The sequence below is a fragment of the Nannobrachium achirus genome (assembly GCF_963921795.1).
Source record: "Nannobrachium achirus genome assembly, chromosome: 6".
Lineage (NCBI taxonomy): Eukaryota > Metazoa > Chordata > Actinopteri > Myctophiformes > Myctophidae > Nannobrachium > Nannobrachium achirus.
Genome location: NC_137815.1, coordinates 54,024,488 through 54,096,576, shown reverse-complemented (window position 1 = coordinate 54,096,576; position 72,089 = coordinate 54,024,488). Strand labels below are relative to the sequence as shown.

The window sequence follows — 72,089 nt, the reverse complement described above, 5'->3', positions numbered from 1 at the left end:
CTTCTACCGTCTGCTAGTTATTAGAAAGCCCTATTTAAAAGAAACAGTGTAGGTTAGTCTGAGCAGGCATGTTACATGAGAAACATAAAGTATGTTCTCTTAAGCTTGGCCTCATGGGTCCACCTGTGCCTCCTGTACTATTATCATCATCAGGTTTCATATTCCTAACATGCCTGGAGCCCAGATCCAAGGCAAAGTCAAGAGTTATAGGCTATGTCCTGGAAAGCCCTTCAGTTACATGCCCTTTCCGCCAGTATAACAGCAGCTTGAGGGCTTGTGGCTTCAAAAGCCTGTATGCCAAAACTTTTTGACAAACTTTTTGTATCGCTAATGTTTGGTTATGTTTAGTGAATGATGACTTGGCAAAGTTGGCTGTGTGTGTGTGTGTGTGTGTGTGTGTGTGTGTGTGTGTGTGTGTGTGTGTGTGTGTGTGTGTGTGTGTGTGTGTGTGTGTGTGTGTGTGTGTGTGTGTGTGTGTGTGTGTGTGTGTGTGTGTGTGTGTGTGTGTGTGTGTGTGTGTGTGTGTGTGTGTGTGTGTGTGTGTGTGTGTGTTTTTACGCGTGTGTGCACATGCATCATCATCGTCTAGACTAGAGTCATCCTTCTAATTCAATAAAGTGCTAAAGTGTAGCTATTGTCATTGAAGTTATTAGCTTACATCAAGTGGATAGAGGTGAGTCACTCACTAACACCTAATCATCGTAACCATGTAGCCTACAGAATGGTGTGTAGCCTATCATAGCAAAGAGCATCGCTGTTACTCAGGACGGTCGTGGGGGCGTGTTTGGGTTCCAGGGGCCCGGCCTCGGAGCCTTTTGCAGCGTTATTCGAAAGCACTAAACAAAGCAATAAACAAAGTAATGGTGACGTTCAACAATAATATATGTTATGGGCCTCTGGAACCCCCTCAAGGACCCCTGGTTGTCCCTGACACTCCCTGAGCCCACTTTGGGAACCACTGCAAAATATAGTACCATAACATGACCTTGAAGTAAACAAAAAACATTGAACCCTTCAAATGCATACGATATTAACATACAATCCACAGAACTTTCAGTAAGGAGTGGAGGATTCTGCTACCAGTAGTCACCTTTTCAAAACATATCAAACCGTTCGTTTTGCATTTATCATTTTAAAAATTATTGTGAAAACAGCCGATCTACAGTGCGAGGCATTGTGTGCTTGTAGATCTGCTGTTTTCACTACTTTTGTGCTTGTGTGATGAAGCAGGGCTTTACTTTGCAAAAGAACGTCCACATTTGAAACTTGGAGATACAAGGTTTCCACCCGACAACGACGATATACTTATATTATAACTGAAACTGATATTGTTGTTTAGATATGGACTAGTGTGTATGTATATCAAAAGTTGTCTCTTATCTGTTGCCCTACTTTTAATTCTTCCTGGCCCTAACTTTGTAATGTCCAAAAGCTCTGTGGCTGCAGAGAACTAAACATTCTATTACTGTACACTTGACAAGATGCAGATAAGGTGCCGGAGGTAAAGTTCAATCTCAAATGAAGAGTAACTTCCATTTACAACATAAAAATAAACTCAAAGTAATCAATTTGTTTTATCTGCCGACGGGAAAAAAGAAAAACACCAACAGAAATGACCATTTATTCTTCTGTAGATGTCCTTATCTCTGTGCTGTCAGAGGCCATGTTACCGAGTGGAACACAGGCTTTCATCCATCATTTTGTCCTTACTAAATAACTCTTTTAACTGTGTGCCAGACCACTGTAGACCAATGCAGCGTCCGGCAGCCTGGCTTCATAAAACTAATGGAAAAGTAATTCTCTTTGTCCGGTTACAAACTCTCTGCAAGTGCCTCTCTTAAATACAGATTGGGATGAGGATATGGTCCAGATCAGTGTTTCTCAAATGGGGGTACGGGTACCCCTAGGGGTACGCGGGGGTACTGCAGGGGGTACAGGAGAAAATGGGAATATCTATTTCACTGTTATGTGTCAAAGCATTGACATTCTTTTTGTGAACCTTCTCATCTATAATTTGTTAAACCAAATTACGTCAATATCCTTGAGTAGTACTGTACGACCGTTATTGAATAGAAAGCAATGTTTAATTGCCATTATGCTGTTTTATTTTGAACATATTGGCATTGGAACTGGACATTTTATAAGCAAAATGCTGTAGTCAGGGGAAGGAGGTACAGTACTTGGCTTCAGAAATCAGCCAAAAAAGTTTGAGAACCAGTGATCTAGAATAGATAGTATACAGAGGCCCAAACATACATTTCAAACATACATTAGCAATCCGGGCACCTAGGCTCTCATGTAGCCTGACAGTGCATCGCGGTTTTGAGTCCCGTTCCCGACGATATTTACTGCATGTCTCTCCCCATCTCTCACTCAGTTTCCTGTCCGTCTCCACTGAAAGAGATATTTCACTTTCAAAACAACTTTTGGTCATTTTATCGTCTACTCGGAACAGTTTTACGTTGCTTGATTCAGTATTTAGATATTTTATATTTGATTGTGTGTTTGAAAAGGTATGCTGACCTAACACTAATTATTTCAAAAAGTTAAGGAGTAGAAGGCAGGCACATCAGAAAAATAAATAAAGTATAATTTGGCATGGATGTGTGACACTTTACAGCCACACGTATATAAATAGTTAAATGAAAAAAAGTAATGTGTTATTTCCAGTTAAAACATTATTTACAGTTATTAGATCATTGGCTGCATTTTATCAAACCAATAATGTAATAACCAGTCAATAATGTTATTACATTATTACATTATGCAAAAGTAATAATTATTACTATTATTATTAATTATATTAGAGTAACTTTGGTTAGCTACTACATTATCAGTTATTATAACTATACCGTTGTCCGTTAGGAACGAACGATGCAAGCTGAGAATGATTGGAAATGTATGTTTGAACCCATTGTACGCAATCTGTCTGCCTGTGTCCATTTTATGCCCATAGAGATGTCTGTATCTATCTGTCTGTCTGTTATGTCCACATGGAGTTCTGTGTCAGGCATGCCCAAACCCAAATATGGAGTCTAGGCCAATATATGACGTCATATACCCCCCATCCCTCCATCCTTCCACCCACCCACCCATCCATGGATGGATGGCCAGGATGGGTGCATGCATGAATGATCTGTCTCAACAATGCCCTGTACTTCACACTGATGCTTCATACAGTTACACACATTCGCTCAGTATACCTGTTGACTTAATGCACAGACTGCAATGACCCAAGTTAAAATCGGAGTCCCGGTCTTGTCTCGCATGTCTCTCATCTCTCTGCCCTTGGTTTCCTGTCTTCATACACTGTCAGATCAAAGAAATCAAGCATAACATTCTGGAGATGGAGCTTACAGTTAGTTCTTGCCCTGCTTTCATCAAGTGGTTCTCACCAAGCTACCTCATGAGCTGACTCCTGCCAAGACTAAGCTACACCGCCAGCTGACACTAAGCTGACTCACTGGCCTCTCATAGAGCAATCTTTAAAACCGCTTTGTCTTGCTATTTGTGTCACAGTATCTGCATGCCCACCCGCAAGCTCTCACTAACTTCCCCTCTGACTTCTCTTTTCCATGCCATAATCAGATTTGATCAATGTCATTGTCTGATGTCATTGTTGCTGCCTCAGCCTGCTCTGTTCTGTGCAACCCATGGGGAATCTTTGTTGAATCACATGATACAATCCATGAATTGGATTCATTAACAATCAGTGGACATAAATAGCTTAATAACCAAGAGAGGTCCTCTCTTATGTACCCTCATACGGTAGTGTAGCATGGCATTTCTTTTATGGTTTTTACCTGGGATGACATAGGCCTAGTGTAGCATGGGATTCTTTGATGTTTTTTACTTTGGATGAAATAGTGTAGCACTAGCATGCATGGCATTTTCTATGGTTTTTACAATTAGACTACATAGTGTAACATGACCCCTTTTTGTTAAGGTTTTTACATTGGGAGTTTTTTTTGTTGCATTGAACATAGTGTATCATGGCATTTAACTTCTTTTTTTTTACATTAGATGAAATAATGTTGTATGGCATTCTTTTTTTTCATTAGACAATGTAGTGAAGCATGACACGTCATAGAGCAATTGAGCCACAGACAAGTTCTGACCTCATCTGATGTCCTGTATTTACCTGCTTTGAAAGAATGTATTATGATTCTATAGTAGATTGACCTACTGTACTGTAGTAGGTGTGTTTGCAACATTATGCACACTGCTTGCCATGAAAATCCATCCAAATTAAAAAACATCACTCACTTTCAGCGTGGTAGATGCAATTTCCGAGAGCCTCAGCATTGAGGTTCAAAAATAATTAATGATCTGGGCCAGATGAGATTATCCATATAGCCTATTGCATTGGGCGAGTGCCCGGTGGCGTCAGCCAATTTGCCGTGCTGGGAGGAGGCAGCAAAAAAGTAAATGGTTTTTGTGCTCAGAAATGGTAGATGAAGCATTTTTCAAGCGCCTGATATTTTTCATTGTTACTTTTAATAGGAATACGACGTATAAGAAATAAGAAAACTGTTGAAAAGTAACCATGTGTAATTGTCACATCCATCCATCCATCATCAGCACAGAAACAAGAGAGTGAGATGGAGAGAAAGTTAGAGAAAAGAGATGCATCTTGCTCAAATAAGGAGCATATCGTCGCTGTCGGGTGAAAACCGTGTATGTCCAAAACTGTTCGTTTTGCATTTATCATTTAAAAAATGATTTAAACTAGTGAAAACAGATGATCTACAAGCACACACCGCCTCGTGCCGCGAGGTGTTGTGTGCTTGTAGATCTGCTGTTTTCACTACTTTTGTGCGACGGCCTTGTATGATGAAGCAGGGCTTAACTTTGCGAAAGTACATATACAAATTTGAAACTTGGAGATACATTTCCACCCGACAACGACGATAAGCATACATTTTAATGCTGCTCAATGTACAGCAGTAACCATCATCACTATCCATTTAGGGACTCCCAACACTACGCCCATGTACTGCTCAAATCAAAGCCTGGGGGGCTTACAGGAGTGAAATCAAGGACCCGACACAAAGGTGCCAGGAGAACGGGGTCAGCTCAATATGCCGACGGGCATATTGAGGTTAGTTTATACTCGTCACGGTTACTGAGGTTAGGTTTAGGGTTAGGGTTAGAGTTAGGGTTAGTTTTAGTGTCAGAATACCGTCGGCATATTGATGCGGACCCCAGGAGAACAACCTGTCTCTCAACGTCGACAAGACTAAAGAGCTTATCGTTAACTACAGGACGCCAGACACAGACACTGGTGTAAAGTAACTAAGTACATTTACTTAAGTACTGTACTTTTTGAGGTATTTGTACTTTACTTGAGTATTTCCCATTTCCAATACTTTTACTCCACTACATCTCGGATCCAAATATTGTACTTTTACTCCACTACATTTATTTCAAAACTTTAGTCACTAGTTACTTTGCAGATATAAATATGAAAACCTCCAGCTCATGTCCATCTGTCCGTCTGTCTGACATCACAATGATGTTGCAAAGGAACGGCCAAGACAGAATTAATTTGCACTGATCTGTTCTGACGTCACCATGATGACCAGCTCAGCAGAAGTATATAGCTGACATGTTCTGACATCACAATGATGAATCGACCAGCTCAGTGTTTTCAACGGGCCCGATAATTAAGGTCTGGCACTAACTGGGCCGGTCCGAGGCCCTGTCTAGCCTTAGTAATTATTAGCAGACATTTTACGCCCTACCCAGCCCGAAAATGTCAATATTAAGTCCATATAAGGGCATTCCCAGATGATGCCCTGTTAGGGCAACCACACTAATACAAACCCTTCTATGCCCATATATGGACATCCCTGATGTCATTAATATTAAGCCCATATCTGGGAATGCCCTTATATGTACATAGCCCATATCTGGGAATGCCATATGGATGTATTGTGTCAGTCTCATGTGGACATAGACATCCCTATATTATACCGTGGCTATTTGAAAATAGCCAATCTCACAACCTTCAGAACACTATATGTTTGTGCACTATGAGAGATCTGCACTCTTCGACAGCTTTCTATAGGCAAATACAACTCATTATGTATCAAAGAAGGAAGGCAGAGAATATTCTGTTGGTGTGGCTGTCTGACACCATGTACAGAAGTCAACCAAAGGAAGTGGTGGGAAATATACAAACTCAAGTGTCCGAGGGCAAAGCCAAAGCCTGATCACCACATAAACACTTCCCTTAATAGCAGAGCTGCAAACGAGCAAGTAGAGCTTCTCTCTTGCAATGTAGCGTAATTCGAACCCTCCGCGAGATCAACCGACCATTTCGTTTGCCCTGGCAGTTGGCAAGGGTAAGGAGGTGTGTGTTTGTCAGGGGGCACTCGGAGGTTGATGTGGCACACTCCTTATCAAGTGGTGAACAACGTGACAGAGTTGAAAGAGCAGGAGAAGAGGTTATCACAGTTGTTGCTCCTCCTCTGACATGTACATCTTCTTTCATGTATCATCGTCCTTGATGATTGGTTGACAACATTTTATTTCACAAGAGGGGAGGCCATGGGGCTGGCTGTCGTCTTCTTCCCCTTGCTGACGTCTGTACAGTACATATTATTGTGAAAAGCTCTTTTGGGACATCCAGCTACTGTATTTCCATATTTGTTATATCAGTTTGTGATTTCAGACCCAAGTCTAAAATAAAGATTGAATTGAAAAATGTAATTGTTGGGTGGCCAGCTCTTTCATGGTTAGTTGTCTCTTATTCTCTACAGTACAGTAGGTCTTTATATATTTTTACGGTGCTGTAAGGGCGGTGTTGAGAAATGAATCTGTGAATCTCTCTCTCTCTCTCTCTGTGTCTGTCTCTCTGTGTATGTGTCTGTGTGTTTATCTGGGGAATAATCTTGCAAGCGATCAGTGCCTGTAGGCCAAGGAAGTACCTCTACCTCGCATTTCACATCATTATTGTGCACTTTAATTTTATAATGGAAGGTCAGAATTGGCTGAAACCGCCAAATATGGATCCAAATGCCATAGATACGTCATAGATGAATGACTAACATCATAGATTGGCCACATTACATTCAGAAAACCAGCCTTTGCCTGGGGCTCATTCTGACGTTAACATGGCCCTGGGGACGGCTCGTTGGCCAGTCGCTCTCCAGCAGTGCCGAGCTCAAGACTGACTGAGGGACAGTGAAAGTAACTAAGTACATTTACTAGTACTGTACTTAAGTACAGTTTTGAGGTATTTGTACTTTATTTGAGTATTTCCAATTTCCCAATACTTTTACTTCTACTCCACTACATCTCGGATCCAAGTATTGTACTTTTACTCCACTAATTTTAGAAAACTTTAGTTACTAGTTACTTTGCAGATATTAAATTATAATATTATAAAACATACATTAACCACTTCGGCCCTATTTTATACCTGCTATTTGAAAATAGCCGATCTACAAGCTTGTGGATCTGCTATTTTCAAACATTTTGTACTTTTACTTTTGGTACTTTAATTCATTTTGATGCCAACACTTTCATACTTTTACTCATGTACATTTTGAATTCCGGACTTTTACTTGCAACAGAGTATTTCTATATTGCAATATGCAATATTGATATACTTTTACTTAAAGGAGTAGTTCACCACTTTTCAACCTGTCTTCATATAATAGGTCCTCACTAATGTTCATGATAAAATATGTACACAATTATATGAACATAGGTTGAAAAGTGGTGGAGTGCCCCTTTAAGTAAAACATTTGAGTACTTTTTCCACCACTGCTGAGGGACCACCGTGTTTTCGGACTATTGTCACCACAGTCATGATATTTATCTCTCTCTAACTCACTCACTCACACACGCGCGCGCACGCGCACACACACACACACACACACACACACACACACACACACACACACACACACACACACACACACACACACACACACACACACACACACACACACACACACACACGCGCGCTCTCTTTGTCTCTCTCCCTGCCCTTTTCTCTCCTGCTGAGAGATGACACAGTTAAGAGCGCTGGTTAGACACCAACTCATCCTCAGGCTGTGTGTGTGTATGTATGTGTGTGTGCGCGCACGCTTGTGTGTGTGTGTGTACACGTGAGTGGTGGTTATCTTTACACTAGTGTGATTTCAGCCAAGCTTAGACTCATTCTGTCACAGCAAGACAGCCTTGGGTCAGGAGATCTTGACTTCCATGTCTGATGCGCACGTTAATTATTTCAATATTTCAATGTTTAAGATTCAGCTACTAACATGTGTAACTTTGTTGTAGTTTTTTGCATCTAATATTTCCTGTTCCTTTTGCTTTGTGCGTTACGCCTTTTTGGTGTTTACACCAAGCAACAATCAGGCATTACTAACGGTATCCTGTTATTCCTCTCTCTTTTTGACTGTTTCTGTCATCCTGTGAGTGTGAAGGTTATCCATCTGCCCCTTACTCAAAGAAAACTTAAGTTTTGCTCTTTTCTTTTTGTTCCTGTTGTTTTTCGAAGATGTAGCCTGGCAGTGTGCAAATTTACAATGCCCCACCAAACACTTATGCAAGTGTGACTAACTTTTGGTTTTCTAAGAAAGATGGAAAACCAGATAAAGATCAGTTGTGTAGGTAGCACATCTAATCAGTGACAACATGGAATCGCTGTGGGCAAGAGTGTCTGACTCTGGTTCCCACTGTACACCTGCAGCAGCCTAGCAGCAGCCCAGCAGTACTGTACTGTACTGGCCTAGCTACATACAATAGGTACAGTATGTTAACACCATTCTTACTGGATTGAGTTCTTGCAACCAGATGTGGGGCTCCTTCATATTGGCTATAGTCATTTTTTAAAAAGCAACCTGCAATACCCCAAAAATATAATAAACAATGTATGTATTTTTTGTTTTATTTCGGTATTATTCAGTTATCACAACGATAAGCTATAATGATGACCATGGAACTTAAAATTACATTAGTCCATCACTAATAGTGTATTGTAACTGGAAGCAGAATATCAATGAGTGTGGAGTCAATAATGCGATTGGCTATAATTTTACACACATTGGCTCAACAGATGTATATTATTTGTCTATTAAATAATTATACTGTGTGTAATGTGATTATGCAATTAGGTGTCTTATTAACCACAGGAACCCTATTGCGTCGCTATGCTGGACTTAATTGTAGATTGGCTATTTTTGCCATATAGATTTGGAATAGAGGGGAAAAAGCAGGACTTAGATAGATAGATAGATGCTTTATTTGTCCTTGCGGAAATTCTTTTTGCACCAAGCAGTCATCAGGACACAAAATCACAACACATAATACACAATACACAATACATGAATGACAAGACAAAACTCATAATTCACTGACAACATGGTACACACCACAATACATGAATAACAAGACAAACTCACAGTTCACTAACAACATGATACAAAACAGGCTACCAGTCATAACACTTTATGCACGGAACTGAGCTGGGGCTTGTTTGTTCAGAAGCCCTATTAGTGGGGACAAATGTCCTCGAGGCCCTCGCCTTCAACGCAGGTACTGTGTACCGTCGTCCTGAGTGCATAAGGTTGTATTGACTGTATAATGGGTGTGTTCTATCCCTAGAAATGGCTTTGCCCTTCCTGAGCACACGGGTCTCATACATAGAGGTCATACTCTCCAGCCGTACCCCAGCTATCTTGCTGGATACATTTAGGACTTGGCGCTTAACCACTTCAACCCCAGCAGCATCCCTATTCTGGGGGGAACATTCACCAAAAATAGACGATCTACACGCTCATAACGTGTCTCAACGCGACTGCTATTTTTGGTGAAGAGACTTTGTGTACTGTATATTAAAAAAGAATGCACTAAGTACAGTGCAAGTCACGTCCGTTGCACCAAGTCTAGACAGTTTAAGACAAGTGGTTAAACTGAAGTGATAAGTATTCAAGGGCACCCCGGGACCACTTTGAGAAACCCTGATCAAATATATAGCAGTGGCTCCCAACCTTTTCTGGATCAGGGCCCAGTGTTTGCAGCGCACCCATCTGACCACTTAACCCAATAGCTGAATGGCTGCCGTGTTACCGGTACGTGGTCCCGATGGGTGCATTTTCAGAGCATGTTTATTGTAATGATCAATCAATGACCCGGTCTGGATTAATGTAACAAACTTAGCATTAAGTTCCTATTCATCGGCTTCACAATGAAAACAAATATTTAAAGCTTTTAAAGAAAAAATACCATATCTTTTAAAAATGTGTCATACTGTATTATCAACACAATGTTTGTGTTTTGGCATTTATTTGGGGGCTATATAGAGTGAGAGTGGTTAGAATAGGTCAGGTGTTATACCTGATCAACGGTGAACTATAAAGTGACACTGGATCAAAGCAGGGAGGAAAAAACACATAAAAAATCTGACTTGGAAAAATCCCTCAAAAAAAGCGCGGTAAGCATATTCATATTTCTGTGAAGCAGGTTCTGTTCAGGCTCCTTACATTAATGAAAAAGTCACAGTCAGCATCCAGCACATAAAAAACAGGCTGTAAAAAAGTAGCCAGCAGGAAATGTTTTAATGTTCAGCATCCACAGCCAGTGTTCGGGGAACATCCTGGTGAGTCATACATTTTCTATATTTTAATAATTTCAGTTGAGTTGAATTATGTATAAATTGGACAGAATGGAACCCCTCAAGGACCCTTGGGGTCCTTAAACCCACTTTTGTTGAACCCTAACGTCACAAAAAGAAAGGAAACTTGACTTCGGTCCATTATATCTCCCTTTTAATAATACCGATTTGTATTGTCCTTTATATCATTTTTATCGGTGATTCCTCACCTTTACAACGAGGTACAGCTTGTAAGCATTGGGCATTCAAGCCATGAACTACACAGCCAAAAGGTGTGGGTAGCGCCGACCAAAATGTTGCCAAAATGGCTTGCAATACTGTTGTGCTGGCATTTACTCTCGTTTTGGGCTTCCCTGACACTGAGCTTAACATTAACAAAGTGAAAAATGGCCAATATGTGTCGTTTTTTTCTTTTCCTTATTACTGTGGGAGAGTGCAATCATTCAATGCTCCAAGCAACAAAGGTGAACACCAAAAGAACAGTATTGCAGGCCTGCCATGCCATTTTGACCATTTTTGGAGGGGCGCTACACGTTTAGCTGTGTTGCTCATTCCACGAATGCCAGATCCTTACAACCTCATTGTAAAGGTGACAAATCAACGATAACAATGATATCAATCACAATACCATTTGGCATAATTAAAGGGGAGATATAATGGACCAAAGTCAAGTTTCCTTTCTTTTTGTGCTGAGTTTATAATCAGTGCTGTTAATACAAAATGTAATTTCCTACAAATTAATTATTTGTAGAATGATTCCATGATCATTCTATCTAGATAGTAAACTGATCATAAGCTGAATCTAATTATTGTACATCCGGCAATCCATCATACCATATCTGCGGGTATTTTATTAGAAAACACATGCCCCGCCTATGTCTTATAACTTTTGATATTAACTGATAATGACCAGTAACGTGATTACTGTAGAGTGAGGCATGTTGCTGTTGTGTGCCTGCATTACTTTCTGTTTGCATATAGAGAACAGGGACCATGCTCTTCCTCCCAGTACTCATGTACTCAGTGGTGGAATAAGTACTCACATTTTTTACCTAAGTAAAAATATCAATACTGCAATGTAGACTGTACTATGTTCAAGTAAAAGCCCAGCAAGTAAACAACCAGTACAAAAGTATTGGTATCAAAATGTACTTAAAGTACCAAAACTAGAAAGTACTAATTATGCAGACCGTTTCACAAGTTCACATGTCTAAGATGTTTAAAACATCTTTTGAAAATAGCAGATCTACAAGCTCACAATGCGCCGCTACGCGCCGTGAGTTTGTAAATCGGCTATTTCCAAATAGCCAAAGTTTAAATAGGGCTGAAGTGCTTAATGTAGCAATGTATGTTTTGTAATAATAATCAAAATCTACAAACAAATTAGTAACTAAAGTTTTCAAATAATTTTAGTGAGTAAAAGTAAAAAAAAAAAAAAAAGTCTGTTAGATGTAGTGTAGTAGAAGTATAAGGTATTGAAAATTGGACATACTTTGGTAAAGTATGTCGCATTCCTACGGCAATAAATTGATTTCAATAAATGTACCCCCATTGAATCCGGATTTGGGTCCCCATCCGGAATCAATGGGGGCAAAATTACTATAATCAACATTTTCTCTCAGGAATGTGACTAATACAAAAAAATATTATTGAACTCAAGTCTCCATGGCATGAGTAATCAATAGAAAAAAAGTTATTTTGGGGTGAACTACTCCTAGTACAGGACATAAGTAAATGTACTTACGTGGTTAATTTCCATCACTGCATGTACCGTCGTAGACACAGACAGTCGTCCATCATAGTCACTGTGACCATGACAGTACTTTTTCCACACACACACACACACACACACACACACACACACACACACACACACACACACACACACACTCTCATGGTCATTATCCCTCAACATTTTCTTCTTGACACTCTAGATTGATCTGTTATATCAATATGGAATTTATTGATTCAACCACCATTACTGACTGTAGCAACAGGACTGCGCTGTAAAAGGCCATACGTCATCCCACCGTGCTTCTCCAACTAGCTTTAATATCTGGTTAACTACAGTATAATCACTTGGCACTAGGGATGGGACGATACGTGATTTTATCGTGATAAAAAAACACTCACAACTAGAAGCAGTGCTCTTCCGAGCACAGGTCTCCACCAGGCCACACAAATCGGCCTGTTATAGCGCCACCATGAGGCTGATTTAAAAAATGTGGGGCAGAGGTTCTGAATTAGCATCCAGGGAGTGTGTGTGCTCAGTTTGGCAGCGATCGGGCCAACGGCGCCGGAGATTAGCTGGTAACAACCAGGCCACACAAATCGGCCTGTTATAGCGCCACCATGAGGCTGATTTGAAAAATGTGGGGCAGAGGTTCTAGATTGGCATCCAGGGAGTGTGTGTGCTCAGTTTGGCAGCGATCGGGCCAACGGTGACTGAGATTAGCTGCTCACAAACTGCGAGGACGCACGGACGGACGCACGCACAGACGCACGCACGGACGCACGGACGGAGGGGAAAACATACTCTCCCTCAGCCTTCGGCTGGTGGAGACAATAATCGTATCGTGGAGATTTAATTTATTGTGATATCGTCCTCCGTCATGAACTGTGATCAATTCACCTTTTATTTTGCCGAGCTGCATACCCGGTACCACTTAAACCCTCTATAATTGGTAAAAGGTACCTACTTATAATTTACGTACTTGATACAGTCTTTTTTTCACTCTATCAAATGTCTTAGCCAAAAAATAGCCGATCTACAAGCTCACAATGCGTCACAACGTGACGTGTTGTGAGCTTGTAGATCGGCTATTTTTTTGGGCAAATGTTCCGCCCCAGGATAACGGATTTTGATTATCGTGATAATATCGTAAATCGCGATTTCTTTTGTCACAATAATCGTGATATGAAATTTTCATATCGTCACATCCCTACTTGGCACTTTGCTCAGAGGAATTTCACCAATAGTAGGCTATGCTGTGCAGTAGTGTGAACTGGAGCTTAATAGCTTTCCAGATGGGAAATATGGGATCATGTCCTGGTTAAGTCCAGAGTATGCACAAGATCAGAGAGCAATGCACAGCATGTGTCAAACAGGCACTTACAGTAGAGCAAACATCTGATGGGGCTTCCACTTCACTAAAGCATGAGCGAAGAACAAGATGGACCAGATGGTGCACCTTTTTCTTTCTTTTTTTTCCAAAACATATTCTCATTAAAAGCATGTGCAAAGTAGTTGGAGCTCACATCTACCATCTAAATGTAAGCTGACTGACGCAAATGGTGACAAGCACTTACAAGAGATTAACAACCAGTGAGTGGAAATGGTGCAGAATGGATGCAAGCTCCATTTGAGATGGTAGCTTTGATGATTTACATGTGGGTTGAGGCATAACTTATTCTAGAAAAGCAGGAATTATCAGAAGGAGTGAGTGCATTCTCCGGCAGCGGCACTGCGTTGCAAACACTGAGGATGGCGTGCAGAGACGATCGAGTGCGATGCCATTTGGAAGCACGCACGGCTGTAGGCTATTTCGTTTCTGCATGTAATCTCGGGTAGACAGGCGGGCGGGGCGGATCTGGTTGATTTTTATATAATGGCAGGAAACGGGTTGGTCCGCAGATCTGATTAATGACGGATGGGCCGGGCGCGGGTTGTCAAAATGGACCCGTGCAGGACTCTCCTCATCATGACTGTAGGATGGCTTCTCTGTCTGTGTTTGAACCAACACGTTGGCTAGTTGGAGGCTGGGGGATGATGGGGGTGGCTGATTTAAGCAGTCACACCTGGCCTGGGACAAACTAATTGGACTCAGAGCTAGGTGTGACTACACGCCTGCTGTGCATGACTACACACCTGACCTGCTGCTGCGCATTGAATTAATCAACACATTCAGGATAAAATCGTCTTGCCTGCCAATGGACCAGTGTAATATGGAAGAGGAGGAGTAGGACATACAGCTAAGGGTTCTAGGACAAAGTTTTATTTATTTCCCATGACCACACTCTGCCATGACTTTGTTGTAATGATGTGGTAGATAGCCTCAAGGAATGAAACATAAAAGTCAGATAAAACCGCCATGACAGAAGTTCCCTCTCTCTCGTGTAGTGTTGTCGACTCATTTATCCTTTGTACATCAAACTAATTGGACTCAGGTGTGTAGTCACACATGAGTCCAATTAGTTTGACCCCAGTTTTATTTTAAAATGTATTTCCTGCAAAAGGCATGTTACAATAGGTGGGGACTGTTCGTTATTTAGAATGTGGGGTCAATGGAGGATTCAAGAGTGCTCTGAATTAACAAGAAACTATTTGAATAAATAATATGCCACCACAGGTTTTTTCTATACAGTATGTGAATGTTGACAGAAATGTGCTGTTCTCACACAGACATTTTAAATTGTTTATGGCTGCCTTACTTAAAGAGCAAATACTCAAAAATAACAATGCATTTACATATTGACATTGAGTCATTGACAAATATGAGATGAGAGCTTTATAGAGTTCATTAGGTGTGAAAGGCACCCGTGTGTTGTGCCGAATGCGGTGACCTACCGATTTCTGTTCCGCTCACTGGCCGCTGCCTTGGAACAAGACAGGTATGACGCCATTTTCTCTACCCCTCGATTCCAGCTGGCAGATTCTTCGTACTCGGTGGCAAACTCACACCGGAAGTTCGGTGAATAACATTGGAGTCTGGGAGCCGGCTGGACAGTGTATGAACAAACACTGTTTATTGTCATACCTCCAGACAAGGTCCCCCATTGGGATATCAGCGCCATCTGGCGCTGCAACAGAGTAAAACTCATAAGCTCCCGTACGAGAAATATCATTTGTCGGTAGGGCTGTCAATCACAAACGAGGGCACCGCCCCCGAGTGTATATAAGCCCTGCGGGCTATCATAACTTCCTCTTCCGCACCTCTGCTTACCTGCAACTAGTGTCGCGAACTCAGCCATATAAGTATAATTTTCTTTAAAGTTTAGCCTAAGCGTTGACTAGGAAAGTCGGCCACTGGCCTTTAGAGATTATTCTCCTGTACGATTCTAATTCTATTCTTCCTAACAGTTCAGTCTCTTTCTTCACTTTAGCTTTGAGTCTTTACTTCTTCTGTGTACGTTCTGCCACGTGTCTCCCTGCCTTAGCTTAGCTTCGCTTAGCTTCGGTTAGCTCACGATGGCAGCTCGTCGACCTACAGTTAGCAGCCTGCTAGCTAGGGTACCGAAGAAGTGCGGCCTTCCCAGCTGCAAAGGCCTCATCGCCAATGAAGATACACATCTGTTCTGCATTGTCTGCATGGGGGTAGGACACGCCTTGGCCTCTCTGTCCCCTCCGGCCCCGGCCACGGGGGTGAACTGTGCTGCATGCCTCCAGTACGATGTTCCAGCCCTCGAGGCACGATGCGAGATCGCTGCCGCAGGCTACGGCCTTCACACCACGGTCTCCGCCGGAACCCTCCCAGACACCTCTCCTCGTGTGCCGGACAGCGCTGAACGCCACAGCGCTGCTTCTCGCCACGTGGTTGGGCCTCCAGCGGCCTCGCCCTCTGCTAGCTTCGGTAGCCCTGTTGCTAGCGGGTCTGCGGCCCCTGTTTCCACTGCTGTTTCTCCGACGGGCTCGACTGGTGCCGTGCCCAAGAAGAGAACATGCAAGACCGCCCACGTTGTTTCTCCGCCAGCTTCAACGTGGACCGTCCCCCCCAAGGAATTCCACCCTCTAGTCGTCGGGGACATTCCTCTCTCCTTCTCCGTCCCCCAGCTACGGGCTATGCGGCCACCTAGCCCCGTCTCCTGGCATGCTAGCGACGGAGACGAACCGGAGCTAGAGGACTACGACATGGAGGAGGTGGACACGGAGGGTGAGTACTCGGAGGAGGACGAGTCCTCTTTCCCCTCCGGACAGGGCGGAGGCGCGGCCAGGGTGGTTCCTCATGCCGAGGCTTCCATCTCCGCCGCGTCCTCCCAGGCCCCTTCTGCCTCTCTCACCCCTTCCATGCCGGCTGGGGCGAGAGGGGCAGCGGCGCAAGACCCAGACTCCATCCCCATGGACGAGCTCTCGGTGCTGGAACGCGCCGCCATCCGGTGTGGTCTGGAGCTGCCACTCGGAGATGCGCCACTCGGACCACGGGCTAGGATTCCTCTCCTGGGCCAGGATTTGGAGTCCTCTCCCCCGCGTCGGATGGAAAAGCTACCACTAGTCCCAGGCTTTGCAGAGGCCCTGCATTCAACCTGGACTACACACAAGGACCCCCCCAAGCTCCCCTTCCTGGTCGATTACCGCGACTCAGAGAAGGCGGGAATCCCCTTGTGCCCTCCCATGGACAAGCTGATGGCCCAGTCCCTGATAGGGAGCATCAAGCCCAACCATGAGCGGACCGGTCCTGGAGGCCGGCCTCCCCTCAATCTGGCCGTGGGTAAGAAGCCTCCTGGGTTTGCCATCCCCTTCGACGACAAGCAGTCTTCAAGGGTGAGGAACTCTTACAGATCGTCCGCGCTGGCAGCCAGGACGATGAACGCCACCCAGCTGCTGCTTTCCTCCACCAGGCGCCTCCTCAGCGAGATGCGGGAGGTGCCTGACGTGCTGGTGGTGGAAATGGACAAGTCGCTGCGTATGCTGATGGACTTGAATGTCCACGCGATCGAGTGGCTTGGACATGGCATGGATTATTGCATCCAGGCGGAACGTGCCAGGTGGCTAGACAAGGTACAGTGTCCTGGTAGTTCTGGAGAGGAGACCGGGAAGATCCTGCAAGACCTTCCCGGCCACCCCACCTTCCTCATGGGCGGTGGACTGGAGCTTCTCCGCCAGGAGGTGGCGGATAAAAAGATCACTCTGGAGCTACTGGGAGCCACGACGGACCCCCAGGTACCCAGAAAGGAAAAGAGACAGGGACGGAGCAAGGCCCCTGGTCAGGCTGACAGGGGGCGCTCTTCCTCCAAGCAGGGGAAACAGAACAATCCCCCTAGGACCCCTTCTTCTTCCTCCGCGGGACCCCCTCGCACTGCAGCGGGGGCTCAAGCCCGCTCTCAATCCCGCCACCCTCCCAGGCACGGGATACCGGCCAGCTCCCACAAAGCCCGTGGGAAGCCGCCGCGAAAGTGACACTGGACTCTGGCGGGGTCCCCCTGAAAATTCAGGGGACCCCCCCTTGCAAGCGCAGACGTTTGGACAATATGAACAATTTTTCTTATGCAAAGAAATCAATGTTTATTCCTCCTCTGTGCTCTCCTCCAGTGCCTGTAATAAAAAGTGTGTTGATGAAACAATGCCTGTTTATTTCAAACCCACCTGCTTTACTACAGACGACCCCATTTTGCATGAATTTAACCAGTGTAGAGAAGTCCAGGCTGGAATTTCTTTCCACTCAGATAATATCGCTTCCTCCAGTCATGCAGACAGGTTACAAGCAGAATATTTCTCTTTGCAAAATGTTCCCAGACAAGCTAATTCCTATTCACAGTGGTATAGTCTCTCGAGTGTGCAATACCCCTCTGTCTCCACCGAGCGGCACTGTTATGCCGACTCTAGTTCAGGACAGGAGTTGGTCTTAGCGTCAGGGAAGAAGCCAACACATATCACCCAGGGTCGGCCTCGTCTTCCCGCAAGGAAGCATATAAAGGCCTTAGCACAGGTTATAAACGTAAATACAATTCCCCGAGCCGGGGATTATGTTACTTATGCGATGAACCCTGTCCCCCGGGCTCCACGTTGTGTGTCGCATGTATTTTTAACAAGCGAGGCTTCTTGGAGGTCACGTGTCCGTCCCCCACCGGATACGGAAATAAGCGTACCGGAAACGGAAACGCTCTTTCCGCCGGTGACTCCGCGCCTTCCGGCCCGGAGGTCACGTGTTCGTTCCCCACCGGATACGGAAATAAGCGTACCGGAAACGGAAACGCTCTTTCCGCCGGTGACTCCGCGCCTTCCGGCTCGGCGTCTAGCGGATACGGATACGTGCCCGGATATGGAACCTTTCCCTCCCGGCCCAGTAGTTCCGCTCAGGCGGTACAACCCCAAGGCTTCTCCGTTGCTCAGCAACACGTTAGCACAGTGTGCAGAGCAATGGAAACGTTGCAATCCGAATCACTGGGTGTTTCGGACGGTGACGCGGGGTTACAGACTACAGTTCGCGAAAAAACCCTCCCTATCCAGCAAGGTTATTTATACTCGAGCCCGCGGCTTGAAGGCCGATGCCTTGAGGGAGGAGATAAGCTCACTATTGCGCAAGGGCGCTATAGTGGAGTTATCACGCGACCAGAGCCGTTTAGGCTTCTGGAGCCGTTAATTTCTGGTTCAGAAAAAAGGAGGGGGGCTGCGTCCGATTATGGACTTACGTGCTCTGAACAAGCACTTGAAAAAGTTCAAATTCAGGATGTTGACGTCAGAGTCACTGATGAAATCAGTGAGACAGGGGGATTTCCACTGTTCAGTGGACCTGAAGGACGCTTATCAGCACATCCTCATTTATCCCCCACACAGGAAGTTCCTGCGGTTCGCCTTCGAGGGGCGCCTGTACGAGTACACGGTCCTCCCTTTCGGTCTTTCTCTGAGCCCTCGGGTTTTCGTGAAAGTGACCGAGGCAGCCATTGCTCCACTGAGGCATCAGGGAGTCAGGCTGGTGAACTACATAGACGATTGGATGATTTCCGCCGCCTCCTGCTCAGAAGCGGCGCGCCATACCAATCTGGTGTTGTCACACCTGAAGGCCTTGGGTTTCAACGTCAACTTTGGCAAAAGTATGTTGTTACCCTCCCAGCAGATTTCCTTTATAGGAATATCTCTGGACTCGGCCACCATGTCCGCTCGCCTCTCCCCGGAGAGGGTGGACAGGTTTCTGGCTTGTCTGGGCTCCTTCCGACTGAACCAGGTGGTCAGGTACAAGGAGTGCATGAAGTTGACTGGGCTGATGGCTTCAGCAGTACAACTTCTGCGTCTGGGCAGGTTTCATATGAGACCTTTCCAGTGGTGGTCACTGGCGCTCAGGATTCCTTCCCTGCAAGGGTACAGGAAGGTGTCAGTCAGCCAGGTCTGCATGGACGCTCTGGTCCCATGGAGGGACCAGGCGTTGTTGACAAGTGGGGTCTCCATGGGCGAAGTGGTGTCACGCAAGGTGATCACCACAGACGCCAGCCGCTCAGGGTGGGGCGCCACCCACGAGGGGCGCTCAGCCAGGGGTCTTTGGACCCAGGCCATGTTGGAGTACCACATCAACTATCTGGAGTTAATGGCGATCTACTTGGCGCTCAAGCATTTCGAACCATTTCTCCGGGGTTGCCATGTCCTGGTCAGGACGGACAACACGGCGGCCCTGTATTATCTCAACAAACAGGGCGGCCTCTCCTCGCGTACGCTGGATCAGCTGGCGCGCGAGATGACCCTCTGGTGCTTGCCTCGGTTGAGGTCCATCAGAGCCTCCCATGTCCCGGGCCTTCAGAACGGCGGCGCCGATCTGTTGTCCAGGGGGGAGCCTCGTTACGAGGATTGGTCTCTCCACCCTGCGGTGGTGAGGCAGATTTTCTCCAGGTTCGGTCGACCGCGAGTCGATCTCTTTGCCTCCCAGGAGAACGCGAAGTGTCCCCTTTACTTTTCAGTGAGGGGACCTTCTCCTCTGGGGATGGACGCGTTTGCTTACGAATGGCCACAAGGTCTTCTCTACGCGTTTCCACCCCTGGAACTGATTCTTCCCACTCTGGAGAGGATCAGATGTTCCAACCAGGAGGTTCTTCTGGTGACACCATCCAGGGGAGTGTGGAGGTCTCTGATCACCCCACTGCTCTCTCAACCCCCTTGGCGGCTTCCCTTGCTCAGGGATCTGCTGCGCCAGGCAGGGGACGAGATCTTCCATCCAGACCCACGGGGCCTAGACCTGTGTGTTTGGCCCGTGAGAGGGAGAACCTGCTTGCAGCAGGCTTCTCACCGATGGTTGTAGCCACTATTCAGAGTGCTAGAGCCCCCTCTACTAGGGCTGTGTATGATGGAAGGTGGAATGCCTTTTTGGACTGGTGTGAGCTACAGGAGCCACCTGTGGTGGCTCATATAGCTTCGGCCCAGAAGGTGTTAGATTTCCTGCAGGACCGCCTGGACCTTGGTCTGGCGTTCTCTACACTGAGGGGTTATTTAGCGGCTATTGATGCCTGCCACCTGGGGGTGGCAGGCAAAGGCCTTTCTAAAATCCCTGAGGTGGTCCAGTTCATGCATGGTGTGGACCATTTGAGACCTGTGACCAGAGCCTTGTTTCCTGTTTGGGATCTACAAGTGGTTCTTGAGGGCCTTTGCAAGGCACCCTTTGAACCGATTGGGAGGACCTCTTTGAAACATTTAAGTTTCAAAACAGCTCTTTTGCTTGCCTTGTCTACGGCTAAGCGTGTGATCGACCTTCATGCGCTCTCTGTGAGCCCTGATTGTATGAGGTTTCTCAATAATGACTCCAAGGTTCTTCTTAAACCTCATTTGAGTTTTATTCCTAAGAACCGAGTGGTCCCGAAGGAACCTGTTGTTTTGACGGCTTTCCATCCTCCTCCGTTTGCATCAGAGGAGGATAGGCGTCTTCATTGTCTTTGTCCAGTTAGGGCCCTGAAGGCCTACTGTGATAGGACGGTGGACAGCAGGTCTACTTCTCAGCTTTTCGTGGTCATGAATGCCCGTCAACGGAAAGCGGTGTCCAAACCCACTCTGTCGAGATGGCTTGTGGATGCTATTAGGTTGGCTTACACCCAGTCTGGGTCTGAAGTGCCGGAAGCACTTAAGGCCCACAGTACTAGGGGTGTGTCTACCTCTTGGGCGTTGTCCAAAGGTGTCTCCATTGAGGAGATTTGTGCAGCGGCGAATTGGTCTTCGCCGTCCACCTTTGCGACCTACTATCACCTGGACGTTGCGCCTTCTGCGATGGCGCATACGGTTCTGGGTGCTGCTGCCCTTCCTACTATGTAGTGGGGCGGCTCTCTCCCCTTCCTGAGATAGCATGTTGCTGTCTCTAGGATACGTGGGGGGACCCTGAGTTTTTCCCTTATATTATTGCAATTTTATAAGGTGGACCTGTGTCTGCCCTTAGTGCATAAGGCAGGCCTCGGTCTGTCAGGGTCTTTTTCTGTCTGTACACGCCCAGGCCCTGTGGGTCTGGGTTGGATCAGTCCTGAAAGGGGTCACGTCGGTTGACGGGACCTCCTTTCCGGGTGTGGTCGGTGTGCACGACGGTCTTGTCGGTTCATGACTTCTCGGGGAGTATATGAGTCCCAATGGGGGACCTTGTCTGGAGGTATGACAATAAACGTATAGGTTCCGAACGGAACCATGTTTATTTAATACCGGAGGACAAGGTCCCCCAGAATAAAGCCCCTCGGTTCGCTAGTTGCGGGTGCAGAGGTGCGGCTTTAGAGGAAGTTATGATAGCCCGCAGGGCTTATATACACTCGGGGGCGGTGCCCTCGTTTGTGATTGACAGCCCTACCGACAAATGATATTTCTCGTACGGGAGCTTATGAGTTTTACTCTGTTGCAGCGCCAGATGGCGCTGATATCCCAATGGGGGACCTTGTCCTCCGGTATTAAATAAACATGGTTCCGTTCGGAACCTATACGTTTCTGAATGATAGAGACCTCTATAAAATACTCGGCTCAGGAAAATAAATAAAAATATGTCACAAATTGTTTTCTGCTGTGTTGCTTTTCGGTGTGTACGCTGTATGATTTTATAGAGGTATCTAAAGGGCACCAAGTAGTTTTCGGATCTACCTAGTATCGCATGACTGTCCACCATTTCCTGTCTGGAAACCAAATCACGCGATACCTCTGAGACAGAAACGATCCCTGCCGCTGTTTAGATCCCTCAATGAAATGTTGTGCTGTGCACATCGAGAAGCAAGTGATTGTAAAAATACCTGTGATATGTTTTCTTTTATATTCCTGAACCGATTATATGACAAAGGTCTCAGTCGTCCATAAATAGTGTTTGTTCATGAGCTGATCCCTGCTGGCTCCATTTACTGCCATGTATTCATCCAACTTCCGGTGTGAGTTTTGCCACCGAGATTTTCATGCCGCAACGCCGTGGTCACTTGTTGTCTTCTCCTTAGCTCTTGTTCCTAGGCCGCTGCCCAGTTCCAGTGAGGATTCCAGCAGGTGAGGTCACATGCTATCAATCGGCCAATCATCAAAAGGTCGCGCAAACATTACTTTTCCTTCCTGTCTTTTTATCCACCTTCGGCTGTTTTACAGCCTGTGGCAAAAAGGCTTGACCCTCCCTCTGAGAGCTCCCTTCGCTGACTCCACTGGTGCCCAATTAACAGACACCAAGAAATAGGAACACATTACTTCTATGCAAGTCAAGGCTGCTAGTTTTATTCCGTATTGATTTTAAAATTGTATTGATCACTTTTAAAACTTTAAATGGCCTAACTCCAAATAATTACATGACGGATTTACTGACTCCCTATGTGTGCCTCAGGATGTTCTCTGAGATCGATGGATGCAGCTTTTCTGGTCACGGCTTGTGGCCTTTGCTATTAGAGCATAGAGCCCCCAGACTGTGAAACACTCTGCCTATTGTCATCATAGACTACGTCATTAACAACATTTTAATTCCTTCTTAAACCCCTCTTTTATTGTAATGTGCTAGTTGATTCTTGTACTGTATATAAGTTACTGGGTTTTATTTTTTATTTTTGTTGCGACCGTAGGTCGCATTTACTATCAAACCCTGCACAAAGTGTAAGTCCGTCCGTCAGTCCGTCAGTCTGTCACACCACAAAGTGTAAGTCCGTCAGTCTGTCTGTCACACCTCACACGTCACACTCTTGCCCTGCTCATATCTCCGCAACCGTTGCCCCGATCCATGCCAAATTTTGCACACACGTTCCTTACCTGCCAAACTACAACCTCCAAGGACCCCCGGAGCTCCAGGGACCCCCAGGTCCCTGGGGGACCCCCAGATGTAAAAAATGACCAAATGTGCTAAACTGACCAAATGACCACCCCCACGGGGCTGCTCACGGGGAATTCCCGGGGACCACCCACTCCTGGTGCTCCAGAACGGATGCAAAAGTGGTGGCGCCCCCAGTGGAGGACCCCCTACACTGCAGCTCACATAAAATGCCGTAACTCCGGCTAGGAGCGACCGGGACAGCCGGGGCCGGTACCTATTCGTCCGCCTTGCCGGCGCGGAGACCCCACCCCTCATTTCTCACATGGCCCTCTTCTAGCGCCACCATGAGGCCGATTCTTGCAAAACACATTTTTGGACACTGCTCCTACAATTTTTGCCCTAAAATCACGCAAATCGGTACACAGTATGTCTACACTCATCCCATCAACATGAATCTCTCCCATATAGCGCCACCTCAAGGCCGATTTTTAAAAACACATTTTTGGACACTGCTCCTACAGATTTTGCCCTAAAATCACGAAAATCGCTACACAGTATGTCTACACTCATGTCATCAACATGGATCAGGAAGATTTTGGCAAAACACATTTTTGCCCTATTTGTGGAGATCAGTGACCTACGGTCGCTTATCTCCCGATTAGGGAGTGTTACTGGTATATAATACAGTGAAACTCTTACATTGTTGTTGGTTTTTAAAGGCATATTGTGCCTCTTCATCGTGCAACACCATGTCTTATACAGTAGTTTTCTCTACACGCCAGTCACTAAATCTACCCAGTCACCACACCAGCAAAGAACCACTGATTGCCACAGAAATCGAAGCCACGAGAAACGATCCAAAGGCCCATTAAAACAGCTGTTACAGTTTGGCCAGGAATTGGTGAAACAGCAGAGGATGGTAGTCATTGACAAACTCAAACAATACTGAAGAAATAACGATTTTAAATGGAATTGATTACATTTTGTATGAACCTCCTCTGAATGCAAGTTTTACAACATCAATGATTAATATTATATCATTTACAAAAAAAATAAAAAAATGTTTCATCTATTGTGCTATCATCAGCGAGCTGCGTTGTATGTTTTTTCACAAATATTCTGGCCTTGTTTTATACCATCAGTGATGTCAGAGTATCGCTGCTCTAAGGAGGTCAGGGTTATGCTAGGGTAGTGCACTCTATTATTCTGGGGCAGGCACAGCAGTGTACCGGTATGTCATTCTGTTTGCTGTGCCCTTGGCTTGTAGAAAACCCCCTGTCCTATGCCCCCCATACTTCTTGGGCTAGCACAGGGCAGGCTGCCCATAATGCCCAAATGTCAACGGATGGCTTAGGAAATGACAGCTGCCAGAGCATCTTGGATATCTATCCCCACATTCCGAGAAGCCATCAAAGGGGAGGAGGTGACATTTGCAACAGTGGTCCACTGACATCCACTTGCCTTTTCCGCTGTACCCCATGTTTCCATACCCTGCTGGGGCTATGAATTTATGCGGGGGACTCTTCTTGCAAGTCAAACATCATGCTGCGCTTGACATTCATCATTTATTGATGGACTGTTCTTTAATTGCAGTTGGAAAGTGTTTAGCTTCTCTGTTCTCACCCTGGTTGGTCCACGGGAAGCGCCCTCCTGTTGAGACTCTACATTAACCCAGCATGCTGGGGTATCAATTGTTGACTTATATAAATGTTATGACACAAATGAAAGGTATCCCTGCTGTTTTTCCTTTTACATTTGTTTACTTTTTTATATTCTATCTTTCACACACTCACATTTCAACTACATTCAACCCACTATATGCTGGAACTGAATAAATTAACTACTAAAATCGAAGTTGAGTTAAAAGACATCTTTGACCTGTGAGTCAGATTGACTTTGGGCCTCTCAAGCAAGAACTCTAATCCAGGGATATTGAAATGCTTATATATATATATAGATATAAGTGTGGATGTATCGTATAAGAAGGAATCACCTATGGGCAGACATTTAATGAAACGTTAATTAAATTGTTTTAAAAAAGAAAACATACTCCATACTCATTTGCAGTATTTTTTGTTTTCAAACTGAATTTCCAGATCATTTGGATGCTTTGAGCTTATTCATTTGTTCATGCGTTTGAGAGCAGAGTTTGGTGTGTCTTGAAGAACATGTCAACACATGTTGCTTGAGAGAAATATTGCTTAATTATTAAAAACATGACTTAAGTTGTCATAAGTCAAACAATTAATTGTCATTCAATTATCTTGAATAAATACTAAAGTACAATTGTCTGGGCAAGGTGAACTTAGCAGTGTAAAGTCAAAGCCAGGGTCTCCACGTCTATCAATTCCTTTCAATCATATCCCCATGGCATGGCATGTATTATGAAGAATAAAAACAGTCCTGGTAAATCTTTTTGCTTTTGACCATAGTTTGCTATTTCATATTTTTGGCCATAGTGCATGGGATCACCATTCTGTGCCTTATATACAGTAAACATTGCCCGTGTGCTTTCATAAACGGAACTAAAAGCATTCCTTCCATGGTTGTCTCTGCTACCACACTGCTTCTTTTATAACTTATAACCACTCAATATCCCCTTTGTTTAATCTTTCTCTCTCACATGGGATTAATTTATACAGTAAAGCCACAGATGCACAGAGGGATGATGAATTTAGCCCTGAGACCTCTAGAATTAGGCTGCAGTGGCCACAGCACCAATAGCAAGATCTCAACGTTATCCTGATTATTATTTACTCCAAATGAATACACATTAGCCGGGGACTCTGCAGTGGCAAGGCAAAGCAGGATCAATGTTCCTGTCTCACTGACAAGGTTGCCACAATCTTGGGTGGGCCTTGGCTTTTTCATTCTCCTTTACACCTCTCTTGAACAGCTCAATGACTTGGCATCATTCTAACTACTCAGAGATTGATTTTTACAAACTGTTGTTAGGAAAGTGTTGCTTCATTCTGGCCCAAATCGGGCTCTCTCTCCTTCTCCCTCTCTTGAGGAATTGCCTTTCAGCTGATTTGATGTTAAGTCTTAAAATACAAATTGGGCAACAAATGAATGAATTACAAATTATGAGAGGTAGAATAAAAAATTTAGTCTGACTTTAACCCTAACCATTTCCTTTTTTTTTTTTTTTTGCTTTTTATGCCTTTATTGATAGGACAGTAGACTGATAGGAAATGGGGAGAGAGATGGGGAATGACATGTGGCAAAGGTCGTCCGGATCGGGAATCGAACCGGCGACGCCAGCAGGCATCATAGCCTAGTATGTGGTATGCGCCTTGACCACCAGGCCAGCGGGCGCCCCAACCCTAACCATTTCAACCATAGTAAATACTTAGCTTAGCTTTTTTTTTTTTTTTTTTTTAGATATGTTTTTGGGCTTTTTATGCCTTTATCGATAGGACAGTGTAGACTGAGGAGAGATGGGGAGAGACACACACAAAATCTGGTCAGGATCGGGAATTGAACTAGCGACACGCTGTCAGGCTACACCGAGCCTATGTGGCATGACCGGTAGGCCAGCGGCGCCCCCAAATTAATACTTAGTTGACCTCTGTAATTGGTCCACTCTTTTTTCCCCCTATCATTTCACCGAAAATAGTAGATCTACAAGCTTTCTGTGGATCTAGGGATGCAAGGGTACTAATGGAAAGGACACAACATCAGTAGGGTTCATCCATACAAAGTGCTCAGCATGTTTCCATCTGCCCCTTTCATTATGAGATTTCTCATGTGGAAGTGGAAATTCTGTCCTACGGGAAACGTTAATGGAAAGGCCATGGGTCACCAAAATCAGTAGAGGCTACAGAAAATGCCATGGAAATCTAGTTAAGAAGTTAATGAGATATGGTGTTTGGGGCCAATGTGGTGGACAGACATTCATCCATCCAGAAGAAGAATAATGAAAAACTGAACAAAATGGCTAGCCTTATAGTAAAGGAAGTCCTAGAATCAATAAAATGATGACAAATACGAGGGTGAACAAGGATGGTACAGATAACACCTAGAATTAACAGTTTGTGAAGTAACTGGTGTTTATTATAGTATCATATTCAATGACAGACACCCTAGCGGATGAAGGGGTCTACTGGTATTGCACAAAGTTCTATTTTCAGGCTGTTTAACACGATGGCAATCACCAGACTCAGGGGACTGAACATCTGCGCAACTGTCCTCAGAAATAGAATGGCTATTAGGACTGCTATTATTGGAGCTCCAGATGCATTTAAATGAGGAAATATCTCCCCTCTGTGCTCTTGTCCATTTCCTCCAAAGATTTTTGCAATTATTTACTCAAATGACACAAACATCAAAGCTAATTGAAGGACTTAGGAACATATGACACTAAGTTTGACCCTTTTCTAGTTTTATATTGGTTGCTGCTTGTCTATTGTTTCTTTACTAAGTCAAACCAAGTAAAATAATTGTATTAGTACACTTGATTAATACACTTGAACTTGATTAAATAAATTAATAAGATTCACCTGTAATTCATGATAATGAATACTTATGCAGTCTCAACGTGTAAATCAATATGCAGTCTACTCATTATTTATTCAACTTTAAATTTGTATTGCATTAATATTAAACATATCACTGATTACTTTCTTATTTTTAATATGCAGGGCAGGTTTTGCAATTATGTTCCACTCACTTCACTCCACTCTGGCCTATAGAGTACATAATGAAACAGAGTCTTTGATGTGTGTGAGGTCCAAGTGCTGGGAAATCTTCATGTCCACTATAGACAGGTTTCTTGTTTACAAACATTGAGACTAAATGCACAGGTGACTGTATCATGTAATCAATTCCGTCCAATCCCCAAACTTGTTTTTTGGGGAGCGCTGGTTTCATTCTATGCTCTATGGTTTCATTGGCTAATTTTGGTACCGACCCTCAGTGTGACGTGGACCAGAAACCCGTCTATACTAAGTTTTCGTTATTTTATATTTCCGTTTGGGACTTCATACATTTGCTCCAACACATTTAGAGGAAAATACACATTTGACACACAACCAACCTTTGTTACATAAGTGTATGCTCCCTAACAATGAAATTCTTGACATCTGATCAAATAGTGAAACACTTGATATTAGCTGTATATGGTGGAACTCCTCAGACATTGAAGGGTGTTAAACCTCCATTTCCACACAAACACAATGTCAACACAATGTATGATTGCTTGCTGCTATGAGTTGTTTGGTTTAAAATACATACAATCAAATGTATGTATCAAATGCAAAATGCCAAAAAGTGAAACTACTAAAATGCAACACAAAATGCATAAATTGCAAGTAGAACTAATCTTAATTTTTTTGGCATTTTAATGCTCTGTTGAAATGCGCTATACAAATAAACATGCATGGCTTTCCAACTATTTATTTTCTCAATTTCAGACAGACAGACAAACAGACAGTCAGAGATAGATAGATACTTTTTTTTTCTCCCCCTCAGAATGATCCTCATTTCTACACACAATAGGAAGTGACATCACATGTTGACAACACGGTCCAGAGACACGCCTCCATGGAAATGAGGAGGAGGAGAGGAGAAGGGGGCATGAGATAAACCCTGGCACACTCCGAAGACAGATATTGGATTGGTAGGTCCTCAATCTGCATGCATATGGCTTCTCACCGGACATTTGGAATCCCTCTCCATAGCAACAGAGCTGCAGTATCCAGTTGGACAGTTCATTATGGACCTGCGCTCCACTCTGGCAGCGTGTGGCAGAGCACCGGCAGATAAAGACCAGAGTACAAATAAAGATAAGGAATGCAGAGGAGCAAAATCTTAACCACGATTACTCTTCAACGATGTTCTGCAGGATCCTCTCTCCGTCGCTTTAAATCCCCCCATCCACCTCCCCCCAGACCACAAACATACAGAAAGCTGGGACTGATGGGGGGATGCAACAATTTTACTCTTCACTTGTCATGCCTGAATCAACTCTCTGTGTATCCTTTTGTGTCAGCGACCCCGGCGCTTTTGTCTGTCACAGCCGTCAGATCGACCGCGGGTTAGTGGTCTGGTGGAGAGAGCCCCCTCCTCAGCCCCCCTTCTCCCTCCTCCGTGCCACTGGTCTCTCATCATTCCCGGCTCGCTTGTTTCTATTTACCTCTGTCACGCTGCACCCTCCCCTTTCTGCTAAGCTCTCTCTCTCCTTTCTCCTGCTCCTTCAAAGGCAGCAGTCTGCCGTTCTTTCCAAGCTGTTCGATACATGATCTCTGGGAAAACTGTGTTTGTTGCTTCACTCCACTGCTGCTCTGCTCCCGCTTCCCATCTCCAGGACGGCAGGATGCTCCTTCCCGACGATTGAGCCCCTCTTTCACTGCCCCCTTCCCCTCCCTCCCCTTTCCTAATCTCCTGCCCTCTGACCCTCACCCCCTTGCCCCCCCCACTCACCCCTACCCCTTGTCTTCCTCCCTTTCGTCCTTAACCCACTCCCAAGCCTGTGCTGCCTCTTATTTCATTTCCCCCCCTTGACCATGTTGCCATGTGTCCGCTGGCTCCAGCCTCTCCTCGTCTTACTGTCCTCCGTCTTGCGGACCAGGGGAGAAAACTGCCCCACTAGCTGCCTCTGCCCAGACCCTCACACCGTGGACTGCAGCGGCCGCGGACTGACCCGTCTCCCCGAAGAGATCCCCCTGGACGTGCGCAGGCTCCTGCTGGCCGACAACTGGATCCCCCGCATCCCCGCCGACTTCCTGGTTCTGTACAGCGACCTGGTCTACCTGGACCTCCGGAACAACTCCCTCTCCAACATCGAGCCGGGGACCCTCAGCACCTCCTCTCGGCTGGTCTTCCTGGACCTGGGCAGCAACAACCTGACCGAGATCCCCGAGGGAACCTTCGGGGAGTCCCGGAGCCTGATCAAGCTGCGCCTGGGCAACAACCCCTATCTAAGCATGGTCAACGAGGACGCCTTCCTGGGCCTCACGTCCCTGCGAGAACTTGAGCTGGAGAGAAATGCATTGTCCACCCTTAATGTGGGGGCGCTGAGCAAGCTGCCCTCCCTGAGGGTGGTCAGACTAGAGGGCAACCCTTGGGTGTGCAACTGCAACTTTGCCAGCCTGTTCGAGTGGCTGATGGACAACACTCACAAGCTCCCTAATGGTAAGTGAGTAACTAACCTTGCCGGGGAACCTTTTGCTTGACCTAAAAATAAATGGATGAATAAAAGTCTGTCCTCAGTATACATTAGATTATGTGTAAAGCCTCTGCCATTGCTCTGTTTCTATTTCTGTTGTCCCTGTAGGAGAGGGAACCCCCTCCCATCTCCCTCCCCCTTGTTCTAATTCAGTCTTCTTCCACCCCTGTAGCCCATAGTGTGAGAGACAGAGTAATAAGAGACCGTGAGATTTTTGCCTGGAGCGCAGAAGCCTATGGCAATGCTTCTGAATAAAATAAAGTGTCATCTCAAAACCAATGTTGCTCCATGATCCTATGTGGCGTAAAAGCAACAACAAATAGAGGAACTCCATGTTGAGAATCTTGCTTTGGCTCACAATCTCACCGTTTCCACAGTTGCAAATCCTGCAGTGCTGTCAACGCTATCCATGTACTCTATCCTCACTCCACCTCCTCTGTCTATTGTCCTTACAGTCAAGTACATTTGGGAACTGTTTCTACTCAAAACTGAGTTTGATCCCCAGCTAAAGCTATATGCTGTAGCCATTTAGCTATACAAATCAGTAATAATCTAATGTCTGGGCATCATATTCTGTGATCCGTTCTTCATGCCATGACCCATGTTGGGTCTATTGTGATTCACCCTGGAAGGGTGAGTTAGGTAACAGGAGGAGCCAGTGTCTATTCATATGCACATGCACGTGTGAGTACAAGTGTGTGTGTGCATGTGTGTGTGTTGAAGAGAAGCCCCCCATGTGTACGTACGTGCGTGCGTGCGTGCGTGCGTGCGTGCGTGCGTGTGTGTGTGCGCGTGCACATGTAACTATGCACAAACGTGTGTGTGTCTGTGTGAGTGCTTGTTTGTGCATGCAAGCTTAGTGTATGTATAGTAAGCCTAATTTCTCACATGCTTCTCTTTGTGTATGGAAGCAAATCTGGAGTTCAACAGGACAAAAGGGAGATGACCGTGTTTCTGTGGGAGAGTTATACACATAGTACAAAAGCAAACATAGAGATGATTCCACTCAATATTCAAAGCCAGTGTGCTCACAATTGTTGGGGAAATCATATTTTGCTGGGTGAAAAATGAAGAGACCTTCAACGACACAATGGAAGCCAACTCAGCAAACATCATTACCATTCTTGTCATGTCACTCTGGGAGAATACTTTTTACGTCTTGTTAGGGCTGTCACAATTATTACATAATCGTCTAATCGCAATTATTTTACGTAATCGCGATTCTTTTTCATAATCGTCATAATCGTTTCCATGTTGAAAAATGTTCATATATTTTTTTTAAATAGTGGAAATAGCCGATCTACAAGCTCACAACGCGTCGCATCGCGACGCGTTGTGATCAATGTTCAATCAATGTTATTTTTTAAGTATAAAGTTGTCAAATATGTCAGTAATTTCTTTGTATATTTAGGTTATGTGTCACATCTGCCATGTGCAACTTCAAAGCCTAAAAGCCAAACAGAAATGTAAATGTCAATGACAAAAACACAATTAAATCGTTAATCGCAATTATTTGAGAGAAAATTAATCGTCATGTAAAATGTCATAATCGTGACAGCCCCTACGTCTTGTACATTCGTTTGGGTACACGCGGAGGGGGAACTAAGATGTTATTTCCTCAAGGTCAGCCTTTTGTATGTTATTGATAGTCCTTAGAAAGACTCGACAGAGCATAGCAAGCACAAGGCAGCAATATATTAGAGAGCCAAGGCAGCACAAATGCATATAAAACTGACATTCAAGCCAGGCCAACGCTCCAGATTTGTGTTGTTGTATTTGGATGAGATGCTACAGTATATCAAAGAAATTGAGTTGGCATCGAGGTTCCTAAAATGAATGTCTCAGTGTTGACATCTTTGCCATTTTTGTGTTGACATCTTTCCATGCTTATGTATACTGTATATTTAAAGCAACAATTTGATGATTTGATGAACGCATAATATAAAAGTATAGTTTAGTTGATAGAGATCCATACTGTTCACATCTATCGCTTTCACTGTTCCAAGGTCATTCTGTGGCCGAAGTAATGCACTGTAGAGTGTCTGTCACAGACATAAACACATCCTCTGCTATCTACACAGCCTGGATGATTTGCCAGAGAATAGAAATTATTAATGCTACAGGTTAAGGTTCTGGTAACTCAGAGAAGTAATTTAACTGACCTGATGAAATGAGGTACAGAAAGTAAAGGTACAAACCTCAATATGGGCAAATCATTCCGATAGATGCAAATACACTGTAAAGTTGGTTTTCATAGACCGCTACAATTAAACTACCTTCCAATGGAAAGACGAACAAAGGTCTGGGCCACTGGCACAGCGGCCCATGCACCTAGGCTCAGTGTAGCCTGACAGTGTAAATAATTTAAAAAAATAACAAAAATAACAAAATGCTTTTATTGTGAAGCCAAGAGTTCCTGAACTTTACTCCTGTAGTTTTCTGCATCAGGAATATAGCCGATATAGTTGATCTGCAATGCTGTGACGCATTGAGCTTGCAAAAAAGTAGATCAGCGTACTTCCAGTGTGCAAGCATGTGCTGCAGTCTATACTAGATCTTTTACTTCTTCATAAATGGGTTACCATAATGTGGAGGTTTGTACATAGCAGTGATCAGAGGCCAGACAGGAGACTTGATCTTTACAGCCACAAACTCAAGGTTTGTCACATTGTGAAAGTAACGCCTTTCACTAGCCTGGAAATGGTCCTTCATGTACACAGCAACGCACACATGTACTGTAACACCATGTATAGGCACAAAGATCTACCCTTTGGCTCATTGGCACCTTAATTGCAAGTGTGGTTGCCAACGTGACTATATTCTGCAGCGTGCTAAGTTCTGCTAACTGTCATGTGAAGCTCAACCAATACTCCAGCCAACACCACTCCCAGATGTTTTTCCGACAATTTGGACCTCATTGGCTAAGGGCCCTGCCTTTGTACTGTCGGGTGGAACTTGATAGATAAATAAATAATGAAGATAACCTAGTGTTCTCGCCTTTCAGGCGAGCCCACAATAATATTATTTTAAATCCCACATCTGTAGTCATTCTTCGCACAGAACTGTCTGCAGGTGGCAACCGGCAAATTGCTGAGAGGAACGAAACACCTTTGGGTCTCGGTGTGCCCTGCTATTGTTGACACACTCTAGCTCCTCTCCAGTCTCATCCTGCATTCAGTCTGAAAATAAAGTTTAGGGCAAACATAAAGAGAAGTTGATAAACTGGCAAGAACACCTTATTCCCCCAAGTAAGAGACAGCAAACACATTCATTATGAGGTCCTGGTGTTGTCCGCTGCATGGTGTAATGAATTGCATTAGCAGCGCTGGCCAAGCACACACATCATCACCTACAAGGAAGCCAAAGGAGGATGCAGCCAAGGCCTTGGCATGTCTGCCAAGTGGGCCCACTATCTATGTACTCCCAAATGGAGTTAATAATAATGTACATCCCAGCTTACGTCTAGCGTCTGTGCAGTCCTTATGTTCACTTCATCAGTGACTGTTTATTTTATGACCCCCAGATAGCAGACCAAATGGGCTAGAGGCAAAACAACATGCCTCTGGTGTTGAAGTGGAGAAACATGATGTACATTCATGTACACAAAACAATATTAAGGTGGTGCGTCACCGGGGCGGGGGTCACATTATACCGGACAGATTAGGAAACCTGGTGATCTCATAAAATTGTCTCTTAACCCATTTTAACTCAAATCAAATGACACTGATGCTTTCCTGGACTGAATGGGTTATTATAATCACTGTTGCTGAGCATCATTGTACATAAATGTGATGTTGCAGAGTTAGTTGTTTCCCAAAGCTGCTGGCATCATTTTGATAATGGTTGGATGCGATATACTCTAGTGTAGGGTCCGTTCGAACGTATAGGGATGCTGATGTCCAGCTTGGTCCAAGTAGTTTAATTGGCGATTACGAATTGGGCTTATATGGACCTATGGATATATAGGATAGAATTTCCTTATGAGATAATTTTACATTATCTGCTTTGTTTGAGGCACTGCACAAAATATATTAATATTCATTTGAGGTCCTATTATATTGAAACTTATTATAGGAGTTCAGTACTAGGGCAGGGCTTAGTACATATATCAAACTAAAATACTGTAAATTGAACGAGTTTGCCTTTCATCATTCTGCATCCAAGGTCAATATCATTGTTAACATCAAGAGAAAACATATTTCCATCACTCTACTGCCTTTAATAAACTTCATACAGGGATCCAGTATCAACATAGTTGACTTCACGTTTCTGTATTGTGCACCCAAGGTCAAGGTAAAAGGTCTAGGACAGTGGTTTTCAACCAGTGGTCCGGGGACCACCAGTGGTCCTTGAGGGGGTTCCACGTCGTCCCCAGCTAAATGATGGAGAGTTAGTAACCAAATGAACCCTTATAGGACTTGAGAAATTCACATTTTCTTTTTCTTTGTTTTGGGGCTCTTATGCCATTATTGATTGATATTGACAGGAAATGGGGAGAGAGATGACACGCAGCAAAGGTCGTCAGGATCGGGAATTGAACCCGCGACCCGCTGTCAGGCATCAGAGCCTATGTGGTATGCGCCTGGACTGCTAGGCCAGCGGGCACCCCAGAAATTCACATTTTCAACCTCATCATCCCTCTTCATATAACTGGTTCAATTCTCAGTGAAAGATGGCACAATTTCTGTCTACTCGCTCTGCATCTCAGAGGTGGGCTGTGGACAGTTCAGAAACCTGCCCACCAATGACATACAGTAATTCACTGGGATTCCAAGCTAATGGAAACTACAACCCTCTGAACATTAGTGAGGACCAGTTACAGTACATGAAGATAAGGTTGAAAATGGGTGTTCCCTCTTCCTCGATTGTATCATAGACTTACATTGTGTTCTTTGCTGCTCACATATTAGGAGGGTAGTAAAAAAAATAATGGGTGTTTTTAATGAATCTATCATGGATAAAATGGAGTTTGAAGTTACAGTGGGTGTGTATGTGGGAGAGGGTCTCATTGGGCCTCATTCACTAAGCTCGGGTCCGACAATGTGTACTTATGCACATATTCGCAACTGTCTGATAATCTTTATTTGTCGTGGATTTTAACAGACGTACAATCAAACTCACGTCTGCTCGGGAGCAGACCTCAAACATTGCGTGAATGTTATTAGAATGCCTTACTCTTCATGCAAAATGAATTCCAATAGTGACAAACCTCAAATAAAATGTTGATGTGCCAATTTTTTATATTTATGTTATGGGCAGCATTTGTCATAAAAGATTAAGAAAAGAAAAAATATCTATTGCTTTATTATTATATTGTAGGCCGATGCAAATGCAAACACATTTTTATTTATATTCTGTTGACACATTTAGGTACCTCAGTGTGTTTGCTGTTTCTGCAAGTGTGGCCACATGCATTATGTTGCAGGAGGCAACAGGTGCATAAATTGGGTGCTTTTCTGAAAAACATTCTTTCTCTGTTCAGAGGCAGTCGGAATTAATTTGCAAGTGTAACTCATGAGACTCACACAATATATCCATATATGGGCATTCCCAGATATGGGCTTAATACTGATGACATCAGGGATCTCCATAAATGGACATAAAAGTGTGGTTGCCATGACGCGAGTCACACTTGCAAATTAATTCTGTCTTGGCCATATATAGAGCGTGACATGAGGCGTGACTGACTGACTGACTGACGCACATGAGCTGCAGGTTTTCATGGTTTCAGGTCATTCAACCTCCTCTTGTGTGTTGGCTAGTGCCTTATCGAGACATAATATACTTAATTGCGCAACGCTATTGCGCGTCGAGGTATGAGGCTGTTAAGTCTGACATCATTTTGTAGGCAGAGGAGAACTTTTGCCCCCCAAAAAAGCGAATCTTTTTACTATTTACACATTTTTCTTCTCTTTGTTGTTGAAAGGAAAGTGGTATAATTATACTTTAGTCGTTATTTTTGTCTCGGATCTGTTGAAATAGCGAGGGACAGATATTGACAATAAATCTGCTTGGAGGTTTGACTACAAAATGATGTCACGGCTTAAAAGCCCCACACACGGCGTCACCAATGCAACCGTTCTGAGCTTGGGAGGACTGCACACGACACCGTCGCAAACCCATAGACCGTAAAAATGTGTACACACACACACACACACACACACACACACACACACACACACACACACACACACACACACACACACACGGAGACAAGCTGTGACATTTCTCATGGTAAACTGTGACCTTTGGTCGCAATGAGACCTACGTCACAATAACTGCAAAGTTATGGGTATCCCATACGTCGGTTATCAGTCATGCCTTTTGCTACGTCTGTATGAATATTATTATTTTGTATAGGCTCTTGTATATGCTGTGCTCTGTTACTTTCAAAGAAAAATGAGGTACACCTGTGATCCGCACAAATCACGGCTCTGCCTTTCATGAATCGCATTTCAGAATTGACTCATGCAATATACACGAAATTTACGAGATGCCCATCTCAACACAAAGTTCCTGGGAGCCGCTCTACCTCCTCCAGAGCCACTGCTGCCTCCACCACTGGATCTGTATGTTGTTTTCAGTGTCATCATTCTTGATAATTCTATTTGTCAGTCACATACAGTAAAATTGTTCCTAAATCATTTAATAACTTTTTTGTTCTGTTGCCAGACTTTGCAAAGTTTTGAATTACCTCTATACAGGTCCAGAAGCAGTCAACCACCATTATTTGCTGCCCTCGCCAACCATTTCCCCCCCAGACTTTTCAATAGCAATATAACTGCCAACACACAAAATTACTTCCAGGGCAGAAAAAAGATGGAGGGAAAATAATTTACTGTGTCTGCCTTTTATTATTTGACAGTGTGCTACAAATACACGTTTCTACTTTTTCAGGATAAAACACATACACACATTAGGGATGGGACGATACGTGATATTATCGTGATAAAAACACTCACGATAATTGTATCGCGGAGATTTAATTTATCGTGATATCGTCCTCCGTCATGCACTGGGATCAATTCACCTTTTATTTGCCAAGCTGCATATCTGGTACCGCTTAAACCCTCTATAATTGGTCAAAAGTACTTATAATATACGTACTTGATGCAGTTTTTTTTTTCACGCTATCAAATGTCTTTGCCAAAAAATAGCCAATTCACAAGCTCACAACGCGCCGCGTTGTGAGCTTGTAGCAATGTTCCGCCCCAGGATAATGGATTTTGATTATCGTGATATCGTAAATTGTGATTTCTTTTGTCACAATAATCGTGATATGAAATTTTCATATTGTCCCATCCCTAACACACATACCATCGTTCTCGAGGGTGACTTCATATCTCCCAGGGGGAATTGTGGGGTTTTCAGCACTATATGCTCATGCCACTATGGGGGCAGGTGTGTGTTGAAACCGGGTTGAACAGTCCTTGTAGTGCGCTCATGACGCTGTGTGTGATCCTCTGCGTGTCTCAGGCATGTACTGTTCTGTTCTTTGATTCGATTTTTCTTTGAATAAATATTATTATTAATTTGTTGCAGCAGCTGTGAGGAGTAAAATAGTAAAATAACCAATACCTAACATGCGTTGACACTAAGGGTTGCCCACCTGCCTCTAGAGTTTGCTTTCAGGTTTTAGAAACACAACACCAGATATCAGTCTAAACACCCTGAATGTGGCCAGAGCGCTCTGCCCTCTGATCTGTGTAATGTAAAATAAGAGCACTGTTTACCTATAATGTGCTGTTTTCACTGTCGCTACACTTAAAAATATAAAATTGCATATTCATAGCTATGTACTGTCTGTAGGTATTTGGCAAAAGAATTGAGGTATGACATGTTTTAATCACTCAGCCCCTGAAAGTAAACTGAACAGTACATTTCACCTATCATTTTAGAATGGATGATTTACTTTGTGGGCAAGTGGGCATGACCTTTGGGCAAGTAGAACATGACCTGTTCTTGCCCGACAGGCAAGTGCATCTGAGACCTTACTGTCAACCCCTGCCTAAGCTAGCTTTAACCACTAAAACTTATAATATACTTATAGTTGGAGCCTCCCTGGAGTCTATACTAGTCTAGGCCTCTATTATTCTCTGTACTACACTATGCCCCTCATTTATCAATGGAGTGTAAAAAAAACTGCGTATTTTCCCCCCAAAATATTGGTGTATGGCAACGTTGAAGTGGCATTTATGAAAGTATCCTAAACAGCCAATCCTAGTGTACATTTGATCTCAGCGTTGCCGGCCGAAACCTAGCGTCATTTAAATAACACGCCATTAAATATGCTCAAAACGCCCCAATTTTACGACCAGAACAACCGGAATACGACCTAGCAACGAAACGGAAGCCAAAAGACTCCGCACTCCCGAGTCCCTTTCATGTCTGCGTCCCACAGACAGACCACACACACTCAAACGTAGTGCGCGTTTGAGTGGTTACACTAAAATAAAGCAATCATGTATTCCCCATGAGCTATGGGCTGCCATGCCATGTTACTGAGAGAGATCCTGGCAAGAAGGCAGTCATAATCTGAAGGTTTGTAGCGTCGGGTGTTATCCTTAACACATAACTCCATATAGGACACACTTCACTGTATAAATTGGAGACGTCACGGTCCACAAAAAGATTACAGTGGTGGTGTATACAAATCCTACACCACCTCAGAACTTGACATGAGATCTGATCCTACCCTATGCCAACGGGGACTGCCCATAAGTCAGAAAGCTCATTAGTCAGAAAGATCATTAGTCAGAATTTAGTTAGGGTTGTTTTAGGGTTAGGTTTTAGGGTTAGGTTTAGGCATAGTTTTACTGAGGTTAGGGTTTGGGTTATGTTTAGGCATAGTTTTGCTGAGGTTAGGGACTAATGAGCTTTCTGACTAATGAGCTTTCTGACCAATGGCACCATGCCAACGTCAAAGTCACGATGCAGTGATAAATGCCGACAATTGCGGGAATCTCGACGTGCGCCAAAAACCTTATCTGCACCACGTTGATAAGTGTTTGGCCAATATCTTCACCAAATGCTCACCCCAGAACAAGGACGCTAGGGTTCATATGGTTAAGCCTGATACTCTATATTGTGTGATTGTTTCCCACAGCGAAAATAGCCGATCTTCAAGCTCACAACGTGTCTCGATATTACATGGAATATAAGCATTAGTAGCCCTGTGATTTTTTTTTTTCACTGCAGATCCTGCACAAAGCAGCGGTGGGGGTAGGTGGGGTATTCGGGTTCTCACACACAGAAATCATATCGGCAGACCTGATTAACGTAATGACTGATCTCTGGGAGGGGAAAATGCAATGTTCTGTGGAATTATGCATTGGAAGCGGTTACACAACAACAGATGTGAACTCATTAGGGAATGAAACTGATTTGATAAGCTCCTCAGTATGCATTAACACTCACACTCATCATCCGTGTGACTGGCTCAACCATCATACAACAAATCACATTTTATTTTAAAAATAGAATCAAAATGATGATAATCTGCATTGCATGAACTGCATTTTGCGCACTTTAGTACTACTATGAAAAGAGCCAAATCCCTGCATAACACGTACCTCTCAATTGATAACAAATTCACAACTAAATCGATAAAAAATACAGAAAAGGTTATCAGCACAAGGGATCTCAAAGCCTGCATAATTTACCAGGTGCACGGTACATGCGGTATACCCAATTCCCTTTCCATTTTTCACTTGTGATTTCCCCTGCGATGGAGTCCAGGGAAGAGCAAACTTTTGTGTTTACATAACTTTGATTACTGTAGGTCAGTGTGCTGAGTGGGTGGTTTGAATTATGAAAAAGAAAAATGTGCTTTCTTAAATTGAATTTGATCCCTCACTGCTGTTTGAAAGATACAGCACAGTAGCTACAGTGATCCCAAATGATTGTGTGATGTAATTACCGACACCTTGAGTTGGGTTTGATTTTCACAGTGACATCTGGTGATGAAAATGCAGCAGGCAAAGCTGCATAACTGGAAAAAGAAAGATAAGATAAGGGATTAAGATGTTAAAATGAAACACTGACAAACTGATTAACACAGATGCACTCACGTAACGCGTGCGTACACACACACACACACACACACACACACACACACACACACACACACACACACACACACACAATGCCTGTCGAACCAAACAGAGTAATCAGACCCTTATCAATGTTTAGAGTCTAAACATTGATAAGGGTCTGATTACTCTGTGTGATTAGCATCTAATAGGTCTAAACTTTAGACCTATTAGATGCTAATCACACACATTTTTCTTTTGACATCTTCGTCCAGCCAATCAGGGGCTTGTATGTTTCTCTCCGGTAATGAGTGTACTGTAAACATGATCTCTTGGGTTATGGGTGAATGAATAATTCACGGCAATACAGTTCTACGGCACATTGGACAGGGTAATCGGAGCCAGAGCTGCCCCTTGGGGTATAAGGCAGGCCAACTCCCATGAGAGACCATGAGACTGTGGGCCCGTCATTGAACTATACTTTCATCAATGCCATAGTCCTCACCGCATGCACAAGTTCCAGTACAGAAGACCAGTTCATGTGACGAGGTCAATGTCTGAATTTTCTTTCACAGACTATTGAGTTGCTCCCTGGTGACCGGCGGCTACCGTGCCGCATGAGCACCCCCTGAAAATATGATGCCATCGCCCTGTGCTGCGTAGCGCACACATGATGGCATTTGCCCTGCATTACTATGCTATCTTTGCCGGGCCGCCCACAGGCATGTGATGCGAAAAATACATCTTCCAATTTTATGAGCTGAAGGCTTCTTTTGCCGTGGCCTCATTCTAATGTTTATTTAAAGTCGGGAGGTGAGAGAGTGTGTTGACAGAATTACAGTGCACGATGGTATGAGCCCATGCATTTATAGTGCTGGAAAAACACTCTGGCTATGTGAGAAATACCTTTACGCCGGTGCTGTGTAACCCTGTAGAAGATCTATTTATTTGTGCTCTTTGTTTTTGTAAACAAACCTAATTACTGAATCAAGGGCATACTATTAATAGTTTAATACCGGTACATTCGCTAGACTCGTTAGGAGCACTTATGGGTGCAAAAGTTATATAGGCTACACAACCTTTGGCTGCAGGTTAGAAGGAAATCCCTCTTTAATGATTGACACTCGCCTCCCACTGTAAGGTGAATGCTTTTAGGCGAACCACGTTCAACTTGTCGGCCTTATTTTGGACACGTAATCATAGGCAAAAAAGTTCGGTTTTTTCATTTTCTTTTTAATAACAGCAACGTGTTGTGAGCTTGTAGATTGGCTATATTTGCAATTTTTCTTATGACGATTTAAGCGTAGCCACACTCCCTATATACTGTAGACCTACAGTACTTCTTGGAATGGAGTCCCCCATGGGTCTATACTAGGCCCCCTCTCATTTTCCCTATACACTCAATATCTTCACAGAAAATAGACAATCTACGGTAACAACGAGACACATTGTTACAGTAAATTGTAAACTGCTCTATTTTTGCTGTTGTTCGTAAGGTGCTGTTGTTAATGTTCGCTCCAATTCTAATTGTATGTAATGTAAACGGTTCGGGTTTAAGCCCTTATAGGGTTTCTCACCTCACCGGCACAGCAATATTCTGTCATCTTTCCTTGGAAAGAAGTAGTAGTATTAGGCTACTTGTGTTTCCTGTTGTGCAAATCAATACATCAAATCAAAAGTAAAATCAGAATAGGGATTCTATAGAGTTCATGTGGTTTAGTGCTAAATGCATTCATGCAGTTGTCTATATCCTCTGTTTGCCTCTCTCTCTATAACTTTCACTCTCTCACACTTGTCCCTCTCCCAATTTGCGAGTGTTTCCACGCCTCTCCCTAGACTCTCCTTCTGTGACTGCGACTGAATAATTCCCCATCTCTCTCTATGTAATTATCTCTGTTTATTTCTGTCTACTGCGTAGCACAAGCCTTGAGTGGTACAATCGTCCCGTGCAGCATCGTGAGCTGAGGAGTGATTTGATTTTGTGAGTCACTGACACCAGCCTGCCACTGGATTCCTTGACAGATTCTCAGACAACGGCCCACACCAAAAGTGTGTCAAGATAACGCCTGTGAGTCTGTGAGCCTGACGTGAACATAAACACGAGTGCCAAGTTGTTTCCGATGTGGGCCTGTGGAAGTAAGACGGTGATGAGGGCTGCTCATGATAATCAGTGCTCAGATCAATCAGGATGGGCAGGATGGCGTTATTGGGAAGAAGGAGAGACAAGCCTCCGATATCAGTCACAGCCAGGTTGATCAATCTAGCTGGAGACAGGGTATGTGTGCCACTGGTGGATAGCCTATCCCCCAGGCTGGCAGTAATCCTAAATGTAATCCATCAACTGTCTACACCGGGGCTGTAACCTACCCTGTGTGCGGGTGGGTCGACATAGCACCTGATAGTGCAGGGCCTTGATTTGCTGGAGTAGCCATATGATATTCTCCAATCACACTGTAATCTCAGTCATTTGTAACTCAACACACTGGCCTGTGAGGTGCCATGAGCCAGGTGCAGCTAACTTGCTAGCAGTGCCCGTTAGCGTCACAAAGTTATTAATATCTTGTGAAGACAGACAATTATGTAAAGGTTGACACATCAGACATTATGGCAGGGTCATATGTTTTTTTTACTGATGGATTGGAATGTTTAAAGAGTTGTAGACAACAACAGAATGTTTGCGTTCTTCCATAATGTCTATACATTCGCCATGCAATTGCATATTTCACTGTTTGGTTTATTAATATTTCTACCTTCTGCTGCAAAGACAAGGTATTTTGGAAATGTAAATGGCTCAGCCTAGAGGAAAGTGGAGTTCAGTCATGTCCACATCCAGTTAGGGAATAGGGATGGGACGATAAGCGATATGATTGTTTATCATGATATAAAACACTAATCGTATTGTGGAGATTTAATCGTGATATCGTCCTCCGTCATGTACTGGGATCAGTTCACCTTTTATTTGCCGAGCTGCATATCCGGTACCAACCCTCTATTGGTAAAATGTACTTAAAATGTACGTACTTGATACAGCTATTTTTTTGGCAAATGTTCTGCCCCAGGATAATGGACGTAGGGGATATTTTGATTATCGCGATAATATTGTAAATCACGATTTCTTTGGTCACAATAATCATGATATGAAAATTTCATATCGTCCCATCCCTACATCCAGTCAGTTGGCTGAAGTTGCATTTAAGGCCCTGACACACCAACATGACGGAAAAGCTGTCCTTGAGCGCGTGTGGCCGACAATCAACAATATTTTTTTGCATTGTGCTCTGCCATTAGCGGTAAGGCCATTAGCAGTGGCCGTTTACCCGACTGAACATGGTGCTGAAGGACGTCTGTGAGGGAGATCTAATTTGGCCATTCAGCCTGAGCAAATCAGAACATGAGAGGTACCAAGCCAATAACGGATTTAATAAAGGGCACAATATGCAGTATTGACAGTGGCACAAAAGGGCTCTGTTTTTTGTGGTGCAGGACGACACCACAAGGGGCCGTGAGTCAACCAGACCGTCCTGCTCCCTCAGTCAAAATGAATGTTTTTGTTTTGTTTTGTTTTTTAATTAAAATAATGTCAATCCAGCACACAACTACCTTGCACACAAATCTGTTATGCAAATGCATAAGCTACTATTGGTTGTCTGCTGAGCTCCGTCCTCCCATTCATCATTAGGTTGTTGCGTCACATAGGCTAAAAAACTCCCCCGCGTAGGTGAATACTACTGGAGGAAGCATCGCTGGTTGATTCTGGAATGTGTATTGTTAATGTAGGAGCGCTAGCGCAGTTTCAAAATGCATGTTCGGGAATGGATGACAGAACAGAATCTGCTGCAATTGCAACCACCGATCTGTTTCTGGGCTCGCAACGAGCACTGAGTGTGTGGACGATAACAACAACAACACGGTCCTGTCACAAGAACGGACGTTCCCACTTCTCCTGTTGTAACTGTCAGCAATGAATCACCACCAGCACTGTCAGAGTCTAACGTGCCAGCTAGACAACCTGGGCAAAGACAAGCCAGTCCAGCTTCAACTGTATTTGGATCTTTCACTAACAAAAATGTGTAGTCTCTCTGTGGTGCACCCCTTTTGACAGTGCGAGCTATTTATCAATGTACCGCCGGTACATTAATAATAAAAAGAATCATTGGACTCACAGGCGTGTTTCGGCGTCAAACCTTCCTCAGCATGTATCAGTAAAAGAAAGCAGTCAGTGGTGGTGTTTTTTTTTTACTGAGGGACTTTAGCTGGTGCTCGTGGTTGTGACTACACAACACTGTCAATCTCCGCTCTCAAGGACACAAGAGTTCACCCCTTTAGTTTGTCACCCGCCCCCCCTCCTCCTCTTCTCAGCTGGTGCCAGGCCTGCCCCATCCAAGCATATTATGAGCATAATTATATAAAGTAAAACTGATTCATAATATTAGAGAATCACTTAATACAAAGTGAGTTAATCAGCTGTTGTTTAAGCACTTTAATTTAAAGAAATCACCGGTTTTGACGGAAATAGTGGATAGATTCATGTATGCTAAATTGAATTGAAATGAAATTGAATGATCAATGATGAAGCTGTAACATTAGTTCTTCTGAAATGACTCATACATAACCGTATAATCTATGGCTTCTAATTCCCAGAAATGCATTGTAAAACCTATTTCCTCTCTTCTTGCTCTTGTAGTGCACTTTGGGTTTTGATTGCTGGAATGAAAAACATCAAGTTAGCTTTCAAACAGCTTCTTGCCTCTGCTCAGAGAAATGCCATTACTTATTATATCCATCAAAGTGGCCCCATTAAAGATCCACTCCCCATTAAAGACACACTCCCCCAAAAAAACATGTTTTTTTGTTTGGTTAATGTATGTTTGATACTTTGAAGCCTCCATGCTTGTTTTTGTGGTTGATGTCCCACACCATGGGACATCTTTCCTATCAAAGTCAGGTGACTGTAATGCCTGGGAAACCCCAACACCCAGCTGGATACAGACATTTATCATAATATTAACCAATAATACCAGTAAGACTCCCTAAAACGGGAGATAAGCGACCGCCAGGTCGCATAGACAAACTTTAGAAGGCAATGGTAACCAATCAGGAGGGAATATGGGAAATGGGACAGATCCATGTTGATGACATGACTTTAGAGAAACCGTGTACCGCTTTGCGTGATTTTAGGGCAAAATCTGTAGGAGCAGTGTCCAAAAATGTGTTTTGAAAGAATCGGCCTCATGGTGGCGCTAGAAGAGGGCCATGTGAGAAATGAGGGGTTGTGGTTTGGCAGCCAAGGAGTGTGTGTGCAAAGTTTGGCATGGATCGGGGCAACGGTTGCAGAAATATGAGTAGGGGAAAAGTGTGACGTGACGGACAGACAGACAGACTGACTGACTGACTGACGGACAGACGGTGGAGGTTTTGATAGTAACTGCGACCTGACGGTCGCAATTAACAGTGGTTGTGACACTTTCACCAAGTTAACTTGACGAGAACAGATATGTCCATCCGTTCTTTGCATTCTTGTATTGAGAAAACAACCCATGATCTTTGCCTTGGAGCTTGGCTCTATGCTGTGATACAGGCTGTTGCCACCTCTAGGTATAGAGAGTTATTTCCTCTCATGCAGGTGCAGAAGTTGGTCATCAGCAAGCTGCAGTGTTTGCAGTGTTCCAGTGCAAGATATGGCCTTGGTGAGTCAGGGCCTTTAGACGTTGACATGGATGTTGGCCAGATTTTCCATGCTGCTCAAAGTCTGCATCTTTCAGCATGCCTGCTTTGTTTTCAAGTGACGTAACGAGTCATGCATTTGTAAAAGCACTTTGTATTTCAATAAATACATTCAAAAGACAGGAGTTTGATTCAAATTCAGCCTCCAAGTTGCTTCCTCACCCTACAACAGCTTAAGCTGGCTTTTAACCGCACAGATTCAGCCACGAATCGGCGGCGGAAGAAGGCGGAAAGCGTCTGTTGCCGACAGGGAGCTCATCGGCAGGTTTTCGGCAGTGGGTCGGGAACGCTATCGAGCAGACCTGGCAACACAGTGCGCAAGCGCACAACTGCGTACAGTAACTACAGTCGGCATACAGTCGACTGGAAAAAAAAAATCGTTTTTTTGCAGTTCTTTGCAGTTCTTTGCAGTCCGTGAAAAGTTAGAAAGAGTCTCCTGTAGGCTGATTGGTGTGGAGACACCTTTACTCTAAGTAGCCTGCACATGAGTGCACAACCATCTTCTGCTGCTGAGGTCACATGCACAGTTGTAAGATGTCTTCTCCTAATCAATTTTATTTCTTTTAACTTGTCTTTTACTTTGCCTGGCTGTTCAGTCACCGCCACCCCATTTTAAATATCATAATGTACTGTATGTGTGGCTTGTCCTGTAGTGTGATTTTGGGGCTTATTATGAGTATAGCTGTGCTGGCAAGGGCTACAAATTCTGTTGCTGTGAATAGCATATGAAAGTTGCAACTCAGCGAGTATAAATCTCTCTTCACTTTTAACTATACAGAGCCTAAAATCTGCTCACAAGCAGGGTTGTGCCACTCACTTCAGCGGCACTCTCACTCCAAATTAAATAACATTAATAGTTTGTTTAACAGAGACCTGTTCTCCTGTTCCACTTTTATCATTATTACCATAACTCCGACAGGGGTCACATGTTCTCACAGCAAACGCTAGTCTCTTATCTCATTAATCAAGCCTTTGGGACAAGACAAGACCCAACAGAACCATCTCAGAGGCAAAGGCTAAGTCTCAGAGGTGATGAGTTACTTCGCCACATGCAATGAGATCACTGTGAATATAAATAGTGACCATTCATCTCTGGCACAAGCAGATGGGACAGGGCTCTCCAAGTTATGCATCGAATCTTTCAGGTTTATTCAACTTCGCACACCTTGGGGAAAGTGAAGTTATTTTGGTATTAGGGTTGTTCTAATGTTTGCTTAGTACAGATTGTATTTCACCAAGTATCCTGTATCGCTCTATTTTCATTATGTAGGCAATTTCTTACAATAGATTTCTGCATGTTAATATACTTGGCATTGTACACTGTATTCTTCATTGTTGTCTCAGGGCTTTATAATATTGTATGTGGGAATAACTTTAACCTGATGGTCTCTAAATGCACATAAATGCTGGTAAATAAACAGTCAATGTGTTCTAATTTGTAGTTTCGTGATTTCCCTTATCTGTTGTATGTTGTTAGATATATAGGCCTACAGTCATATTTCCCCTACCAAATTATGAATGGAAAACTTGGGTGCGGCATTTGTTATTTGAGTTCATGCAGTATACCGGTATATATACCAGTAAGGCTCCCTAATCGGGAGATAAGCGACCGTAGGTCACTTATCTCCACAAATAGGGCAAAAATGGGTTTTGCCAAAATCTTCCTGATCCATGTTGATGACATGAGTGTAGACATACTGTGTAGTGATTTTCGTGATTTTAGGGCAAAATCTGTAGGAGCAGTGTCCAAAAATGTGTTTTTAAAAATCGGCCTGGAGGTGGCGCTATATGGGAGAGATTCATGTTGATGGGATGAGTGTAGACATACTGTGTACCGATTTGTGTGATTTTAGGGCAAAAATTGTAGGAGCAGTGTCCAAAAATGTGTTTTGCAAGAATCGGCCTCATGGTGGCGCTAGAAGAGGGCCATGTGAGAAATGAGGGGTGGGGTCTCCGCGCCGGCAAGGCGGACGAATAGGTACCGGCCCTGGCTGTCCCGGTCGCTCCTAGCCGGAGTTACGGCATTTTATGTGAGCTGCAGTGTAGGGGGTCCTCCACTGGGGGCGCCACCACTTTTGCATCCGTTCTGGAGCACCAGGAGTCGGTGGTCCCCGGGAATTCCCCGTGAGCAGCCCCGTTGGGGTGGTCATTTGGTCAGTTTCGCACATTTGGTCATTTTTTACATCTGGGGGTCCCCTAGGGACCTGGGGGTCCCTGGAGCTCCGGGGGTCCTTGGAGGTTGTAGTTTGGCAGGCAAGGAACGTGTGTGCAAAATTTGGCATGGATCGGGGCAACGGTTGCGGAGATATGAGCAGGGCAAGAGTGTGACGTGTGAGGTGTGACAGACAGACGGAGGGAGTTACACTTTGTGGTGGTTTTGATAGTAAAGTGCGACCTACGGTCGCAACTACTTGTTGAGTCACTGTTGGGTAGTCTGTTTGAACGCGGACATTCTATGCCCCAGAAGGGCGGGGATACACTACCCGGCAAATCTCACTGGGAGTCTCCGGCCAATAGCATTTGTTCACCTCCCCCCCTCGCTATTGGTTCTCTCTGTTCTGCTCCTGCTGCTGGCCGCTCGCATGAGGAAGTGATCCCCGCGGTGGAAAACGAGTGATAAATCAGAGCAATTTTGATCATTATAATGGATAAGCCTAAACAAACGTTCACATGAACAATACTGATGTGAGATAAGATATCTGAACGGCTACATATATTTTATATAAAATTAAAATGTTGTGAACCACAGTTAGGGGGCTGACCCAGGCTTTTCTTCTTGAAATGCCTGGATACCGACTCAAGGCTACTTAGTTGGAGCATTTCCGATACTTCTGTGACCGTTGAGAGCAAAGGTCTGTTTCTCAGTGGTTTTGTCATCTATATGAAGGTTAAATAACAAATTGAGCCCCCATGTCCCTCGCAAAAAATGGCAGAAAATGTTGTGAGAGCCACTGAAAGTTTGTGTCTCATTCAATTTCTATACACTATACTATAAAGGAAAGAAATACACCCCAAGAAATCTGCTTTAAGTAGCATGCGAGGGGTCAAACTAGGGTTTTTTAATGATTCTGAATCCATTACAAGCATTTGTTTTGCAAAAAAAAAAGAAAAAAAAATCCTTGGGCTAAAACGGCCCGACAAAACTATGGTTTAGTGATGAGTCATCACTTTTCACAGTTTCGTGGGGTCCGTTTTTAGCCCAAGGATTTTTTTTCATGCAAACTTTCAGCGGCTCTCACACATTTTGCTGCCATTTTTGCGTGGGGCATGGGGGCTCAATTTGTTATTTAACCTTCATAGATGACAAAACCACTGAGAAACTGACCTTTGCTCTCCACGGTCACAGAAGTATCGGAAATACTCCAACTAATTGTTGGGTGGATACCTGTCCAATACAGTTGCTTTTCAAGAAATGGAAAAAAATTACCCGTGTTCCACTGGATCAGTGTAGTTATTATTTAGTCTCAAGCTGTAGTTTTCATTGGGTAAATATTTATAAAAAAGGGAATAGTCTGCACAAAACACAGCAGAGCTTTTTCAGCATTTCCAGTGTGCAGAATCTATTAGTCTTTCCCTTTGTGATTCTGCTGCTTATCTTGCACCTGGGCCAGTTGGCCACGGATGTGCGTGCTACTACCTTCCTCATAAATATTTATAAAACCCATAGAAAGACTCAAACACTTTAAACCGAGTACCCCTATTGTGAGCATGTCATTATAGGCAAAAACCTTCCAAAATTGTGAAAATAGCATCTACAAGCCTTAGACACGTTGAGTATCCTGTTGTGAGCTTGTAAATCGGCTATTTTCGCTTTAATAAAAAGAAGAAATTTGGAGATACAAGATTCCTTCCCCTACAGCAGTGATATTGAGTTGATATGTTGCCTCATCTTAACTCACATGGCCGCTTGATGTTTCTGAGGAGCTTGTCCAGCATGTGCTTCCAGGGGCGTCACAAGGGGGGGGGGGGGGGGAAGTGGGACTGAGTTACTAGGGCCCAAGGTGGAGGGGCCTTCATTATTTTATACTTTAGCTATTGAAAAATAGCAGATATACAAGTTCACAGCGCAGCACCGAGTGCCGTGCTGCGAGCTTGTAGATCTGCTATTTTTGAAAAGCAGTGAAAATGTGAATAATCCTATATATATTTTAAGCAAACATTTGTAACTCAGATTTTGCTTCTGGGGGGGGGGGGGGTCCCTGGAACTAAATATTTTGAGATGGGGGTCTGTGGCCATATCACATATAATTTTGGGGGTCCTTCACGTGAAAAGGTTTGAGCACCACTGACATAGAAATAGGCCTACAGGTTTAAAAAAATCACACCCGTGTGAACTGAGCGGTGGTTCCCCCCCCCCTTCCCCCCTGTGTGTGTGTGTGTGTGTGTGTGTGTGTGTGTGTGTGTGTGTGTGCGCGTGTGTGTGTGTGTGTGTGTGTGTGTGTGTGTGTCTGGTCTGGCCTGAACAACAGCGCCCCTCCCTTAACATGTGTGGTCAAAAAAGGTACTACAGACAGACAGACAGACAGACAGACAGACACGGAGACATACCCACACACACGGCCACGTATAGGAGCGTTGTGACCACCGCTCCAAAAAAATATACTGTATATATTCAAAGACTTTTTCACGATTTTTCAAAAATAGCAGATCTACAAGCTTGCAGCGCGGCACTTGGTGCCACGCTGTGCGTGTGCGTTCGCATGTGTGTGATTGTGTCTCTGTGTGTATTCAAAACTGGAACATTTGAGGGGACCATTACTTATTTATGACTTCTCCATAATTGAACAACCATATCACACTTGAAATCTGGATCTACAGTATTTGTATCAGGGTTGATGTCTCGCTGAGTATTATCAAGCCTCGGTAAGAGTTCAGTTACGAACTGATTAATATTGTAGATGGATGGGCAAGGTCACGGATAGCAATTACATCCGCATTTTCAATTATGTATTTAATTTTGTTACATAAATCAATCATGCAAAATCATGCAAATCTACCATGTGTTTGGAGCTGTTTGGAGAAGTCAAAGAATAGATCATTTAAAAAAAAAATCAACTAAAACTTATTGCAAATTGTTTAAGGATTACTGTTGTTCAGCAGTAATCATTATCTTTTCATCCATAAAGTATATCTTTTTTGTGCCAAAGGGACTATTTGCTCAAACACACGAATAATATAATAGATAGAATAATACAATAATACAGTCATGTTGTATTACGTTTTACAGTGGAAAGAAAGATGGGATTACTGTTATTATAGCCTAATACAGTACATGTGAAGTGTATTGCCATAGGTGAATGCTATAATACTGTAACTGTGGTTTGCAGAAGATCAGTCAGACGCTCAACATTTTTGATAGAGAGTGTCATTGTGAATGATGATTCCATGAAGAAATTAATGAATGATCAATCAAACTTCCGGAATTAGGATCATTCTGCCAGCTGACAACAGATACACATGCAATGTTGTGGACCTGAAAGCCTTTTTTTTATGGTGGTAGAGGTAGGAATTTTTGAATCATGCTCTGTAATCCAGGAAGCTGTGTCTTCCATTTCAACCCATCAGAGCAGCACAGGGCACATCAGCACCTGAACCTGTGCAGCAATCATCCACAGCTGGTGTTATTTCGGGGGATTTGGCCGATAATCATGACTTGAATTGGGGAGAGGTTAGCAGTATTGTCCTTTCATGTCCTGTCCCTTCATAATGCAGGACACGTGTTTGTAGAAACCCACAACAGAGTACCCTTGAAATCCAATAAGCCATTGCCGATGTCCTTTTGCATTTGAATGACGTCTGAGTAATAAACTACCATGAGAGTGACAGACACCAGAGCACATGACTCACTGATTTATCAGTCCTTCATCTGCTGATGTGCTCAGTCAAGGTGACCTTGTGTCTCAGACAAGGTTTAGACAAATTGGTTATTTTGAGTAACTTTTAGCATTAATTGATTTATTTTTACCCTGCAGAATATTTGTTGTTGAAATGCGTCCAGGAGACGCATTTACGCTAATAACAAAGTGATGCAACAGTTCTGGACGTGCAAGTCGTGCATGCTCAAATATCATGCAACTAGAATATTAAACGGAAAATAATACATGCTTAGGGTTTCTGTTCTCTTTCAAAAGAAGCAGAATGAATATTGCTTTATTTGCTGAAGATAATGACTGTTCAGGCATATATTAAATTGACAGATAGAAAATCAATACAGAGCCCTTACATGCACATTACAAGACAACAATACACATAAGGTACAGCGCTAATTGACAGTGCAAGACATGTACAACTAGAAGCAGTGCTCTTCAGAGCACAGGTCTCCACCAGGCCGTGCGTCCTGGTGGTGCTACTGTATAGGCCAATGTAAAAAGGGTGGCATGTGTTCTTCACCTTAGATCTTTCATGGCAATCGGACGCTGCATGCATGATTTGAAGCATTGTTCCAAAAATATGTTTTGCTAAAGTCTACCTGCTGGTGGCGCTATAACAAGCCAATGTGAAAAAGGTAGCATTTGTTCCTTGACCTATTGGGAATATGTGTGGCAAATTTCACGGTAATCGCAAGCATGGTTGATGATTTGAGGCATTTTGTTCAAAAACGGAGCAATCCTGCAAACTTTGGAAGCTAATATTAGCCAATCAGGATGGAATATGAAATATCAGACGGATCGTACTTGATCACATGACTATAGAGATACTGTGTACCGATTTGCGTGATTTTTGGATAAAATCTCAAGGAGTAATATCCAAAAATGCGTTTTACATAAGTCGGCCCAAAGGTGGCGCTATAAAAGGCTGATGTGAAAAATGCAGGGCAAAGGTTTATCCTTAGCCTCTAGGTAGTGCGCTTACAAAGTTTGAAACTAATCGGTGGAGTTATAGGTAAAACCACAAATCGGCCTGTTATAGCGCCACCATGAGGCTGATTTAAAAATAATTAAGTGGCATTTCTTCCTCGGCCTAGTGGGAATGTGTGTGTGCGATTTCATGATAATTGCACTTTGCGTTTGTGATTTGAGGCATTTTGTTCAAAACGGCTCAATCCTACAAACTTTGGAAGCCAATTTTAGCCAATCAGGATGGAATATGCAAATTCGGATAGATCCGTGTCGATCACATGACTGTCGAGATACTGCCTACCGATTTGTAGGATTTTTGGACAAAATCTGTAAGAGTAGTGCACAGAAATGTGTTTTGCGAACATCGGCCACTAGGTGGCGCTAGAAAAGGCCCATTTGAAAAATTTAGGGCAGAGGTTCCAGATTGGCATCCAGGGAATGTGTGTGCTCACTTTGGCAGCGACCGGGCCAACGGCGACTGAGATTAGGTGCTCACAAACTGCGAGGACGCACGGACAGACGGACGGACGGACGGACGGACGGACGGATGGACGGACGGACGGACGGAGGGGAAAACATACTCTCCCCCATGCCTTCGGCTGGTGGAGACAACAATAAACAATAAACACAAAGGACCTTTTAACAGGGTGTTTTGGTTCAGACAATTAGTATGCATACAACAGAGACAGAGAACTAACCGAAACATGTGATGTCATAGGTTTGAACTTGACAATGCTAGCATGCCACCCCACCGCAGGACAAAAGAGGTCATCAGGGTGCACAGGTGGCTCACCGGCTAGTGTGTCGGCCACATGGGTTCAGCTGGAAGCTGGTTGAGCCCTGAGTTGCATGTTGTTGATGTCCTCTCCAGGGACGTGCAGAGAATGTTAGAGAGGCAGAGGCTGGAAATTCTAAAAGGGCCTTTTGGTGAAAACAGGCGAAAATAGCAGACCTCCAAGCGCACAACGTGTCACAGCACGACACGTCATAAGATGCTGCATTCAAGTTCAGGAGAGTTTGGACAAGGCAATTCTCTTGAATGCTGCCTTCAGGTACAGTATGGCATGGAAAGAGGGGGCATTTGCATTTCTTTCACCATAGTAAAAACTGCATTCATGGTCTGGAGAGGGCACTTTTTACAGATGGATAAAAAGACAGGGGCTCGAGGCCCCTTTGATGTCTATATGTGCACATGCCTGGTCCTCTATTATGTTATGTTACGTTTCAGGGATCATAACTCAACAGCATCTCATATAACAAATAACATAACATACATAACTTGAGGGGAAATATAGAAATATGGATGGAAGTGTCTAAGTGTCACGTCTCCTCTCCTTGCAGGCGTGGACGGCATGGAGTGCTCCCTCCCTATGGATGGCAGACGCGTGTCCCTGACCCAGCTCTCAAAGGACAGCTTCCGGGAGTGCCAGGTCACCCTCACCCTAACAGATCTGCTCATTATCATTTTCTCCGGCATCTCGGTGTCCGTGGTGGCCATCATGACCAGCTTCTTCCTGGCCTCCACCGTGCATTGTTTCCAGCGTTGGAGCAAAGGCACAAAAGGCGACGAGGAAGAGAGCGAGGAGTGACATGTTGCCCGGAGGCCAGTGGTTCTCGGAGACGTGCCTGAGCTCTGACCCCGCACGCCACGGCTCCTGCCAACTTCCTCGCTCGAGGAGAACTCAAAGAGTGATTGACTGACGGACTGAGTCTTGGTTTTACAGCACTTGTTCCCATGGTGAACGACACCAAACAAATATGGACATGGTAGGGGGCATTTTCTTTGTCTTAGTATCCTGGAAGTAGTTTTCTTTTGCACATGGATGAGTGAGACATGAAGCAGACATCAGTGGACATTCCTGAGACATGCGTCAGAGTCTCATTAAAGTAAGCAAGTAGTGCTCTCATGCACACACTAGGGATGGGACGATAAGCGATATTATCGTTTATCGTAATAAAAAACACGATAATCGTATTGTGGAGATTTAATTTATCGTGATATCGTCCTCCGTCATGCACTGGGATCAATTCACCTTTTATTTGCCGAGCTGCATATCCGGTACTACTTAAACTCTCTATAATTGGTAAAAGGTACTTACTTGATACAGTCTTTTTTTTCACTCTATCAAATGTCTTTGCCAAAAAAATTGCCGATCTACAAGCCTACAACGCGTTGCGATGCAACGTGTTGTGAGCTTTGGATGTGCTATTTTTTGGCAAATGTTCCGCCCCAGGATAATGGATTTTGATTATCACGATAATATCATACATTTCTTTTTTCACAATAATCGTGATATGAAATATTCATATTGTCCCATCCCTAGCACACACCATGTTAGAAAAGTCAGAGCCTGAGGTCATTCCTTTATGGTCACTGGACCTTAAAACGTAATGACCATCAATGTTACCAGGCCTGCAAATATTATAAGACAGACATTTAAATGAGAGGGATACCGCACAGTTGCTACAGGACTGCCACATACTGCACTTCTTAGACAAGCCAATAACAACAGCATCTCATTAGATGTCAAAAGTTGGAATCTGAAGTCATGTAAGTTGACATCAATCCACAATATAATGACATTTTATGTGTCCACCAAGCATGAGCGACGGGAAATAATGTATGATCACAAGGGAAGGAATCACATTGATCTTAGCATTTTGACTGCCAACTAAAAACATTGTAGACTGGCACATCCTGCCATCTTCAGTGTCTTTCTTTTGGAATGCCTCAACTTTATAACAATTGTCTCACAAGCATTGGAAAGGGAAGATACTGTTGCCTCTGTTGCATAGGTGATTACAGGCCAGTGAGGGCAGACTAAATGTAACAGCAGTGATATAGTATAATGGCAATTTCACCATATCTCATATGCAGGTAGACTTTCCACCAGAAAGGTCTGCACTTCTTCCTTTCTTTCTTTTTTGTTTTTCAGAATAACTATTATATAATCACACATTTATATACCAAATAAACCAATGTATATCAGCAAAATGTTAGACAACGATATAGACGATATCCAGACAATATGTTGTTGCTTAGATCGAGAATTGTGAATCGTGTAAAACAGGTATCCAGAGAATATCTATTATCTTGGAAAACTACGGCAAACATAGTATTGATTATGTAGAGCCGATGTGTCAAATACTGCACTTTAAATGGTTAAGTTTGTAGGCCTATCTGAATTGGGCAGGCTGCTAAATGTATTACTGTAAGTGGACTGGCGTTGTCTACATCTGCCAAAGATTAGGTCTAGATAAGGACTTCCGTGCGGATGTGTTGTAAAATAACTCGGATGACCACATCATAGTTTATGGCAGCGATATAGCCAAAACACACTTCCTAAACACATACTGTACAATGTAGAATCCTCCCCCCCCCAATAAATAAATAAAATAAATATGTGTAGCTATATTGTTACTAAGACAGCACTCTTGTAATTTGAACACAGTTGCCAGATGTTCAGTGGCTGACTTTAAAGTATTCGACTCTCATTCACTCCAGTTTTGGTGTCTCGTGCAGAAGCACCAACAGGCTGTATGCACAGACGCCATATTGGAGAGAACTTGGGTCTCTTCCTTCAAAGGTGTTTCAAGGCTCTGTCCCATTTCATGTCGCACAGTGGTTCTCAAAACCTTTTGTTTCAAGGACCCCCATAACTCTGAGTGTACAAATGGAACCAGATCTATTTAGTTCCATTTGTACACTCTCAGAGTTGAACACCTTTTAAGGGGTCATTTGGAACCCCCCAGGGAACCTTGTCCATGAGGGTCCCTGGACGACACTTTGAGACCCACTGGTGTAGCATAGTGTTTCCAATGAGCCAACATGCACAGGATACCAGTCTGTTCGCCCTCCCGGCCGTTCGCCTCGGGCGTCTATCCGGTGGAACGGTACACGGTCTCTGCCTCACTGCCTGGTATTCCTAAACGTAACTCTGTAAAACGGTTAATAAAAGTTTCCAAATAATTGTAGTGGAATAAAAGTGCAATATTTGGATCAGAGATTTAGTGGAGTAAAAGTAAAAGTATTGGAAAATACTAAAACCGCCCCACCGAGCGGTCAGCGCGGTGAGCATGAGGTCGGCGGAAAAGAATTAGGGCAAACGGCCGGGAGGGCGAACGGATTGGTTACCCATGCACAATATCAGTAACCTGACTCCGTTTGACCAGAATGGAACATTTGTATTATTAGTAACACCTGAAGGAAGTGAGAAGAGACCCAACTTCTCTCCAAAATGGCTGCTGTGCATATAGCCTATTGCCATTGGCCTTTTTGGTCATTTTGCTGTTATGTCATGCTCAGTGGGAAACCCCACCGTCGAGTAAGACATAAATGCAAAATCTCAAATGTTCACCAGGGTGACCCATGCAGAGCATTCAGAATCACACACATGTTTTATTTATGTATGCAATCTGTATGATTACTAGATCTGCTTTAATTGTGATGCCTAATGCACGAAGCTGAATTATGTTCTTCCTGCGCTTCCAGGGCAAAAGGTGTGTTTCTTTGTCTCTTGGAATTCTAATAAGGCATGTGTAATTAAACAGATTTGAGTCTTGACGTGGAGGTAATTTCAAGCATCCGAATGCAGGCATCCATGACGAAAGCAGTTATTTACTGCTCTGCTGTTAGCAACAAAAAAAAGAAAAAAAGAGCTAGAGCTATACTATAATATGCAGATTGCTTTTACGTGTAAAGATTGCGGAGGAAATTTAGAACATACATGTGGCCTTATTGTTGGTTAGTAATTTTCAATGAGCACCAGTCACCCATGAAAAGCACAGTAAAGACTCCTGCTCATGTTCACAAACACATAGTGCATGCTGTTCAGTTTGATTCAAAAATTCTGACTTGTATTACATGCAGGATGCTTTGAAGGCATTGACCCAGTGGCAAATATTTTCCATTCCTACTAGCAAGTGTTCAGATCAGATTCGTTACAGTTGTAAAAGTGGAATGCCACCGAATTTCACATGAACAAATACTACTCCATTACCATATGAAAGATGAATCTGTCCCCGCATGGCCACAGACAAGGAAGGAGTTTGTCTCACTGCCTAATCTGTGACATCACACTGGAGGGGGAGGTATGATGTCACAGGAGTATTTTTATGGTGTGTTCTGTTTCTCAGGGTTCCCACGGTCATGAAATTCCTGGAAATATTTTGAAATTGGGAAAATATTTTTCCAGTACTGGAAAAGTTTTGGAATTGATCAAGGGTCCTTGAAGGTCCTGGAAAAAATAGCTATGCATTGTCTTTGGTTATTGATTTTGTTAATACCTCTGAAATGACAAATTAAACATTGGCCAAATCGTCAAATATTAGAGGCAGAAATTGTGAAAATAGCAGATCTGTAGATTGGCTATTTTCACAATACAACCGTGTTATACAAAATTCCTCAGCGCTTAGTGCTCGTCAGGGTGCCGGGGTTCCCAGTTCAAATATGATTTCAGGGGTCACGGCCTGAAAAGGTTGAGAACCACTGGCATACACTAACTGTCTTTGGGCGCTGTGCATAGGAGTAAGTGACTCGTTATTGAGCTGAATTATCGTTATATAGTCCTGGAAATATTCTGGAAAAGATTTGGAGAAGTTTTGGAAATAAATTGGTAAAAATGTGTGGGAACCCTGGTTTCTGGTGCTCCACATGAGGTGCATTACATTTTCAGAGTTGAAACACAGGTGGTAGTTCAAAACCAAGACTCCTATTCCTTGTCACAATTTATATGCCAATCAGATTATCGAATCACTTAATTCAACAGAATGGTATTCCCATTTGATGGGCTATTCCAAAAGATATCAGAATGCAGAAACAGATTAGCCTAAGAGTTTTGTATACTACATATCATTTTCAACTACTATGTAGTTATTGTATTATTACATTACACAGGGATAAGTTAGCTTCAAGCATAATATGTTAGCATGACATTATTTTGTCGTACTCTGTTAATTAACTATCAACAGGTATTTGAAGCATGCAATTTTGAGGATACCAAAATGATTCAGATTCATGTCTATTTTTCTATCAAATATCAATGAAAGGGAGCATTTATTTAGTCCTCAAGCTAACTCTGTCTATCACATCCCATGGAAACACGGACACCAGTGGTTGATTTGCTCCATTGATACTAAAACACATCCTTGACATGTTTCCTTTTTTTAAATTATTATTGCTGTTGTCCTTATTTAGTTTTATTTATTTTATTTCTTTGTGGTCAGAAATCTCAACCTCTTTTGAAGTGACAGAGGAGAGACAGCATGTTGATACGGCTGAATGCAAATTTAAAATGTCATGGAAAAACTTGAGCAGAGAGTATTATGTGTATCTGTACAGCAATGTTTAGTAAAAAATATAAAATCAAAATATTTTGTCTTCTTTTTTTTTAATCTCTGATCATCCTTGAATAATGGTGACTGCATGTAATCTGGGATGTGTCATAATGAATTTAAAGAGGCGGTGCCATAGTTTTGTACTTTTCTGGTTTTCATGTGTCTAGGAGGTTGACAGTGCTTCATTGACCCCCTGGTGTGGTTGTTATGAGCAATTATGTATTCTCTTTTTATTTGGGTTTTTAGCTGGAGGCTGCCATCTTGTGGGTCAAACGTGCCGTTCCAAAAACACAGTTACTTATTACATCATAGAATCAACCCCTCCCCTAATTACCATTCACCTCTGGACTTCAGCTGGGTCACCACCCACCATGACAACCACGCATACCAATGAACTGGTGGGTGTGGCCACATAAAAACATCATTTTAACTCTTTCTGTACACTTTTTTGGAAAGATTCTTCCTCCTAGTATAATAATGATAGTAGATAATCATGTTTTATAGGGGGGGAAATCATGGCACCCCATCTTTAAGAATGTATGTTGTTTGAACACTGACTGAATCAGTCCTGTTATACAACATGTACTACAGAGAAATACAAGTCACATAGTCATGTAAGTTAGACCGGTCCTGACAGACAGTCAAATACTTATTTTTTATTTTTGGAGCGGTGAAAGCGCTCCCAATAGACAGGTATGTCCGTGGGTATGTGGCTGGCTGGCTGGGTGGGTGGCTGGCTGGCCATGTCTGTAGCCTGGCAATACCTTGAGTGGCCACACACAACACACTAGTTAAAGGAGGGGCGCTGTTTTGTGCAGGCCAGGCACACTCACCACTCACTCACAGGCACAGTTTACTCACTCACTCACTCACTCACTCACATAGGGTACAGCTGCTCAAATTCACCGCTCCACTTCGAACCGAGGTTTGATTTTTAACTAGCGCGTAAAGGAATCGATTTGCGGTACCGAAATTTCATATTTTTTGGGTACCCAGGAACCGCCATTTCCTTATCGATTCCTGCTAGGTAGCGAATTTCGGTACCCATCCATGTATACACACTACACTACTGCCATGACGATATTTCAAGTGGGCCCCCAAATAATTGACAAATTGACATATTATAGATATGATGCAAATTCAACCTATTTTTTGACACATTTAGAGACTAATTATTTAGTTTCATCGGTGTGTTTGCTGCTTTTGCAATTGGGCTTTCATGCCGTGCTATTAATTTAGGCTATAATAATCTAACCACATCACATGAAGTCTTACAGTGATAAGGATACAGTATGGATGAAAGCTGTGTCCATCACTCCATTTCCAATTCTGATGTGGAGTGAAGGGTTCGTCCAAAAGGACAGAATCCCCTCTGTAATCAATAAAGCTCCGATCAAAATTATTGGATATTCCAGAATCATCTTTTAACCTCGGCTAATATAAGATGAGTGAGAGATTGTTCAGTAGAAAGGGCTTATATGTCCATTCCAAGTTTTATTAGCCTTTGGTCGTGAAGTTTAACTTTGTAAACACACATATTATCATTGCACGTGATGTGAGAGTCGGCTATTATATTTTATATTAAGCGTGTAATCGTGTGAGGACTCGCTTCTGCTGATCTTAAGTTGTCATGCGATGCATGATGTTATAAACTTGTAGATCTGTCCCTTTTGGAGAGTTGCGTTGTTTTTCGTTAGTACACTGTTAAGTTACAATTATCCAAACCGCAACACAAACGATTGAATGAACATTAAACATGCTCTGAAAATGCATGCAGCCAACAGCAACATCTCAAACGTTTTCAAGATTTTCAAGTGGGCCCTGGTCTGGATTAAGTTGAGAAACTACACTGCACTATACTGTAGCAGTGAGTGGACCAGTCACCAGTATGACATCGCATATCACGAGGCAGCTTATGACTCCTGCACTGTTCACAACAAAGTAACTACAGTAAGTATCAGCACCATCTTTGATGGCTGAAAATGAGTTGTGTTCCCCTTTAAGCCAGTGCTGTGCGACATGACAGCAGCATGGCAAAGGTATAGGCCTTTGTTGTAAGTGAAGCACACAGCCTTGAGATAGGCTCAACTCTAAACACCCCTGTACTGCAGTGGCGTCAGTTCAGCAAAAGCTAAGGTATGGCAACATGACTGGTGTCTTGCACGCATGTTGCCATACCTTAGCAACAGGCACAATGAAAAGTACATTTCATTATTTCCCCCTGTACCCAAGGTATGGCAGCTGCTATAGCTTGCCATACCCAATTGACGCCTCTGCTGTACTGTACTGTCAGACACACCATGCACACCTTATTATCACACCTACAGCTATTCAGAGGAACACTATTATTTTTGGAAAGGGCGTTAATTAAGAGAAATGTGAGGGTTTACTTCACCATCCGCTTGCATGCAGCATGTGGCCTACATAAAAAAGAAAGGCTTTGAAGAAACCTGGTAAATATATGGCCATGTTTTTGTGTTGCTGTCAGAAACTTGGATCAGTTGGCAGATGTTAAAACTATATGTTTATCTTAGCGTGTGCTAATGTTACAGTTGATTAGACATTAATTACAACTCACCCTAGTTCAAGTACAATGCAATATTAATCAAGCATTCACTTTTTGGTGTAGTTATAAATAACAAATATTTTCACGATACAGCGCTAACCCGATAATTAGATTACTAGTAAGCGTTAATCTGGTTAATTTTCTGTTGATCAATAGCCTAATATATTATTCAATGAATTATTTCCACCATAATGCATGTAGTTTCGCACGCACGCACGCACGCACGCACGCACGCACGCACGCACGCACGCACGCAGATATTAACCATTATTAATTAATACCTTCATCAATTATTCATTGACATAAATCCAAGTCATCTGAAGCTTAAGAATCACAGTGTAACTGTGGAGCACACAATCATTTTGCTTCCCAAGACTTGGATTATGCTGCATGAACCAATGCATTTCTGCCCTATTTGGATTTCTAATGGCTAGGGCACCATTGACTTTAGTTGTTTTGGAGAAAGCTGCTGCAAATTTCCCTGGTTAACCCCTTGTGTGTTGTGTAACAAAAACTTGATCCGCGTGGCAACTGGCATGAGGATAGATAGTGGCAACTGGCATGAGGATAGATAATGACAGAATTCTCAGTTTTTGTGTGAACTATTATTTCAAGGTCAAAGAGCATTGTTAGAGACTGAGTTGAATGGAAATAACAATGGCCTAAAGGCACCAAGAGCTACAGCATAGGGCATAGAAAGTTGGCAAATCCAAATATGTAAATTTAGGCCGGCCAGGGAGTCAGAATGTGCGAACGTGCCCGTGGTGTGTCGGTGGTGGTGAGGATTCTCCTGCAACCATTAAACCTCATTTGGTTGTCATGGCTACGCAGCCGGCGGCCCGTGCTCTTGGAAGCTGAGGCGGAAACGAGAGAGAGAGGGAGGGAGAGAGAGAGAGAGAGAGAGGAGAGAGAGAGGGAGAGGGAGAGGGTGGCATGTTGCTGGGAATCCATCAACTAACTGGACCTGGCATTTGAAAAGGAAAAAAAACAACACCACCACCATGCCCTTGTGAACCAATCTGGGACTTTAGAACTAAACGTTCACTTTTTGATTAAGGTCCCCTGACAAGTCATCTTTCTTCATGACATAACAGTATTAGCCATTTGGTCATCAGACTTTTGCTGACCTCTACGTCTCTGATTGAAACATCTACTACTACTACTACTACTACTACTACTACACTGCCAAAGTCATGATCTCAGCTCATGGCACATGCAATCATCTATACCTTTAATTCATACAGAACAGATAAATAGATACTGTATACTGTAGATACAGATGGGAACCTCAAGGTTCCCAGTTTGATCCCGGGCTCCCCCAGAGTTAGTGTCAAAGTGTCATGAGCAAGACTCTGAACCCCTAATTGCTCCCGTCCGATGTGCAGGTTGGTGCCTTGCATGGTTTCCTCTGCCATCGGTGTGTGAATGTGTGTGTGTGTGTGTGTGTGTGTGTGTGTGTGTGTGTGTGTGTGTGTGTGTGTGTGTGTGTGTGTGTGTGTGTGTGTGTGTGTGTGTGTGTGTGTGTGTGTGTGTGAATGGGTGAATGTAATGCGCAATCTATGTACGTAAAGGGCTTTGGATTAAAAGTGCAATATAAATGCACCATTTACCATTTTATATTTTGACTCAATACAACAAACACTCTTGCAATGATCATTGGAAGAGCTTTATTCCAGCATTTGAAAATACCGCATGTTTCTACTACCTAGTCTACAAAGTAACAGGGACAGTGCTTTCCGTTCCCTGACCTGGAAACCAGACAGGAAGCCAGAAGGACAGAGAGGGAAGTAAGCCAACCTTCAGAGAGGAAGCATTGAATGAATAATGGACCTGTGGCTCACAGAGGGATAATATAATAGCTTTGGGGAGGCGCAGCCTGAAGAGGCGTCAGGTTGTGGAGTGCAAAGAAGAGCAATGCCTCATGCGCTTATCCTGGTTTCTGTGATTGACAGTTTGCGCGTAACTCTTAAACTGTGGCCCAGTTGCTGAACATAAATTGGATCTTTGTGTTCCCAAAGTGAAATATCCAGCACTTGAAAAAAGGTTACTACTATTCAAAGTGGTTGTTTACAGAGACAGCAAATAGTTCTGTTACTTTTGAGAACAATATTCTTGCATTTTTCAAAATACTGTTGGTTAAAAAACTTAAAGGAACATAATCAGTACATCACAGTTACATTTCCTCCTCAGCTTTGTACGAATTGTATATAGTATTTGCATTGGTCATTTCAATTATGATTACCAGCAAGTTCATAGAATGAAATTTGAGTCCGTACCGTTGTTGCTGATCATGCGTGTTGATGTTCCCAGAAGAAGTTCTGGGCTGTTTACTGTATGAAATGTACACAGTTCATGACAATAGATTGATATGCAGCTCAGTACAATGAGCACACGGCACGCATTAGATAATAAGTAAATGTAGTGGGCACAGATGATGCCACAACACCTAATTCACAACATTAGTATTATTATTAAACATTACTTTCATCACTGTAACAGTTCAAATGTTGATCTTGCCCCCATCTAAGGCCTTCAAAATGTTGTTATACTATTACCATGCAATGAATGGCAATTACGGAGATGTCTGAGGAGTGCATTCTTTAGTATTTTTAAAAATATGTATTTTAATTGTATTTTATATTGATACAGTTGTTTTGGGGGTATTTGCATTTTGTAACTACCTACATTTTGATCTATTTTGGCCCTCCCCTTGCAGAAATGTAATTAGTTAAGGATATTATGTGGATATCTTAATCATATCAAGTGATCTTGTAGCTAAATTCGTCTACAGCATTTTGGATGTGAAGTTGCCAATTCTAGCTTCATTGCAGGACTCTATAAACAAGAATTCCTGAAGCACAAGAGTATGTGCTACATCTATAGTGTGGGAGTTACATTTATTCTTTGGCTGCTGCAGCTTCGACCTTAGAACTCCTTGCTTTTGGTTGTTTGTAATGTTCACAGTGTTGGAGTGTAAGTGCACACTATTGCTTCACTCTCATCAAATTGCTCTGAAACACACTAATAAATGTAATATTTTGATTATTAGGTATTAGGTATTGTCTATCCATTTACACAGGGGAAGTACCGTATAGTGATACAAGTGTGGCTGAAACTATGTCTTTAAGTAAAGTAATGTAAAAACAACAAAGCGTGAGTCAGCTAAGAATTCGTAAACAAGGTCATTTTTGAAGCATGTAAACATCGACAGTGTGGTAGATGGCCTAGAAGGCCAGGATTGGTTTGAGCATTAATATTCAAAGCCACACTAAAATGTCTCTCATGGTGAAGAGGTGAAGGGTGAACAGAGAACCTTGCTGCTGTGGGCAGCCATGGGCATCAATGCATGCATGTGGCAAACTGTTCATGCACTGCACAAAAGCCCTGGCTGGCACTCTGTCAGTGTCCCTTACCCTCACTTTGTATGCTTGGTATATGGAGACAACCAATATACTGCACACAGGCTATATATCAGTAGTTGAATATGGAAGGGTGAATAATGAATAATAATGAGGTAATAAAATCGGCCTTCCTCGTGGATTGATTCATGCATCGGTTGTTCGTGTCGGCAGACTCTGATTTAACACTTGTCAAACGTGGAGGAACAGTTCTGTCCTCAGATGATTTATAATCAACTTTATAATGCATTTCATGTGGGATGATGTGCACAGGACCAGCATCCAGCCATTGTTCTCCAGCCACCAGAGACACATAACATCATGTGGAATTGTATATCTGTTGATAACAGTGCAGTGAAAAACACATGCGTGATAATACATACAAGGTTACACATAATAGACTTGTACTATATTACAGTTCATGGGTTGCCTTATCCAGCTTAGAACATCATAATGCAGTACCTATCTATCTATTAGTTAGGGAAAGTTAGCCTATTGCTAGACCAATCTGGGAACTAAATCTAAATCACTGGCTTTCTTCACAAATGTGTTCATAAAGGTGTCTACTATCACCTCTGAACTTTGTCAAACCCAACTCCCTTGACATACTTTGTGGGAGCCAATCAAAGTTGGGGGTATCGGGATACCCATTATCAGTGAAAATGACTCCTTGGCCATAAAAAAGGCCTAATTGGCTAAGGCTTAGCCAATCATGTCATTCGAGTTCACCTGTGTCCTGTTAGTCCCTATGTTTTAAACCTTGTGTTTGAGTGTTCCTTGTCAGATTGCACCACCTGATCTTGAATAGTTTTCATGAATTCAAACCCTACTCCAACTTTTTTTTTTATTGCCAATATTATATGTCTCATGGACACACAAAGTAGGTGTGGCCTATTTTATGGCCAAGGAGTCATTTTAACTGAAAACGAATGGTTGGAATGGATTCAGCAGCCCAAAAATACCCAAATTACACACCTCATACGTTCATATTGGCCATTTTTTATTTTTCCCCCTTTAATCCCAGGCCCTCGGGATACCCAATAACGTTCATTGGCTCCCACAAAGTATGTCAAGGGAGTTAGGTTTGACAAAGTTCAGAGGTGATAGTAGACACCTTTATGAACATATTTGTGAAGAAAGCTATTGATTTAGATTTAGTTCCCAGATTGGTCTAGCAATAGGCTAACTTTCCCTTACTATCTATCTATCTAACTATCTATCTATCTATCTATCTATCTATCTATCTATCTATCTATCTATCTATCTATCTATCTATCTATCTGTCTGTCTAGATCTGTCTATTTATCTATCTGCCGGTGTCTGGTCTGTATTGTACTGTACTGTACTGTATTGTACTGTACTGTACTGTACTGTATCTGGCTATGTGTTCATATACAGTAGAAAGAACATCATCACAAATGTGCCTTTATAATGACACACTGAATCCTGTGGAAATAAGCTTAGTCTTTTCATGGATCTCCTTTTAGTGGACCTTGTACCAGTGAACTGTACCGTCATGAAACTGTACCTTTTCCTATGCAAACTTCTAATAAAGTCTTCAATCAATCAATCATGGTGTGATTAATGTTTGTTCATGGAGAAATATCCAGCAGATTTTGCATTACAGATTGATGGAGGATGAGTGTCATGCAGGTTGCGGTGAGCGACAGGAGGAGTTGGCTCTAATCATATTTTACAATGACTGGCTGGAGCTTTAATGAGGTCAATCTATTGCCCATTCATCACATTCCCGTCACAATGATGCTCTTGCATGAAACATCACAAAGACAGTGATAGTGGATATCATAATGGCCAGTGGTTGTTTATAGTCATTTATATTTGTTTTGTTTGCATTTAATGGGTGTGTTTTGCAAATTCAGCTTGGTTACTTGCCCATACTGGCACAATATGAGAGTATTGAGCAGATATGGTAATGTCCTGAGAAGATAAATTGTGATATGGAAATCACAAGTGTGTTATTTTATTTTGGTTTGGCTACTGCTTTTATTACATACCGGTACGTGTGTGTGTGTGTGTGTGTGTGTGTGTGTGTGTGTGTGTGTGTGTGTGTGTGTGTGTGTGTGTGTGTGTGTGTGTGTGTGTGTGTGTGTGTGTGTGCGCGCGCGTGTGTGCGTGTGTGCGTGCGTGTGTGTGTGTGTGTATATATATATATATATATTAGGGATGCGAATCTCGACCACTGAGGCGATACGATACGGACCTCGATACACTGCCAGCGATACGATATAATTGCGATACATTGAAATCCTGCCGATACGATACATCGCGATCCACCCCTGTTCCCGATACGATGCGATACGATTCACGATTCACCACGATTCAAGCCCAAATCCCAAAATTTACAAAACATAGCGACTAAAAATGTATGAAATTTAAATTCAAGGCAATTTATTGTTTCACTGTAGTACTAGGCTCTGTCTAACAACCCAACATAGGCCTATAGTATTCTGGGAGAACACAAAGCTGCTGGCTATTGTAGAATTGTTTCATAACTAATCATATAGAAGGCCTATGTCATTATTAGTAGGCCTATATGTCTTCAACTGGGAGTCAGGGACCCCAATCCAGGGTTATTACAGGGGGCCTGCCAAATATTTGTGTGATACAGTAGGCTATAATGCCTAGCCTACAGCGAAGGTCCCTGCTTGATCTCTGTCTGAGCTAAGGGGTCCTTGACCTGAAAAACAATAAAGTCCCTCCCTGGTTTGTATTATTATATTATATTATATTATATTATATTATATTATTATATTATATTTAATCCAGGATTATGCAATTTTTATAGCCAAAATATTTTAAAACAGATCTACAAGCTCACAGCGCGTCGCATCCACGACGCATTGTGAGCTTGTAGGTCTGCTATTTTAGGTGCGACACCCTTGTACTGCGATGTATAAATTAGGCTTCTTTCAAGTGAGAGAGTTGCTTGCATCAACAGGAAAGTTGTAGAACAGTGACAAATACTTTGTTTTAAACGCAAGCAGTAGTCCTACAACACCCAGCAACATTGTTGTTGTGTGTGCAGTTAATATAGCGCAGAAGATGATCTCAATCAATTGTCCGTCGGAGATTCGCTAAGAAACGGCTGTTGATTACATATCACTCGATCAGCCTGTGCTACTCTGTGACAACAATCAGCGCAGCGGACTTGGATGATATAAAGCTAAGTACTGTACAACTAATCTTGCATCTTTTTAACCCGTGGGGCTGGTAGTTCGTCTGTGTTGATTCACTTGTATTTTGCTGCACTGTCTGTCTCCCTGGCTGCCTGCATGCAGAGTGCAGATGTTGTCCGTCTGTCCGAGTCGCAGCTCGCGTTAAAGACTGGCTTTTGGGGAGGGGGTTGAACGGCTGATGATGGTGCATTCATTGCGCCTCGGAAACACAGGATATAATGAAATACTATAATGGAAGAACCGATACAATCGCGGAATTTACCGATCCAGACACTCACGGTACGATCCATCACGATTTCGGCCGTCTATTGTACCGGTACACACTGAATGAACCGATTCAACCGTATCGCGGACGTTTGTATCGCGATTACGATCCGTACCGGTATATCTTCGCATCCCTAATATATATATATATATATATATATATATAGACAGTAGTAATAATATAATAATATATATAGTTGAAATAGCTTAATACAAAAAACTAAAAAAAGTAGTGCAAAGACCAGAGATCATGTGACAATATCCCTGTACCTATGCAAAAAACGTAGCAGGCTATTGAGAAAACAATATTATTAATATGGGCTATGGAGTAACGAGTAAGTGGTTTATACCAGTGGTTCTGAAAGTGGGGTCCTGGGACCCCCAGGGGCAAAAACTAACATCTTAATATTATAAGATTGATTCTGCTGCCAAATAGCTATTAATTTGGGGGTTCTTGAAATTAAAGTCTTCGAGAACCATCAGCTTATTATACTGTACATTGTTGAGCCATATTAGAGCAAGTAGAGGAGGAAGATATGAAGCATCAGGGTATCTCAACAAATGAGATCCACACTACACAGGAAGGTGACCTTTTTAGTTGATGATTATTTGGCTAATGTTGACATTTGGATGAATCTCTGCCCAAAACCTTGACTAATTGCAGGGCGAGGCCATGGAGGAAGGGAAGAGTATCAAATAGAGACTGTAGTGATTCATAGTGTTGTAGATACATCGAAGAGAGTTAGAGAGAGAGAACACCGTGGCTTAGTGACGTACTATAAATAAATGCAGGCTTCCGTACTGTATGGCCTACTTAGAGAGGTTTGACGATGGATTGTGTTGAGGCAGCAATAAATGCAGGAGAGTAAATGGAAAAATGGGACTCTGGAGACATTGCGTATCGTCACTGTCGGGCAAAAACCTTGTATGTCCATGGTTAAACCTTTCATGTTTTTTTCGTCACTGAATGCCCTCCCGGGGCTACTTCGTTGTTCAAGAGTGTCAAGCTAAAGTAGTGAAAATGTTCACTATTTCTGAACATTTCCGTTCCATTTCTGCAACGGCTTTGGACATTTGAGGTTTCCACCCTACAGCGACGTTATTTGCTCGCTGCTTCAGTCATTGGAACGTTGTCGCTTATGCGCTTGCCGGTCACACCACCGTAAAATGTCAGGGTGAGATATAAACTCAACACAACGCAACAGCTTTTTCTATGGTTGTATTATACTGATTAAACATCGCCAGGAATCAGTCAGCACGAGATGAATTGCTGCTGACAGACAATGACAAGGGCCTGCCTCATCCTATAGTAGCCTACACAGATCACTCACCCGAGGCTAGTGTCTGTGCACTTGGCCCGCTTTCACAATGCAGACGAAGTCACATTTATTATTATACTCCATAATATGACGGTGTTGCTTGCCGACAAGAACTTTGTGTCTCCATAGGGAACAACTGCTGGTCATCAAATTATTGGCTTAGGAATGCAACAAAAACAAAAACAAAAAAAGTCTCCATGGGATCAGTAATCAATATATATTTTGTTTCTTTTGGTTGAACTATCCCTTTAAGGTCTGTACACACCGGGAGCGTTTATTTTGTGCAATTAATTTGCGTTGATCTAAACTGCTGTTTATGTTTTGAGTACATGCAGAGAGCGATTATAACAAGATGATTAAGTGACGTAATTATTTTTTAAAGAGGTATCATCAACCTGTATGAATGAGGCATCACCAAAATAAAAGTTTGACGCATTTTTACATTGTTCATTTGTGTCGCTCCTGGTGTGTGACAAACCCATTAAGACTGGGAACATAACGTTACTTTTAACCACTTGAATCATTATTTTATAGCTTAGCTATTAAAAATAGCAGATCTACAACCTCACAATGCAAAAGAAAGTTAAATGAAGATTTTACTAAGAGGTGTTCAGAACTCTCGAAACACCTGATGCACATCAAGGAAGTTCACAATACCCAGGCTTCGGTCAGGAGAAAACAGGATCAGGAAATGAGCAGCGTATGCAAAGAAGGAGGGCGACGATTGTCAATTGTCATTGAACAGCTCTAGAGTATATGGTTCAGTGTTGAAAATGAGTTGTATTCCCCTTTAAGGGAGGGGAGGCAAACACAAGCATGAAATAAGAAAAACATTTTTGCAGCAGTATACTCACCTGGAAAAGGTCAGCCTTGTTTGTTCTGTCTCTCTGGGTCTGTGTGTCTGGGGCAATTAATGCATGGCTGGTACCTTGGCAAGAGGAGGCGAAACGTGGGCGGCTGACACACAGAGACCCTGGAAGTCTCTCCATGGGACACCCACTGCATGCTTGCGTGCGTGCGTGCGTGCGTGCGTGCGTGCGTGCGTGTGTGTGTGTGCGCGCGTGTGTAACTAAGCTATGGTGAGAAGTGATGATGGCAGTAAATAATGTCAATGCCCGAGTCACCTCCTCCATCTCAGAAATTGCTTCTCCTTTTTACAGTTTAAAAATGGCAATCTAGCCCTGCGGCCTTGTGTAGACGATCTATGGTGCACGGTCGCATATGATCTATTTTAACACATAGATGCAATTGCATTCGTAGTGTGTCCGCCTACAATTTTCGCTAGTTAAATGGTGTTCTTTGGACACAAGCTCTGCGCGGTTACATGTCTCCATTCCGACACTAACCCTATCTCTAACCCTAACCCTAAACTCAACCTCTATGGAAGTGTTGCCACAAGTCAATGTCGGAGTGGCGACATGTCGGAATGGAGAGCAGTCACCGCTCTGCGCTATAGGCACAAAGAGGTTGTATAAAGCCTGAATTAGTCATGGTTGTGTTTTGGGTATAAAATATATTACAATTTGCATGTTAACAAATTTCAACAAATCTGGACATTTTCAAAATACCTGTAGGTAAAGTAGCAAATGCAAAGTGGGGTGAGATTGTAGATTGGCTATTTCTGCTATCATTATTGTTAAGTGGTTAGATTGGCTATTTCCGCTATTATTAAGTGGTTAGAGTATTAGGTAGATTTTTACACTCACATTGAATTAAAGGATTTTACTGAGCAAGTTGTAATACGG

General features: G+C 43.2%; 1 protein-coding gene across 1 annotated transcript; it reads left to right on the top strand.

The window, feature by feature from the left end:
- Window positions 1–30,008: 30,008 nt before the first annotated feature.
- lrrc38b (leucine rich repeat containing 38b) lies at window positions 30,009–54,853 on the top strand (the record flags this gene model as incomplete). Its single annotated transcript, XM_080727715.1, has 2 exons — window positions 30,009–30,636; window positions 54,606–54,853. 2 exons carry the CDS (start codon window positions 30,009–30,011, stop codon window positions 54,851–54,853), a joined length of 876 nt encoding a protein of 291 aa, XP_080583841.1.
- Between the last annotated feature and the right edge of the window lie 17,236 nt (window positions 54,854–72,089).